This window comes from Pinus tabuliformis, chromosome 6, assembly GCF_031772625.1.
Source record: "Pinus tabuliformis cultivar Carrire ecotype Pingquan chromosome 6, CPIR1, whole genome shotgun sequence".
NCBI lineage: Eukaryota > Viridiplantae > Streptophyta > Pinopsida > Pinales > Pinaceae > Pinus > Pinus tabuliformis.
The window spans coordinates 223,046,371-223,118,459 of record NC_142292.1 but is presented as its reverse complement, the minus strand read 5'-3'; positions in this window follow the sequence as shown (position 1 = coordinate 223,118,459).

Below are 72,089 nucleotides of genomic sequence, written 5' to 3'. Positions count from 1 at the left end.
TGTGCCATATCTGAATCAAACCCATCAGGAAAGGTGTATAGAGCTAAATCAGGTGGGGGTCTGAGATTTTGGGGAATAGCATTGTAGACATTATTGAACCAAGCACAATAGTCCAAGACAGTTTCTTGGGGACCTCTTTTGATAGTATTGTATTCAGATAAAATATGAAGTGGGTCCTTTTTCTTCTCCCATCTGTTGATAAAGGTTTGATACAGAGCTTCAGGGTCAGCTATGGAGTTTGGTGGGAGTGACCTAAACAATGATCTTACATCTCCTGTTAGGCTTTGCACAAAAATTTTCATTCTAACCCCATCATCATCTATCTCATAATTTTCAAAATAATCCTGCATTTTCTTAGTATGTTGAAGGGCTGGATAAGAGCCAGTACCGTCAAAATATGAAATCTTGCTTTGGTAATCTTGAGGCATAGGCCCTGGGTTGGCAGGTAACTGCAGTGGAGCATATCTATTAGCCATGTTTGGTGGGACAATAGGGATAACAGGAACTAGTGGGACAAGTGGAGGAAAGGGGATGAGAAAGGTATGCGTAGTTGATGGAGGGGTTGAAAGGACACCTTGTGAAGTAGATGAAGAACTAGGAGGTTGTGGAACGGTGGTATGAGGATGTAGAGAAACCTTAATAGGGGTTGGAATATCAGTTTGAAATCCTTCTTCAGAACCTGAATCTGATAAAGTCCCTTCTGATTTGTGTCTCTTAAGGATTCTTGGAATCAAGTTTTGGTTTTGGAACTCAGGTGATGGATCTGGATTTGGGTTAGATCTTGTATAGCGAGTTTTCTTCTTAGGAGCCAGTTTCTATGATTTTGTTTAGGAGAATTTTCTAAGGAGGTAGTGATATTTGACAAGGACTGATCAGGTATAGCACAACTGTATGGAAATTAAGACTGAATATAGATTGACTGAGGCAGCTTTTATGTACTCCTGCAAATGCAAAGCAGAGGCAGTTTCTAAGGCTGTCTGGCTGTCACTCAGGCTTTATCTATAGTATTAAGAATCAGACAGGGGGTTTATGAATTTCATTCAGGCCCCCAGTGGAGTCGCCATTTATGTTAACACCCAGGTTGTTCCCTTTGACTCCTGAGGGAATACGGCCGGGGTAACCACTAACCAAGCTTTGGATTACAGGTTCTAGCCTACCTGCAATCAGAGAGGGCTCTCTCTTTCAGTTTTAGCTTTGCTTGTGAAGATCTTAGGCTATTTACGAATTGGGATTTTGTTTGAGTTTTGGTTGAAGACTGTTGTTCAAAGAAGGGCATGCAAATATGAAGGAGAGTTCAATCCATTGGGCATGTGGAGTCCAGAAATAAGTAGGTTTTGATTTCTGTGATAAAGAAAGGTTCACTGCAAGGCTAGATGGGTATTCATGACACAAAATTCGATTTTAGCAAAGAAAATAGTATAAGTTACACCAGGAAAGGCAATCAAGAATTCTTTCACAGTGCAATACGAGGTGAAGAACAAATCCTACTCAGCAGCAACAAGAATTACTGAATAAAGGCTTGTCATGTGATTAGAGCAATTGGGAGCATTTAAGAATTCCACAGTTGCAGCTAGTCTTGAAGAAAACATATTTGGTAGTAAGGTTTGAGTTTAGGGTATCTTTAACAGATAAATCCTGAACTAGTCTTTTACCTTTCTACTAAGTTTAAACACCATATATTCACAGACAGTTTATAGAAGAGATAAAACATAAATATAGTTAGAAAACACTTATTGTATCACGCCATAACACGAGAATCTTGCAGCAGTCAGTAATTTCATCACAGCACATCCAAGCCATCCATGTATTCTGGAAACTAACAGCTCCTTTGTATTATATTTCTCAAAAATACAGCCGAGTTCTCTTGAATAGAATAAGTAACAACAACCCCCAATAAACAGCGCGGGGGTGGATATATACAAAAATATCACAAAAATATCTTAGTCCTGAGTTATTGTACAATAAATGTTCTTACCAGCTTTCAAAGATATTTTTACAAAATTGAAAGCTAGTTAAATGGATACATAACAGTTGTTTGTTGTTTGTCAGAAGTCTTTGACTTTGAGGGCAACTGGCTCTGCAAGGTGCTTTGCATTGATTCTGAATATTGCGCTCTTTATTTCTCTGTCGTGCTGTAGCTATCTGCGTTGTCATCTATATCTGTCAGTGTTGCTTAGTGGTCAAATTGCTTTGCTGAGTTGGCTCAGTCCACTCTTTTGCAGTCATAGTGAATGTATTAATTGTCTGAACATGATGATTTGTATTTTGATGTAAAAACTTGATGAAAATCTGTTTGTTCACAACAATGTTTGTATCATGCTGGTCCACCATTCCTGAGTAGGAAACTGATGTCTCAAAATTGTGCCTAATGTTTCATCTGCCTCAGTGTATTTGTAGTAATTAGGAGGCACTTCAAACAGATGTCTGATCTCATTCATGATAAAGAACAAATTTTCTATTCTGTCATAGAGGCTCTGCCCAGATGCAGGCCCTGTTTCCTTTGGGGTACTTGATGCTGCAGTGATCTGATTTGTAGCAAATGTGTTTACCCTTTTGGCATAATTCTCATGGGATAGCAATCTACCTGCACAGTTTAGTAGGTTGGGTAGGCCTCTGTTATGTAATGTTGTGAACTTCTCTATGAATTTTTTCACCTCTGTTTGCATTTCCTGGCATCTTCTATCCAATGTTTGCACCAGACTTCTCAAAGTGAGGACCCTCTTCACCAGTAAGATGGTGTCAGTTATGTTGGGGATTCCTATTGCTGCTAGCTGAGGGCCTGTGCGGTTGTTCAGGACATTGATCATCCTATTGGCTATCTCAGGCATAGTGCCTAGAGATGCCCTTTCTCTTTGACTTTCTTTGTGAGCCCTGCCTATGAGATCCATGTTCTCATGAATGGTTTCTATATATTGCCATTGATCTGTTATGGATTGACCAATATTGGCCCACAGGACTTTCTTAATTTCTGCCACTACTTTTTCAAGAGAGAGCTCTTTCTCCAGCTCTTTTATCCTTTTCTCAAGAGCCTTCACCTCTCTTGTTTTTTCAGCTACATTTTGCTTTGATTTATCATACTTTTCATTAATTGTAGCCAATTTTTCCTTAGCCTCATTTAGCTCAACCATCTGGGCCTCTAGAACTTGAATCTCCTTCATCATCTTCTGCATATCAAGGCTCGGTGCCTGTTCTGATGTTGTTGCTGGTGCTGCTGCTATATTTGGTGCTGAAGTTGAAGGGCCTATCCCAGCTGTTTGTTCTGTGGGAGGATTGATAGTTTGAGGAGGCTCCTCAAGATTAATCACTGGCTGAGGGGGCTGAGATGTCTGGCCTCCCTCTTTCTGTTTCAGGGCTGCCTGTAATGCAGCCTCTGTTTCTACCAACTTCCCTTCTGTTTGTACCAACTGTTTGTGTAGTGTTAGCAGCATGGCTGCTACATCTTGGTCCTTTCTCTGCTAGGCAACCTCTTCTGTTTGAGGGTGAAGGGTTGCTGGAATTTTTACCATTTTCCTCAAAGCTGCTATATCTGCATCTCTCACCTTTAATAATGCCTGTATAGCTTTGGGATCACTTGGGTCATGCCCAAGCTCTATAATAATATCCTCCAAAGACCTAATCTTGTTGTCTTTGGCTTGTGAAGAGGCCTTCTCCAATTCTAATTGGGCAGTTGTATTATGAAGACTATTTTGCAATTTGTGTGCAAGGAAGGTCTTGTCTGCAAGATTTGAATAGACCATCTCACTCGTTTGCTTATGAAGCTCTATCTGGTCCATTGGGTGGATGTCTTTTGCAAGTACCTCAAGATTGGTTCTTATATAATCTGCAGCTGACTGTGACTGCAGCATAGTAGGCATGAAATGATTCATAGTCATCTTCCCCTCTGTTATGTCATATGCCGACATAAGCCTCTGCTGGTTTGTGGGAGCCATTTTGAGCAAGTGATTGTACAGCTGGAGCTTGACTGGCTCATTTCTCTTCTTGATATCAATGAATTTCTGCTTTATACTGGACTCTGCCCTCCTTTGCTGGCTTGAGGAGCTGACCTCTCCTCCAATTGTTCTTTATTGTTCCTGCTGAAAGGAACTGGCAGATGCTTCCATGCTAGGGGGGCCCATACCCATCGATGGCCCAACAGGCATTTCGTCTTCAGAAAGGGGATTTAATCTTTGCCTTTACTCCCCTTGTTGACTTGTTGATGTAGTGAGGGGAGTTTCCTGCTCTCTATCCCTCTTCCTGGTTCTCTCTTCATTTAGTGGAGTTTGAAGCACCGAGGCATCCACTATTGTTTCCTGCCTTGGAGGCACACTTTCTTGAGCCTGCTGCTCTGTAAATATTGGGGCCTCAGTTGTTTCTTCTTGCTGTTGGGGCTGCTCTTTCTGTTGTTCTGTTGTAGGGGGTGGCTGCTCCTCTTCCATTTTTTTTCCTTTACCTTTGTTGGCTGCCTAAGGAGTAGTTTTAGCTGCCTGCTGGGGGGCTGTAGAAGATGAGGCAGCTACTCCAAGCTGATTTTGATAAGAAGAGGAAACCTGCCCACAATTTTCCAAGTCAGCTTCCTTTTCAATATTCTTTGCTTCTTTTTGTAGTATTTCCTCTTTAGTACTTGCTTCTTCTAGTGTGCCCTCTTTCCATCCTAACAGATTGGCATATTTTTCAATATGGGGCAGCCTGACATGATCATAGCTAGCCAATTTATACTTGACCCTTCTAAGGCTAATGAAGTGATTTGGATCATAGGGTATCCAGAGGAAACTAGTTTGCAATCCAAGGCGTTGCAGGATCTTATCTGCTTCTTGCCATGCCTCTTCTCTTTTATTATAAATGAATGGGCCTAGCTGATTTCTGACTTTTAGTTGTACCTTCTTGTTTTTGCTATGGAAATGGACCATGTCTGCATTTCCAAACTGCCTGAAATACTCTAAGGCAAAGAGTCTCATAGGGACATATCTTGGCAGCCTATATGGGGCTAGCTCACAACCATATATTCTGATCACTGTATGGTGTTGGTAGAAGTACCAATCCCCAATGTTGTAGGCCCTTGAGAGCTGGAGGATCCTTTGCATCTCATCTGTCAATCTTGGAGGAGGGGCACTCAACAGCAAGGACATGGCTGGATGGATGAACAGGTCTATGAATTCACAGTAGTTGTATGGTGAAAAAGATATATGATGGAAAACTGAAGACCAAAACACTCCAGACCTTTGGTTCCCTTGGGCATCAAGCCTCTTGAGAGTAATAGGGAAGCTATCAGGCTAATAGAATAGGAATAAGTGATAGATGTAAGATGTATATCTAAATATCCTTTCCCTCTCTAGATTCATCAATTGCTCATGAATCTTATTGGCAATGTAGGTAGCATAATCATAGTGAACAGCAGGAGGCTTCCCAGGGAAGAAGATGGACGGCATGGCCAGAATAGTTTCATCAACATCCTCAGATGTTCTGTATCCTAGGGCATAACTGATCATATCCACAAGCATTTTGCCCAGCTCATTTAGGTACACATTTCCAATAGGGGGAGTCCTCACAGTTTCAGAGCCTGATTGAATGAATAATTTATTGATCTTTACTATTTGGGCACTGGACAGCTTGCCTCCTTTCTTTAGCAAGTCCATCATGGAGAGAGGAGTCAATGGCTTTGCAGTATGAAAGTGTAGCATCTCATTTATGGCCTCAGGGGTGACATGGAACAAAATTGAGCCTGAGGAATTGAGGACAGCTCTCTGACATGGGTCATAGTTGGCACTGCATCTATGTATCAAGTCTGGGAGGATATTGACCTGAGGGAGATTGAAAATGGGCAAATTGGAGTCCCAAATCCCTAGGATATCATTCCCACTGAGATGTTTGGCTTTAAGGTCATTGAGTACATGAATGTGGTACTTACTATATTCTGGGATTCCCTCTGCCATTTGGTAGTCTCTGTCAGCCAAGGGCAGCCACTCTAGCTCTCTTTGTGGGGCATTTAGAGGTGTAACATTTAATGCAACTGGAGTTTCCATGGTTTTTGCTACTTTGAATTGTATTTGAACTTGTTTTTCTAGGCTCGGCAACACAAAGCAATGAATTTTGTAGGAACAGGGCAATTTGCAGGGGAAAGAGGGTGAATTATGGTGAAAATAAGTTGAAATGCTCCTCAGAAAAGTTTAATGAGCAAATACTGGGATTTAAGGGTGGTTTTCCCGGTGAGCTTGTGTAGTAGAGGTTTTAGTTTGCGACTGCGCAGACAGGCTGTAAATTTGTGTAAATTCGGCTCAATGGGGACTTCTGTAGGTAAATTCGGCCTTATAGCTGGAGATAGATGGTGGTCACTGAGAATTTGCTGGTAATTACAGTGTTTTTCTCTCTTTTCTCGCTTGTTTTGGTGAATTATGCAAAAAACCAGGCACGGAGGGGAGATTTTGATAAATACCTGGTAAACTCTGGCAATGGTGGCAATGCAGGCGAGTTGAGGGTGCCCACGGTCTTTAAGTCAATTTCTGCAGGTTGGTGGCGAAATGGTCGTAAATTACATGCAGGGAGCACAATAGTTCTTTTGTCAAAAAAATGTGAAAAACCGTGATTTTTGGCCAAATATGGACATTTTGGGCTTTGGCGCGTTTTTTGGATGACGTCAGCATGACGTCATTGGGTGGGGTCAGGTACGGAAAGGTGACGTGGTGACCTGTGAGTGGTCCGCGTGGATGGGGGACGTGGCGGACAGGTCGGAGCGATGGCGGGCCGGGCGCTGACGCGACGTTGACTTGGCATGACGTGGGCATGGCATGGGCAGGCGGTAAACAAAAGCGGTAAGTGGTTCCATCGTACCGCTTATGGTACGGGAGCGGTATTGGCAGGCGGCCTCCCGATATAACCTAGGAGCGATGCGTGGCACTGCCCTGACGTCACCCTCTGACATTTTTCAGGTGCTATCGTCCGGACATCGGGGGCGGCCCGATATTGATATAGGCCGTCAGATGGGAGGGCCTAGATCCGACAGACGATGGGTTGCAAAGATGGTAGGACAATACGGCGGCGGGGGCGAGCAATAAATTATTATATTTCTGGAAATGCGCGCCAGGGCGGGACTTTAGACTTCGGCGGATTTTTGGGTTTTTCAATGTTTTGTTAGCGGAAAGGGGTTTTTACATTTTTGCAAAAAAAGGGGGGTAGGGCTATAAATCAAGCGGATCTTGATTTAAGCCCACAACACTGTATTGGCGCTATCTTTCCTTTAGCGCACTGATTTCTTTGCACTTCGACCCTTTAGGACTATTAGGCTATATTGCCTAGGGGAAAGGGAATATACATATTTTTGGGGTTTTTATACACAATAGTGTTATGGTAATAGGGAAAGGGGAACATAGGGAGTTAAGTGTAGCTAGAGTTAGCAGTTAGTATTGGAGGGGAATAGGAATGGGAAGTGATATATACTAAGTCTTTTAGGAAACAAACTTAGTTAGGAGAGTACATCAAAATGAAAAGATCTTTACACAGAAAATGTGGCTCTTTATGCAACAAGGATAAACCAATGAGTTGGATTTCTCTCATCAACAAAGGTGGTATTGGGATGTTAGCAAAGAATTTGATGGGGGATGATTGGGAAGTTAGACATGTTTCATTTTGTTGCTGCAAAACTGTTGAATAGGAGGATCTGCACTGGCCACCTTGTGTTTCCTTTGCTTAGGCCAGTGATATGAAGGAAATCCTGCTTCTGCAACCCCATCTACCTACCCATTCTATTGCCTAGCATTTTTTGTTACTTCAAAGAGGGTGCACTTAGACTTGCAAACCCTTATGTGCCTTTTCTTTTCCTTTGGCATTTCCTTTTGATTTTCTATCTAAGGCTAGCCTTATTACTTCCAAGGCCCCAGATTAAGCAGTTGGGCACCTTCATTCTCTACCTAACTACTTATCTGCCAAGATTGAACAGTTTGGACAGATTTCTTTCTCTAGTCTACAACAAAAAATTTAAATATGGCATGACCCAGCTTAGACTGTTGGATCACCCATTCAGAAGTAGGACAACATCAACACTGTAAATGTTTGTTTTCCCCAAAATATGAGATCTTTGCATCACCAAAGTAGATCATATTGGAACTTTCCCTGCCAATAATGAAAAATGAAACCTATTGGTATAGGTAGCTAACAGGTCCCACCCTAACCCCCTTATTTATGTAATGGGATCACGTCATAGTCAAGAGTCAATAAATCCCATATTAATAATTGTAAGTGGTTAATCCGCAATTAATGACGGAACCACAGTTAGTTGCAAATGTGCCGTAGTATTAGATAGATGGTATTAATAAAACCCATGGTATCGGCCTGTGGTATTGCATGTATGAGTCATATATAAAGGATAGAGACTCCCTGTGAGGAGCATCGTGTCTTATTTTGTAGTCGAGCTCTGCTCTATTGGAGGTTGCCCCCTCGAAGAGGCAAGTGAACATTACTCTTTGAATAATAAAATCATTGCTATTCTTTGTTCTGGGTACCTTTTCTTCGCATATTCTGTATTTGGGTATCATTTTGCAGGTTAAGAGCATAACACTTCATGTCTTCCCATGTTTGAATGAAGTTCCCACCAAGGCTCATGAACCATTAGAGAGTTGCTCCTTTAAGAGTAAGAGGAAACACTTGCAACCTTTGAGAATTAGTACAATAGCCATATCCTCTAAAAAGTACTTCAAACCCAAATAAGAATCTACCTAGGTCTTCATTTTCCAAACCATGAAATTTTGGTAGTGCAGATGGGGAAATATTATGCATTTCAGCCACTCCTAGATCTTTGATAGGAAATTCAAAAGTAACAATGTTTTCCATTTGTTACCAAACTAAAAGAGGTTCTCTATGTACTACTTCGAGACTCCTTCTTTGAATGTTCCTGGCAACTAATAAGTGAAATATGTGCATTGCATGATTCATATTTGCCTAAAAATTCTTCATTAAAAGAAATGCCTCGAAATACCATTTCTTTATCTTTACAAGCTAGTTGGTATATATTGTTAGCACGTGTTTGAATAGATAAAGGGGGGGGGTTCCTAAAACACCCAAGAAATGAAAAAAACTTAAAAATAATGCAAGAAAGAAACAAATTCAAAGTAAATAAAATTTGCAAAAAACTAGGTAAAGAGAAAACCAAACTGCAGCAGGTTACCAAGGTCAATCCCCTAAGCGCCTCCCCAGAAATGGTGCCAAAATGTTGGGTGCAGCATAGGGCTTATAAATATACCAACATTTAATTTTTCAATCTGTAAATTTCGTGAACTTTGAGACGCGGCACTGGAAATGCCAAAGAAAGCCCCTGACAACCTACAAAATAAATGCTAGTCTATCTTGTGTTTTAATCTCATCAATAAATGAAATCCTGCACTAAATAGAATTCAAGAAAACATCAATCCACACAATTAAATCATGCGGGAAATAAAAGACAATTAACAATGCGAAATGAAATTCTAATTACAAGAGAACAGAAGGAAAACTGAACTAGAAATCAAGCAGTGTCGGCATAATAACAAAAAGACTGTAAATGTTGGAATAAATTCAAAAGCAATTCAAAACAATTCTGCTTGCACTAATTCTACCTACGCTAATTCTTTGTAAGGTTAACTTGAAAGCATCGTCAAGTAAATATGTTGCATAAGTAGCTTATGAAATCAATTAAATTAATGTAAATCTCTCGCCTTCCCTGCCCTGAAAATAAATCTTGCAAACTCTCGAGAAGTTTAATGGAAAGTAAAGGACACAATTTACTTTCATTAATATTGGCTCTGCAACATCCAAATAATATATGGTTTTTGTAAGCAGAGTTTTAAATGGATCTGTCAGTGCCTCAAAACCATAATCACTCACATCGTTTTCTTGTTCAGGAATATAAATCAATTACAGTTTATCAATGCATAAGCAGATCTTGCAAATAAGAAATACTGGAGAAATATCCCAAGTGTAAGCACAAATCTCTAGGACATGAATAATTTCTTAATGAAGAAAATCAATGAAGCTTAGAGCTGAAAGGAAAAAATTGCAGTAAATTAAATGACATTAATTGAAGGCAGAAAGAAATTGTAAATAAATCAAATTCACACAGCAAACAAACAAGAATCGAAATGCTATAGATTAAAAGATGAGAGTAGTGTCGAGCTGGTCTAGTGGCCAACCCAGCCAGCTCACACCCTCTTTGAGTACCTGGTTCACGTAGAAATCGAAGTCATTATATGTAATGGATGAATAGACAAAGCATGAATAAAAATTGCTTCAATTAATTCCAAAAAAACACAGTCTTTTACATCACGCAGGTAATGCTCAGCTCCAGCAAGACAAGAGGAGTGATCCACTAGTTATGAACTGCATGAGGCTACATTGGGATAGCTCCTCTTCCCTTCTGCGCCTTCCTCTCTTGCGCACTATCCCTGGCTGGATCACTGTCTAATTAATTAACTAATTTTCTGACTAATCGTTCTTGCTCCCGGCAATCTTTTATATACCATTAAATTACAATTTGGGATTTTAATTAGCCGATTAGAATAGAGGAAGTAGATATCAAGAATTTTTCATGAATAAAGTTGGTTTGCAACTGAATGTCAAAAGAGGGAACGATTCTGGTGAATCGTTCCTCTTTTCCTAGAGTGGTGCGATTTGGCTTAATCAATTTCCTCCTTGCGTGAGCTACTCTCCGGTTGGCATTAGAGATTCAGTGCATATCTCAACAAGCACCAGAGGAATAGATGCAGCACTATTGTTACCATAATCAGCTAAAATTGTTATTACCCTATCAGGTTGAATATGTAGCCAATCAACTACATAATTCCTTCGTTGCACTTCTCCAATGGCAGGGACACTCAAATGCTTTTGACCATGCCCATCATCTGTGTCTAACTGAAGTAATAACTTGTTTGGCGGGAAAATACAAACAATACTTGCGGTAGATTTGAGAGAGTAAGAGCTTGCTCTTCCTCAAGAGTAGCAGCAAAACTGTTTATGCTTCTAGTGTATGAGTACAAGATGTTGTCTTTGGCGGCCTCGTTACTTCCTCGAACTGATGCTAGAAGTTCATGATGAGATTTAGCTACCAGTTGGCGGTCCACATTTTCATCGTGTTGTCCTCCTAAGTACACCACATAAGGTTGTTTAGCAGCCATAGCTGAAGCTATGAACGATAATGACAGCACCAGCACAAATGAAATTATCTTCTTGGCCATTGTGGTTGCTTCCTTCTGATGCGTGGTGTACAATTAATTCCAGGTGCTTACATATTTTACAGGAACGTTTCAATAGCAAGCCAAGGAACCAAATCCTTATACAAGTCAACAACTGATATAATTTGATCCCCATGAATGGAGGGTTCGAATATAGGCACAACTTCAAACATGATGACATTAGTGTAAGAGTTTGCATGTTGCTAACAAAATACCACTGCCTTCATGAACAGAGCATAAGACCAGGTTTGAGTTTAGCACAGTGCAGGAAGCCACTTGTAACTAGTGCAGGAATCCCAATGCATGGTGCAGGTAGGTAAGTTCAATGGTGTAGGCATGTGAATGCACTGGTGCAGGAACATCCCAAAGTATAATAAAACCAATTTTAATCCTACAACATACAAGCCTTAATTAAAATCTCATTAATGCTATTTTAATCCTATTAAAAGAAAAAAATAACAAATACTCTTCGAAATTAATCATTTAGCCAATTGACAGCATGAGAGAAATAAATAAAAAAATAAGACAAAACCAAGACCCAACAGTTATCTTCTTTATGGTTATCATACCTATGGTCTAACATACCATCCATTACTTTGGTTTTGGGTCAATGATGCCAATTCATTCAGTGTGGCCAACATGTTCAAGAGAAGTCACTCATTTAAAATCATCCTTTGCAATACTCATAAACCTTCATTTTCATGACCTCCATTCCTAAACCTTGTGTCGTCAGTCACATTCCGTCTCCAATATTATTAGACTCATTTCGTGTCATTGATGTGAGATACATCAAGGCCCTCCTGCGATGAGTCGTTTCTTGTCGACATCATCTTATTATCCAAGAAGTTGACTTAGAAACACCCTTCCAGTACCTTGAGGCTTCCATACATCAATGGCAGGTTTCTCACTTTCGGCAATAGGTTGGCATCACTGGCCTTCGACTGAAAGACTTTGTATGGTGTTTGACATCAAAACATCCATTCACACCATGCAAAATGTACTGCAATACCTTGAGGATCATTATCATTATCGGTGATCTCTCTTGCGTCTATTAGTGACTTACATCATTGGCTGGTAATCAGACGGTGTCTTCCCATGTTCAACTTCAGATCACATATTCACATGGTTAGACTCGTACTTGAGTGAACGATTGAATGAGATAGAAGACCCCGGATCTAGTTTCATCCATCTGGGTTGCGATTTCAGGAGAGTACTAAATCATTTGTACGATGGCTTTACACAGATGGTCATCCTATCATGGGTCTATATCTCTAGACGACTATCTGATTTATGTACATGTAATGAAAAGTTTATATGCTGAGCATGGGTATGCCTTCCCTCAGTGATTCATGAAAAATCCAAAATATCATGATATTATGTATTGTAATTGATGCAGGCCACCATTCGATTCAGAACATACTCATCGCATCGTAAAGCATATCACTCAACATTATCATTTTCGACTTCATGCTTTAGGGGACAGCTGTTACAATTCTATTTGGCCACATCACTCCCAACATTCAGATCAATACTTTTAGGGCTCATCAAACCCTAGTTCAGTTGCTACATGCCCTAGACAAGTCATCACATTGAATGCCATTATTCCTTAGAGTTTCCTACCCTAAAGACATCCTGAAATGACTTCTTGAGGGACCAACGCAACCTTGGTCAGGGTTAAATGCACTGCAAAGAACTTAGTCCCATTCAAGCCTACTCTACAGAGCACCTAGGCCCATTTTGACCTGCGCTGGGCGAGATTGAGCGAAATCTTCATAGGGTTCTGGGAATATTCCTACATTCTAGACCATTCTAGAAGATTCCCACCTCTTATCCTCTCCTATGAGCTCGAAATTGGATAGGGAATGAATCAAATAACCTCCTATCCTCTCATCCCTTCCTCCATGGAAACTAACTCCCAAATTGAAAAGCTATTCAATTCCCAATTTATGACAAAACCACCTCCATTTCCCTATAAATTGAGCACTCATCATAGTGATCAGGTGCTAGACTTTGAAGAATTGTAAGGAGATACTATTGGTTTGAGGTTTGAGATCATAAGAAAGTATTGTTATGCTATCGAAGTGTTGTGTTTTTGGTGTGTTAAAGGATGGAACTCAAGCTGGATGAGTGACATGGGATCAGACTTCTTTGGTTGTAACTCTTCCTTCTAATTAGTAAAGTTGTTTACACCTTTTCCCATATTCTTGTCTTTATGTATGATGATTATATGTGTAAATGCTTTTGATTCCATTTTCTTATAGTAGATATATCTCTTGCTTTGATTGGTTTTTGTCCTTTGTTTATGATTGTAGGTACTGATCGAGTGGGTTCAATTTGAGAAGGAGCGATGGGAGTTATTCAAAGGACACAAAGGGAAGAGAAAGATAACAAGTAGGTCCCTTGTCTTATTTATCTTCTATAGGAAAAGGTTAAACTCTTTAATTCGGTTGTTCTAAGTGTAGCTACCCACTTAGGGAAGTTGTGTTTATCCGTAGATGCAAAATTCCACATAGCACATATAAATATATTTGTATAAAATTATTTGTTTATTTAAAATATTAAAATTAATAAGACTAAAAAATATTGGTCCAAGCCCAATCTCCAAGTTTAAGAGTATATTTTATGCCATCCAACACCATTATTCACCAAACATTACAAAGCCAATGCATAACATCAAGTGTCAAGCGACAAGGCAAGGGAGGAGAGCCCACAAGGGACTCATAAGTGCCAAATGCATCAACATGCATGTTGGGTGCTCATATATATAAATTATTACATATAATGCCTCTTCTTGCATGTGGTATAAACCACTATGAAAAAGAAATAATAATAATAAAAGGTACAAACTAAAGGAGAAACTATAGGGTTTTCTCCAAAATTTGATGAGTGGTGGTAATGTTTATCAATAAATTATTTGCAGCTTTCAACAGAGGGCATTGGAACTTATGAATCGATGGCCCATGTTCAATTGCGAAACCCCTCTCCTGTATGAATTTTAACCAAGGGGGGTGAGGCTCCACAATCGATTGTTTTGCAAAATGAATTTCATTACGTGGCAGCAAGATGTAAATTGCAGCACCCCCCAGTCCAAAAAAAATTGTTATCACCAGGGACCCCACTCGCAATCTGTCTCTAGTTTTAGCGACAACTGATGGATAAACATGGAAATAGGTTTGTTAAGTGGCCATCACACTATTAAGGGCCTAGATACATTGACAGGGAGGGAAGATTGAACACCATGTATTATATCCAGATACCAATAGAAAGGGTTGAAATCCTCGTGTGCAGAGCACCTTCACCAAATGTCGAAACAATGTATCCAAGTATTAAAAACAACAAGTATCACGACAGATCTATAATTTTAAAAATAATAGTTGAGTTCCAAATATGAAAAAATTCACCAAAGGTTAAATGACAGCAATTATTGCAGAAAATAAGGTTGGAATGGTTTATTTGTAGATCAAGTTCTCTTCAAAGGAAGAGATTTCTAGCCTACATTTTTCCTATGTCGGTTCATCATTCGTCAAAATCGATAATGATGGACAAAAGAGATACAACTATGGGAATTTTGATTGAACATCTGTGCTATATGTATACTTACCCATCTCTACGATTAATATTGTCCATGCCTTTGTTGATTGGTATACAAAGAAACCAAAACATAAATCCTCTAAAGTCAGAAGATCAACATTTGTAAACTACTTCGGGAAAAATTTTGAAAGTAGAGCTCAATTGACTTCACATTCAATCTATAAACAATCCTCTACTCCCCCATCAAGAAAGCATATGACTCTTGTTATGGATCCTGACATTTGGTGCTCTAGAAATTTATCTTTTATAATAGATGCAACTTTGTTTAATTATGTTGTACCCATTGGCAAAGTGAATGCTTGTGATCGTAACCATACAATACCAAATTCAAGTCAAGATTCCAATAGAGTAGTATAAACTCATTTGAATAGAAATTACAGAGACCAAGGAATTCATCAAAAGGGGGGATTGAAGAGTGACATGGCTTGCGATGAACAAGTGATAGGAGATAGAGAAAAAGCTTGGCTGGCTAAAAGAAATATTGAAATTCAACACTTTGTACATTCAAGTATAACCAATGATTTGGCTGATGATTTGGTGCAAAGTCATTACGATATATGTCATTTATAGATCAATAAATGACAAAATACTTGGCTTGTATGAATCATACTAGAATAACTAGAATACTTCAGAAATATGGGAATGATGACCTTTTATTGTTTGACCTGCTAGAAATAGCAGACCAATGCCAAAAAAAAAATAATTACACATCATATATGATAAACAAGAGCACCCAATGTAGTGTTTAATTCAACCTAATCTAGGTGAATTCCAAGTTCCTACTCTCATATTTTCTTTTGAAGGGGTTTCGCTAAGTATGGAGGAAATATGCATTCTTCATCTTAATCCTCCATGGAAGCTTCGAGGTCAAACCCTCAGTTATGGCTCAAGCTTACTGAGTTGTTATTAGTTATGTGACCTTCCATTTATAGTTTCTAATGGATTTCTTTATTTATTTGATCCTTTGGGTTTGGTCTTTAATACATCTTTGAACCGTGGTGATTCTATACCTTCAAGATCAACAAGTGCAAAAATGTATTCTTTACGAGGTACAGAGTTGCTTAGGAGGTTCCAAGGTCAATTTCTTCCATTTTCTATTAGGCTGATGATTCAAGGTCCATCTTCCGTCTTCAGGTAATGAAATTTGAAAATATGAAAAATAACAATTATGCTCGTTGTTGTAGCATCCATTGTCATTTAAATTTCATTTTCAATTTTATCGCAAAAAAATAAAAAAAATCAAATATTATGTTCTAATGGAATTAAAAGAGAATGTGGAAGTCTAAAAGAAGTAATTTGTTTTATATTATTGATGGCTTTCGAACGTGAGAAACCCAGGAGAAGTTTTGAGCCGTCTGATTGACAAGCAATAGATCTAATGGTAATCGTGTGCTAACAAGCGTGGAGGATAACTCTAAAATCGAACGCGAGAAATTATAAAACTGAGTTAAAACCTCAGTTAATCGAGGCCGTCTTCTTGAAGGATTCAGATCCGATGGTAATCACGTGGTTAACAAGGATGAGGTTTAATCCAGAAAATAGGTGCGATGGTTTATGGAATGTGATTTAATTCGTTGAAGTCTGGATCGATCACAGTCGCTCATCAAGAAGGGACGAGATCCAACGTATATCGTGTCAAAAAGTGCACAGGTTTTATTATAAATTTCGGACCCGAGAAGTCTATGAACTACAATTTTGTTTCCTTTCAGTTCCGTGGGGAAGGTAAAGGTTTGTGGAAAAGGCAAATGTGATAAGATTATGAACTGGAGTCTTAATTCCTTTGGTTCCATGGTAATTAAAGGTTTTCCATATTTTACGTAAATCAACCAATTCCATTGTTTTAGCAGAATAACTAAAATTAGAGGTGGATGACTGAAACTCCAAAGGAAATCTGAGCAAAAGTTCCACCTTAATCAGCAGGACCACATACTCAAGCCACAGATTTGAACAACAAACAACAATCTCCAATCATATTCTAAATTATGTTACTTCTTGTTATCTTGTTTTCTTGAGAAGAATGAGGTGTCTTTTACCCTCCAATGTAATGTTATGTAAGGACTTTTACTTTAGACAGCTAGGAGATAGTTAAGTAGTTTGACAGTTTTGGAGGTTACCAACTATCCCATGATGATTTGAAAATGAAGATCTTAGATTACTTTTAAGGTATTACAGACTCATGTGCATGGAATTGCCTATATTACTTGGTGCAATGGATCGATAAGATTGCGAATAATATAGACAATTGAGCAGTTAGAGAAACATAATAGACTAACACACATAAACACAGCAAGTTTAATATGGAGTTCACCCAAAACTCTTGGGCTACATCTCCTGGTCTAGTCTTCAGTGGTGACCTCTCTATTATGTATTCAAGAGCAGATTTTTACAAAATGTGAGCTCAAATTGAGCCTCAACACAACAGATACAAAACAACAGGAGTTTTTCTTAAATTCCTCAAGCCTCTCTGAGTACATAGACTCTTTCTCTCACTCTTTGTCTCTGTCTTCTCTCTGTCTTAGCACTGCTTGTCCCTGTCTTCTGTCTTCTGTGGCTTTTAAGCCAATCAGCGTTGTCTCTTTGTTTCCCCTTCTCACGCTCTCTGGCTCCCCGCCTCCGTCCGCTCGAATCCCCTTCTAAGTGTTAGCAATCATGGAATAACGTCTTCAAGGAAGGCAGCCACCTGTTCTGCAATAGAAGGGACAATCGGACCTTTGAAATCCCAAAAAATAGTGTTCTCTGTTTACATAGAGAAACACTGTAAAACACGGGAAAAATCCGCCAAATCATTGTTTATCGGACTTCAAATATTATGAATTCCACCCTATATTCCATCGGCTCCACCTTTAAATCGCTATCACATGTCGCAAATGCTCATTCTGTGGTTTCCCTTTGTATTTGAAAAATACTTTAAATTGAAAATATCGCAAAATGGCTTTATGGCAGACTTGAAATGCTATATATTTTCATCTATAAGTTACATCAGGTCCGCTTCATCACAGCGGGCACATTCCTTTGCATTTCATTTATTTAACAAAAATGTGAAATACAAAGGAAAATGTTGTTTTCCGGATCTCAAAATATATAAAATACCATCTATAACTCCATCGAGTCCAGCTATCGCAAGTCATATGTATAGCGGCCCCACTCTGTTGTACTGCTTCGATGCGATATTGCAATGTGATTGATCACAATCACATATCGCATAGACCCCGGGCCGTTTGGTAACCACTCCTTGTATTTGCCGATTGTGATATTGCGAGTTAACCTGGGCCATCGATCTGTGCGCTTGATCAATGGTCCTCGTTGACCCGTTGCGATATGCCGATCGGATCTAGACTGTTGATCGGCTAGATCTGACGGCTCCTGTGCAAAGTTGTTTTGACCTCTGATAGGCTCTATTTCCACTGTTTCCTTGTGTTTTTCACTCCCAATAGTGTAATCCACCATTTTTAAAGGTTCTTCTTATGCGATAGTTTTGGATGTTTGAAGACTTAGAGGGTGTTTAGGATCCATTTTGGATCATGCCTTCCCACTGAAAAATCTTTTGGACCACCAAAAGTTGGTTTTCAAGCATCGATCAAGTGAGGATACAGCTTCCTCACTTGTCCAATTTCCATCCATCGTGCACTGCTTGGTTTTGAACCTTTGAGTCCAATTCTGAGGTACTCAATATCCCCTCTGCACGTAGTTCTCACCTTCCTGTCCATAACTATATCTTCCTGAAACTCATTGGGATATTCAGGCAACAGATCATCAATAGAAGGCAACTGACTTTGCTATTTGGGATCTTCAATTAATGAAGGTTCAAATAGTCTCAAATTTTTTGCATTAACCACTGAATAGATGTGCATGTAAGCTGGCAAATCAAGGCGAAAAGTGTTCTCACCAATTTTCTCAAGTATCTTGAAAGGCCCATACCTTATTGGCTTCAGCTTCTTTCCTTCACCTTGCATTTTGTTTTTATTGATGTACAGCCAGACTTGATCACCAACTTGGAAGCTATGTTCAATTCGATGCTTATCATGCCTTGCCTTGTACTTAGCCTCGCTCTTTTCCAGCTATTCCTGCACTGCCTGGTGAATTTCTTGGATCTGTTCAATGAACTTGGTTGCTTTGTCCACATCACTGTGTTCATCAACCGCTATGTCTTTTCCAAAGACAAATTCCAAGGGAGACTTTGATGTAAAGCCAAAACAAGTCTCAAAAGGAGATCGCTGTGTAGAAGAGTGCTTAGCACGGTTGTAAGCATCTTTCACAGAACACAAATGTTCATCCCAAAGTTTGGGATGCTTGCTGCAATAACCCCTGAGCACCTGTTGACCATCTCTGTTTGGCCACTGTTTGTGGATGAAAAGTTGTGCTCTTCTTCAGTCTGGTGTCCATCAATTGCCACAGACTTGACCAAAACTTCCCAACAAATCAGGAATCTCAATCAGATACAATGGAAGTGGGTAACCCAAAATGAACCCATACATGCTGAAAGAACAACTCCGCTGTTTATTCAGCTATAATCTGCTTGTTACAAGGTATTAGAATACACATTTTGCTGAACCTGTCCACAATAACATATAAATAGTCATGAACTTTTCTAGATTTTGGTAATCCCCCAACAAAGTCCATGGAAACACTTTCCCAAGGATGAGAAGGAACTGGTAGTGGAGTGTACAAGCCTAATTTTCTATTCATGGGCTTGCTTTTAGCACACATGGTACACCCTTTAATATATTTAGAAACAGTTTCATGCATTCTTGGCCAATAACAAAACCTTTGCAGCTGTGCAACTGTTTTACTTCACCAAATGACCTGATATAAGAGAAGTATGTGCTTCTCGGATTATGTTAACTCTTTCAGTTTTTGGAATGCATAACTTTCCCAAATGATACAAGAGTTGGTCCTTAATGTGATAATCCAATTCTTCTACTTGTTTGCCATGACTTAAAGTTGCATATACATCTTTAAAATCTACATCTTGAGCATATTGTTCAATGTAGCTTTCATGCAATACTGAGTTATGCTTAAGTATAGTAGATGCATTTATGATTGGTCTGGATAACATATATGCAACCTTATTGTGTATGCCCTTCTTATATCTGATGACAAGATGAAACTGCAATATAAAACCCATCCACCTAGAGTGTCTTGATTACTGCAATTTAGTTTGTGAGTGCAAATATTGAAGTGGTTGATGGTCTGTATGGATGATTGTTTCTTTGCCCATTAAGTAATGTTTCCACTTTTTCACACTCTGTACTAATGCATACAATTCTTTATCATATGTGGGATAATTAACTACTGCAGAATTAAATGTCTCAAAATGATAGCATATGGGTTTACCATGTTGCATCAACACTACTCCCATCGCATAGTCACTGGCATCTGTTGCAATCTCAAATGGTCGTTGAAGATCTGGTACTGCTAGTACTGGTGTTGTACTAGTTTTTTCTTTTAAGGTGTCAAAGGCTTTCTGTTGTTTGCCTCCCCACTGAAACACCTTATTCAATCCTGTTAAAGCATGTAAGGGAGCTACAATCAAGGAAAAGTCAGCATTAAACTTTCTCTAATATTGTGCTACTCCTAGGAAGCTCCTAACTTCTGTAGAAGATTTGGGTTTAGGCCAGTTCAGAATGACTTCAAACTTAGAGGGATCTATCTTCAATTCACCACCCCCTACAATATGACCCAAATAATTTAAAGATGTTTTGCTAAATTCACATTTTGATAACTTAACATAGAGATTTTCTCTTTTCAAAACATCTAAAGTCTACTTTACATGCTTCAAATGTTCTTCCCATGTTTTACTGAAAACAAGAATGTCATCTAAATATACAATTACAAAATCATCAATAAAAGTTCTAAGTACATCATTCATAACTCTCATGAAAGTGGTAGGAGCATTAGTTAAGCCAAAAGGCATAACCAACCACTCATACAACCCTTGCTTTATTTTGAAAGCAATCTTCAATGCATCTTGATCTACTACTCTGACTTGATGATAGCCACTACGCAAGTCCAACTTGGAAAAGTAAACTGCCTCTTTCAGCTGATCTAATAGATCATCAATGTGAGGAAGAGGATAATGATTCTTGATCGTTATTTTATTCAATGCTCTGTAATCAATGCACATCCTCCACAAACCATCTTTCTTTCTCACCAACACAATTGGAGATCCACATGGTGATGTGCTTGGTCTTATGAACCCTTTATCGAGCAGCTCCTGTACTTGCTTCTTGATCTCTGCATTCTCTAAAGTGGATAACCTGTACATTCTAATGTTAGGCAATGGAGCATCTTTCTGCAAATGAATATCATGTACTATTTCCCTTTTGGGTGGCAGATCTTTAGGTTCTTGAAATAGGATATCATATTTTGAAACAACTTTTTCTAAATCAGCTTTCTATTTAGCATCACATCCCTTAAATACATTGGTTTTATCAGGGTTCTTTTCCTTTACAACCATTAGTAAAAATTTCTTGCATGAATTTACAATTCTTTTCATCTACCCTGAGTTTATGAGAGTGTAATTATTTTTGAGTTTATGAGCTCTTACAATATATTCTATTCCATCTTTGGTGAGTTGATACTTATTTTCAGCTCTATAGAAAATGGCTTTTCTATCATACAAGTAAGGACTTCCTAAAACAATACCACATATATCCAAGGGAACTATATCTAACTCAACCTCATCTACAAATGTTGACCCAAATGCAAACCTAAGTTTACATTGTCTAGTCACTTGTAGCTTTGCTTTATCACATACCCAACCTAATGGATATGGCTTCTTGTGAGGTGTTGTTAGTAATCCCAACTTCTTTACAATTTCTTCAGAAATCAAGTTTACTTGTGATGCAGTATCAAATAAAGTATCAATATTTTGATGCTTGGAAATAACTCTAATATGAAAAAGCTCATGTCTTTTGCTCTCATTTTCTTCATTATCAATAGATTGTGCATAATTACTTGTAGGTGCTTCAGAATTTTTACCTTTTATACATGTGGCTGTGATTATTGTTTCATCACCTAAGTCTGACGCCAAGTCTTTCTGAATAGCAGCAGCAATCTTCTTCTTCTTACCACCGAACTTCTTTGGTTTCAGCTCTGGATGCAAAGACCAGCAATGTGCATCATCACATCCATCCTTCTTGCAGTGAGTGCATGAAGGTGTGTCTTTCTGTACAACATTTGCCTTCCTCTCTTTCCATCTCAGATTCTTCTTTTCCTTGCTTTTGCTTGCAGAGGGCTTTGATGATCCCCCAATCTCTGGGTTCACATTCTTGCCTCTAGCCTCTAGATGCATGGCCTGAACTGATACATCATCTATGCTAGTTGGGTTAAACATGAGAATGGTGTACTTCAAATAGCTATGTAGACCACCTATATACTTCAACAAAGTTTCAGGTGAGTCTAGAGAAATGCCAAGAGTTAAAGCTCTTTTTCTAAATTCCTGGGTATAGCTTTGTACACTTTGGCCCTTTAACTGGTGTAGAGTTTGCCAACTCATCATTGCTTGCTGCATATAAGCTAGTGGATAGAATTTTTTTTTAATGGTAGAAACAAATTCACTCCAGGTAGAAAGAATTTTACCATGCTTCTTCAAATCAGCTTGCATCCTGCCTTCCCACCACACTAGGGCAGTTCCTCCAAGGTGAAGGCTAGCCAGCTGAATTTTACTCCTTTCTAAATCAATGTTCTGCACCCTGCAATACACATCAATCTGTCTAATCCAATTATCTAGCTTTTCTGCATTTAATTCTCCATCATAGATTGGCAAATCAAATTTTACATCTAATTTAATCAAAGATGTTTTCTTCTTTTTCTTTTTAGGGCTAGAAGGAGGTGTTGATGGAGGAGGCTCTTCCCCTTTCCCTTTGCCTTCTGAATGGGAAACTAGAAGAGGTTCCTCTACTCCTTTGCCTTGTTCGGGTGTTGAGGTGCTTTCACCTCGATCCTTCTTAAATTCCCGATACATTTCTTCCACCATGGCTCTCATGGTCATGAAATTGTCCATGAACTGAGATTCTAATTCCAATGGGACTTCTCTGGCCATTCTCCTCTGAGCGTAGACTCTTCCAATCTCTCCTTATCTTAGTTTGAGCTTTGACCTAGTTAGCATTCATAAAATCCAACACAAGCTTGTCTAACCTTAGCAAACCTAAAGCTCTGATACCACTTGATCTGGAAATGAAGATCTTAGATTACTTTTAAGGTATTACAGACTCATGTGCATGGATTTGCCTATATTACTTAGTGCAACGGATCGATAAGATTGTGAATAATATAGACAATTGAGCAGTTAGAGAAACATAATAGACAAACACACATAAACACAGCAAGTTTAATATGGAGTTCACCCAAAACTCTTGGGCTACGTCTCCTGGTCCAGCCTTCAGTGGTGACCTCTCTATTATGTCTTCAAGAGCAGAGTTTTACAAAATGTGAGCTCAAATTGAGTCTCAACACAACAGATACAAAACAGCAGGAGTTTTGCTTGAATCCCTCAAGCCTCTCTGAGTACATAGACTCTTTCTCTCACTCTCTGTCTTTGTCTTCTCTCTGTCTCAGCACTACTTGTCCCTGTCTTCTATCTTCTGTGGCTTTTAAGCCAATCGGCGTTGTCTGTTGTTTCCCCTTCTCAGGCTCTCTGTCTCTCGACCTCCATCCGCCCGAATCCCCTTCTAAGCATTAGCAATCAGGGCATAATGTCTTCAGGGAAGATGGCCAGCTATTCTCCAACGGAAGGGACCATCGGGCCTTTGAAATCCCCAAAAATAGTGTTCTCTGTTTACACAGAGAAACACTGTAAAACACGGGAAAAATCTACCAAATCACTGTTTATCGAACTTCAAATATTATGAATTCCGCCCTATATTCCATCGAGTTCGCCTTTAAATCACTATCACATGTCACAAATGCCCATTCTGTGGTTTCCCTTTGTATTTGAAAAATACATTAAAAGACTGAAAATATCGCAAAATGGCTTTATGGCGAACTTGAAATGCTATATATTTTCATCTATAAGTTCCATTGGGTCCGCTTCATCACATCGAACGCATTTCCTTTGCATTTCGTTTATTTAATGAAAATGCGAAATACAAAGGAAAATGTCATTTTCCGGATCTCAAAATATATAAAATATCATCTATAACTCCATCGGGTCCGGCTATTGCAAGTCATATGTATATTAGCCCTGCTCCATTATACTACTCCGACGCGATATTGTGATGCGATTGATCGCAATCGCATATCGCATAGACCTTGGTCCGTTTGGTAAGTGCTCCTTGTATTTGTTGATTGCAATATTGCGAGTTAACCTGGGTCATCGATCTACGCGCTTGATCGACGGTCCTTGTTGACCCACACTGATCGCGATCGCAACTATCATATGGTCACCTTCGATAGCCTCTGCCTATCACCGCTGATTACGATATGCCAATCGGATTTGGACCGTTGATTGGCCAAATTCAACGGCTCCTGTGTAAAGTTATTTTGACCTCTGATAGGTTCTATTTCCGCTGTTTCCTTGTGTTTTTCACTCCCGATAGTGTAATCCGCCATTTTTAAAGGTTCTTCTTATGCGATAATTTTGGATGTTTGAAGACTTAGAGGGTTTTTAGGATCCATTTTGGATTACATGATGTATAAGAAGAGGCAAAATTATAGACAAAGGGTCTGAATTTTGAAGAGCCTGGAGGCTATGCTATTGTATTCTTGATAAATTGATGATTAATAAAAGAATCAGGAGTTTTCCACACATTGTTGGGTATGATTTTGTAATTTCTTTGTTATGTGTCATCGTGTGTCTTCCTTTCTTTAAGTATGGTAATGAAGCTGCAGGTCTTTGTTTACTTATGTGAATGAAGTTAAAATTCCTTAAAGATCGCTCCTATATTTAGAGTTCCTACTTCTACATTTCTTCTAAGTTATAGATAATAGTTCTATGAAAAACAACGTATTGTCTCTAACTTCTCAAAGCATTCTTCACTCAGCATTTATATTTAGAAATCACATGGCATTATGAGACTCTCATATCAGCTAATTATTAAGGGTTAAAATTCAGGCCCTTCAGGGCCTTCACTTGAGGATACATCATACAAATAAGTGACAAGAATAATAAAAATTAATGTCTTAAGCACAATTTCTACATAGTCAAGAAATTGGTTTCTTAAGGGAAAACACTCATAGCGTTGCCGGAAAAGCAAGTGATGCATCAAAATTTGGGTGTAGTTATCCTAGTACAAATGTTGCAGTCACCACAATAAGCTCTTCCCTATGTAACTATCAAGAAAGATCAAGAGTTTTGCAGGAACATGTTTGTGCATTCATCAGTTTCATCAACAAGGTCATCTATAAAATGAAATGATGCCACATTTCAGGTATGGACATAATATCAAAATGCACACCTAGCAAATGAAAATAACATATCCATGTCAAGTTTCATATTTTGAGCAACAATTGTAGACAAGATTTATCATTCTAGGAATGAAATCAGCAGTTCCAAAATTCTAGGAACACATTTGGCATTCAAACCATAGTTAATCATTTTTAGAAGCAAAGTCAACATTCAAATAGATTTCCAAGCATCAAATAAAATGAAGATATATGTCCATATCTCAAGGCATCTGATAGGTACAAATTGCAAGCAGAAGATCATTACCAATCCAAGGCAGTTGAATATTGGAAGGGCATTTAAATCAACATTTGAAGCTTTAAAGGAATTGTTGGAAGTTAAACATAGCATTTCCAGATTTAAAGAAAATGACCAAATATTTCATTTGTCATTTTCAGGCAAAGAATTGATCAAACAGTCCCACATTCGATATACTTCACAACAAATTTCCAGATTTATTTTTATTTTGAGATTATTGATAGGTTTTATATCCAAAAAGTTTGTAACTTATTAGATATTATTGTTATTATATTGTGAATATTTTTATTCCCAAAAACTTGCAGTATCTTCAGGACTGTAATTCTCTATGTATTCTTTTATTTTCAATGTAAAAGGGTTGCCTTTGATGCCAAAACCTTAACTATTTTTGTAAAATCTCTTATTGCATAATTTTTAGTCAAGTGCATCTAGCTTCAGTTTTATGACATAATATGTTTTTGATGTATGTTTTTTCTATTGATTTCATAATATGTTTCTTCATATGTTTGAGGTAATACATAAGTACAAGGTAAGTCTAAGTGTTGAAAACCCACTGCAAAGTTATAATCATTACTGAGAATAACTAATTGAACAGGTTGTTTAAACTAGTACCTCTGCATCATTAAATTGTTGCCTTTTTATTTTCTCTTAAATGTATTTATGTGGGTTATAGAGATTCTTTTGTATGCATCTGCTATATTAGATGATTAGGTATTCAGGGAGGATACTTAATTATCTAATTTATCTTCTATTCTTCTACCAAACTCTTTCTAGTTATGCTTTTTTGCCATAGCTAAATGCTGACAGTTTGATAATGCCTATGCAAGAGAGGCCTTTATTTGTTAACCAAGGATTTGTGACTCATAATAACCAGCTATAAAATTCCTAGATCTGGCCATTGTGTTTCATAGGTTATTGTCCAGTGACAGTGAACAACATTAAAAATTTTGGTAGCACTTGAGGGAGCCTGCTCGGGTTCAAGGGCCAACTTGAACCTAAATATTAGTCAAGTTGGTTTCTCGGCATAGTTTCGCAACCAAGAATTCCCTTCAAGAAATAAGTAAAACACATGTAATGAGGGTCAAGTCAAGCTTGAACTGTGAAGCTAAGGCTTCACCCATTGCTCCTCTTGAGGTATTCTTGCTTGCCTTCTTATGTGGATACTTCGTGGCATAGTGCCTAAATTCATGACGGAAGAATTTAATTTTGGACAAATCTTTGTTATTTTCCCCTTGACTGGATTCTAGTTTGGATTGAGATTTCTTCCCTTTTCCCTTCTTTGTCTTTCCATCCAATGCGAGGTTTTATTCATCTTCACCCTTGGATGAAGTCCCATCTCTGGTATTCTACCTTATTTCCTCCTGTACCAAATCATACCATAAGCATTCCCAATTTGGCAGTTTCTCCCTCCCATTCACCGAATATTGATAGCTATGCTATCTCTTAGGAAGGCCCTGAAGGGAAAGGATTAACAAGTCTTCTTCAGGGATAGTGACACTGACCCCTCCAAGTTCATCATGACACTATGTAAACTTGCTCAGATACTGCAGAATTGTGTCATTCTTCTGCATCTTGATACTTCAAAGTTTATCCTTGAGCGCCAACTTCCTATGGTCACTATTATTCTTGAACAATTATTTCAGTGCTTTCCACATCGTGAATGAAGTTTCTTTTCCATGTATATTTGAGACAATGTGATCCCATACTCCCTCCAATATTATTCTCCTCACCTTTGCTACATAGTTCTTCCATTGAGCAAGGTTTTGGGCATCAGATGCTTGTGGTTTTGCAACATCTGACTAGATGTATTCTAGAAATCCATTGTCATCTAGTACCTCCTCCATGCAATCCTTCCATGAAACAAAATTAGAGTTTCCTTCCAAGGCCTACTCTAGCCTTACTCCATTAAAGGTCATCTTCTCAGCTTTGAAGAAATCTTTCTGCACTAAGCTCCAAAATCGAACCTCCTAAGAATAAATTTGAATTCCTACTCTAATGTGAATCCTACTTTGATACCATGTAGAAATTACGATGTAGATTTACAACTACTCATGAAGTTTTAATCAAAATTACAAGACACAAACCTACTCTATTGCTCTACAAACATTAATTCACAATCTAGAACGAAAATTTTAGGCATGCAACATGTATTTTTCTTGGGGAGAGAAAACTACTAAAAATCCCCAATGCATATGTGCATTAAATTGGAAGAATAGAGATGTATTACAATTTATTTTCTCAACCAAGCACAACCTGCAAGTGTATAACCCATCTCTCTACTCACTAAAAGGCTTTGACCCAAACTTAGTCAAATTTTTCCTATGCTTGAGCTCCTATTTCCTTGCACTATTCCTTGAGAAATTAGGCCCCTATTATTTAGGAAATTCCTCAAATTTATTGCGCAATTCCTTTAGGTTGATCCTCTGACTGCATGTAACACCTGTACACTCAATACTAGTCTATAATTGGTGTTACACTACCTTGGAATCTCCACCTCAACTGGGTAACTCAAATCCTCTGCATGCACTAGCTATGTTTGGTTGATTGATTGGTTAACTAGATGATCATTAATTTTGAATGAAGTCCAACTGCTTAACTTACCTTCCACTAGTTTCTCCAAAGGTTGGAACTAGTTTAACTTAAAAAAACCTGAGACAACTCACATTGATTGCTACAAATTAGAAATCACACTTGCTAAACTGAATTCTAATTCCTCCAACTCAAATTTACTGAGTAAATTGGGTGACACAAGCCATGTCACACAATTTAACATCATCCAAGTTGTCTGTTGATGTGGAAATTCTATTTTTCTCAATTTAATCAAGGCAAAATCAAATTGAGAATTTATTGCTGCATTTTTCGACACTCGACCATGTTGTTTAAGTGTTCAAGTATTCATTTAGGAATCCTAAGTGTTGCAACTAATTTCTTTCACATTCCTAGATATTCATAGTGATAATGTTGCACACCCTTTGTCAGAAGTGATTGTGCACTCCTTGCTAACAGTTACTGCACACTCCTAATTAACAGTCATTGTGCAATCCTTTACAATAGTGGTTGTGTAGTTCCTAGTGATAGGGATTGCACAGATCTGAGAGATAGTGTAAGGAAATCCTCTATAGATAGTGATTGTGCACTCCTTGAAAATTAGTGCACACTCCTTGTTGACAATGAGATCGCACTTCTTCAAGTCAATACTGTCACACCTCTTAATGGAAATAAACTCACTCTTGACTCCTAGTTTCTTGACATGAACTTAGCACACTCACAAAGCTTAAACTAATTGCATGTCTTATCTCCCTATATGAAGATACCAACCCATATATCATCTTACATTCGTCTTTTTCTTTTGAGCTCTGCATACTTTTGGAGCACGTGGAGCATTCTCTCACTCTTGGTTGCAAGTGTGCCATCATCTTGGTAAGTTTTGCAGTTGTCACTTTTTCTTTTGTATGTGTCTCTTTTTATTTCATAAGTGTTTCTTTCAGTTGATTTAATTTTTGTATGATTTTATTTTGCTTTCTTTTTTCTTCACATGTGTCACTTATACTCTTGCATGTGTCACTTTCGATTGCTTTCTCATATCTTGTTAAGAGCACCTTGGCACACCTCTTAGAGGCAGGTCCAGCACACTCTCTTGCACTAGTTAATGTTGTCTATCATAAGAACATGTTTTGGACACTCTCCCATGTCATAGCACACCTTTTGATTGTATTCGAAACTTGTGTTGTAAATAATTGAGCTCTAACATTTTAACTTGGAGATAAGTCTCATTTTATTGTCACTTCAATGAATACATGTTGGTTTTTTGTATTCTACATATTCTTGTTCTGTGCTTGATTGTGTATGTGTGTGTCATCATGATCAAGACATGTTTGAATGCTCTCACTCTCTCTCTCTCCCTCTCTCCCCCTCTCTCTCTCGTCCTATTGATCTAACACTTAGTCAATTTTGGAGTTCTTATTTGTCCTCACATCATGCATAAGTTATGAACACCTTTAACCTTCAGTGAAGTGATGAGCCTATTGTGCACTTCCAAGCCTCAATTATGAGACTCTCTTTTATTAACACTTTCCCTCTACCCATATTGAAGACAACTCCCTTCACATTGTGCATTGTGCATCTCTAGAGCATAGTTACACAATCCTTGTTGCTTACACTTGCTCACTACACAAGCCTTGACCAACCGTGCCTTATATTTTGCATTTCTCAAACTTAGTGGACAGTAGGGTCATCTCTTAGCCCTTGCATTGGAAACCTGCATAATCCCTAGGGCCTCCTCCTCAATCATTGTGTATTGCGCAGTCACAGTGCCTAAGCTTGTCACCCTTATCTCCTAGACTTTCCCTCTGTGCCTAAGCCTTGACTCTGTCTCTCTTTTCATTTCATAATGCACGTCCCCAGTGGACAAACCCTCACCCCTTTCCTCCTAACTCTATGATATGGGCATAATAAGGCATCTCTCTTAGTCCTTGTGCACTATCCCATCACAATCAACATCGCACATGAGCAAACATGATAGAATAGGTGATTTTGGGACTAATATTGTCTTGTCATGAGTGAACTTTATTGGCAAGTGCTATCATCCTAACATGGAAAGATGATGTTCAAGGAGGTCATTAAGGAGAGGTTTCAAGAGGATTCTTGTCGAGATAAGACACAAAGATTTTATCATGCAGGAGTAAAGGAATCTTGGACCCTAACATAGATATGGCAACTCATGTTGACTCGGAAGTTTCCAACACTTATCTAGACCCTCTACAGGGTGAAGATGAAGTACAATTTAGATCTATGATGAATATTGAAGACATAGTAGCAAAGGGAAGAAATTGGCATTGACACATTATAATAATGTCTTATGTTACAGTCACCAAATTATAGCTATTCAAAGTGTCAACACAAGAGTGTTGTTTTGTCCCATGCATTTTTTCCACATTATTGGTGGAATGTAATTTTTTAATTCTAAAAATTGGAAAATGTAAAATGTGTGGAAGCCTAATGGTCACACATGTAATGTGAAGAGACACTAGGAAGTACAAGAGTCATGTAGGAGCTCAAAATTCACACGGTAGCTTAAGAGTCATGAGGGAGGTCAAGAGTCATGAGGGAGTTCAAGAGTCACATGGGAGGTGAGTGGTCACCTAATTTGTTATAAATAAACCTTCATAGCTCAAGCAAAGGACTTTCACCTTAACTTCTCTAGGTTGGCATAGGAGAGAAGATCATTCTTTGGAGTAAGTGGTGGCTTAATGTTCCACTATTGCGACTAGTGTTGCATAATTATAATTGTGTACTTGGAACTTTCACTTAATATCTTGAAGCTCTTAGAGCCGACACACTTTCATGCATGTATCATGGATGTTTTAAGACTATTATTTTAATTTTTATAGTATACGTTTGTGTTCATACATACTAAATAAAATGAACTATTTTGTTGGCTTTGGTATATATCTTGTTGAATGTGCATTGTTATTTACTTTCATGATAATTGTTAGTTTTTGAACTATTTCACAAGTTAATTAATGATTCTTCCTAGGCTCGTGCATGTCTTTATTAGGAGATTACTATTAATTTTCTTATAAAGGATCACTCTCTCTTTTCCTATCCATGAGACGTAATTGTATGCATTTCAATTGGTGTTCCACAAAGTTAACGCACTTTCTTATGAAAAAATTATGTGCATACTCTCTCGTGTTGATAACTACAATCAAGGAAAATATTTAAGATCAATATAATGGTGGTCTAAATTCCCAGATGGGGCCCCTATCCCAAGCTGTGTGAGGTCTAGTTGGGACTTCATACCAAGGAGATCCCCTGTGTTGGCGGACTTCCAATACCATCAACAAATGGTGCTAGAAGGTGGGCCAAATGAGAAGTTGAGTCCATAGATATTAGTTTGAAGCCTTCATCTTGAAATTGCTCCTCCCCATATATTTATTCTGGGTTGTTTTTATGAAAGGTAAATCTTTTAATCCCTAGGAAGTTTTTCAATGTCATGTCAAAGAATAAGTTTACTGGTGAAGGAGAAATCTTTGCATATGATCATATATTATGATTTCTCAAGATTTTTGTTGATAATGATGTTCATGATGACAATGTCATGTGTAGACTTTTCTATCTCACCTTTCAAGGTCGTGTCAATTCATGGTGTGACACCTTGCCATATGTAACAACACCTAGTTGATTTTCAATGTAAATAAAATAAGACCAAGGTCATACGACAAGTATTCCAAGTAGAATGGTGGGAAAATATTATAGTGCGCATCACTTGTGGATTATTGTTATGGAAATTGGCAAAGGCATTAGAAAATTCAAAAAGGTGATAATTGGCATTTAATTATGAAAATAAAGGTAAATAGGAGAAAAGGAAGGCGAAGAGACACAAATTTGCATGCAAGGGAAATTAGAGGAAAAATAAAGGAAAATGAAGAAAAAGGAGACATCAATGATAAAAATGCATAAGAGAAACATTTTATAGATTTTTGATAGTTTGGAGTTTAGCTACGTTTCATTCTCTCATACACTTGCACACTTAGAGTATTCTTGGATCATTCTAGCAATCACTTGGATTGGAGAGGGAAAGTAAGGAAGCACAAGGAGACAATTGGATCAACAACTATAATAGACTTACTTTGCAAGTAATAGGTTGCATGTGTGATATACTTGCTTGTTTTTGAATGCATGGTATATTCATGTGGTTCCTTGGTTATGTGTTCTCATTGTCATGGAGATTTGTCTAGATTGATAGTGGTTTCAACCTTGCCTTGCCATTTCTTGGATAATCATGGTGTAGTGGGTTCCCCATTTGTTTTTCTAATTGGTTTTCAATTTTCCTATGGTTGTGGGTTGGAAAAAAATCTCTGGAGCCCTGAAACAACTTGGGTTCCTTGGAGGTTGTGGGCTAAGATGGGAGATCTTTGGAGCCATATAATATCTTACGTTCCCTGGAGGTTGTGGGTTGAGTTACTAGTTCCTGAAGCCCTAGAAAGCTTGATAAGAGACCAATCTAGTTGATGTTACTAATTTATGGACCATATATTTTAGATCTCTTTGGTTGAGGGTTGAGGTGGTTTGGCCTCTGGAAGCCCTGGTTGGTTCTATTTTGGTTTAACTCTTATGATCCCACATTCATTCTTGGAATATGGCATGGGGGTAATTGGTTCAAAGAGATATTTGATTCAGCCCAATCTATGGTCAAGTCATGCGTTGAAGTCCCTGAACTGGTTGGCATTTTCATGTGTTAATATGATGTATTTTCCTATTGTGATCTATGAGCACTCATACTGGTTATTATGGTGATCTTATGGCTGATTTGTCATGGTTTATATTTTGGTTATATGTTGGTTATTTGCATGGATTTATGGTGTGCTTTAGCTATGGATCTTGTTCATGATTTGATAAGTTATTGGATGGTTGATGAATGCATGGACTAAAAATTGTTATGGAAAATAGCTTAAGAAGGCATAAAGACTTATTGGTGATTCTCAAATGAAGTTCAGAAGTTTATGATCAGATATGCATTCATGACCTATATCTTAAATGTTTACTATTTTTTTGACGAAATTTTTATCTTTCATTAAGCATGTCTAGGTCAAGATCTTGGTCAAGGTTTGAATTTTTAGAATTATTATCATCATTGTCATGATTTTGGAAATTTACAGGAAATTATGGGCAGTGGTCTGGAGGCTATCTTGAAAAAGTGGCATAGATCTCACCACCACGTGCATAAAATAAAGTAAATTAGGTCATAACCACATGCAAGTAGCATTATGGGTGCGATCAGAGCCTCATAACAACATGCACAGTGTGTCAAGGGTGTGGTTGAGCTATAAAGCACTCCTAGCTAACAGCATGTACCTCTTCCACCCTTTTGTAAAGGAAAAACATGCAATTCAAAGACCCTCCTATCCTCCTAGTACATTAAAAACCCTCCAAGGAAAAGTGGCTTCCTCCCTATGGCTTCCCTCAATGAAAAGCTCATTCGAAATGGTCAAGCACCCATTATTGGGTCGAAATGCACTAGCCTAGAAGGAAATGTGCAATCCAAATCAATAGTAACCGCTTGTTGAAGAAAAATGTGTTGTCTTTCAAGCTTTATCTCCCTTAAGGTGCATGGCACAGTCATGATGTTTGAAGCCTTCATCCTTCCCCCTTTCCTAGTGCTCTCTATGCTCAAGCTTTTCTTATACTTTTCCTCTTCCTTTGAGCACATGGAATAGTAAGGAAGGTAGAAGGAGGCCCCTTTTAATCTTTTGACTAGTCAAACTATGCTTTCTTAAAAGCCTCCTCTTCCTTTGAGTGCATGGCATAGTCTTGAAGGTTGAAGCCTTCATCCTTTCCTCTTTCCCTATGTGGTTTGCGTTGTAGCATTTCTTATGACCCTTCCTTTGAGTAGATGGCATAGTAGGTAAGGCTAAAGGAGGCCTCCTCCCAGCCCTTGACTAGTTAAACTACACTTTCAAGTCTCCCTCTCTTTTATTTAGGGTGCATGGCACAATCTTGAAGGCCAAAGACTTCCCATCTTGTCCCTTCAACTTTTCCCACTGCTCTTGACAAAGGAGAGCTCCTCTTCAATGTGCATGGTGCAGTAAAAATGAACAGTGGATCCTTCCTAAGCCATTGATGATTTTGACTATGCCCTATTAATCAAACCTCCTTTTAATTCTCTCACAAGCTTATCATGAGTTGATCATTCCATGAGCTAGGTAGTGATAGAATAAATGGTCTTAAGACTGATTTTGCTTTGTCATGAATGAATATCATCAGCAAGAGTACCTTCCTAGCTTGAAAAGTTAATTCTCAAAGGAAATAGTAAGGAGAAGGCATAAAGAAACACTAGTGGAGAAGAAGAACAAAAGAGAGCTATCATGGAGACATGAAGCAGATCATGGACCAAGACAGAAAGAATACATTACATGATGACTCAGAGGATTCCAAATCTCATCCAAGACCCTTTGGAGCGTGAATAGAAGAACAAAGTGGATCCTTCATGAAGATGAAGCATAGATCAAATCTACCATCAAGAATGTAAGATGAAGCAACGAGGAAGATAACTTTCCATTGTCACCTTATCATGAAGTACATGTCCTCATTGTCAAGTTGTAACTTGAAAAAGTGTCATCATAATAGTCAATGTGTGTCTATGTGTCATGCCACATCATCATGTGGAATGTAATGATGTATTCTCAAGAAAAGGACAAAATGTAATGTGTCGAAGTCCAAGAGTGATATGTGGAATATGAAAATTCACCTAGTCATATATGGACAAAATGTATTTAGGAGAAGTTCAAAATCACATAGAGAATTCAAAAGGTCATTTAGAAGTTCAAGAGTTGTTTGGAAGTCCAAAGGACATATTAAGAAGAAAAAGAGTCATGAGGGTAAGCCAAGAGTCAAGGGGAGATGAAAGGTCATTCCTCTTGTTATAAAATCGACCTCATAACTCAAGAAAAGGGCTCTCAGAGGCTTGAGATTTGTAGAGCTAGCCTTGGCTTCTCTACTTGGCATAGGAGAGAAAACTATTCTTTGGAGAAGAAAGAAGTGACTTAATGTTCCACTACTGGAACTAGTGCCTCACTATTGTAACTGTATAGTTGGATCTTTCACCTAATTTTGAAGCTCAATGAGCCAACACATTTTCATGCATGTATCGAAAATGTTTTAGGACTATTCTCGGGATGTTTACGATATATGTTGTGTTCATATGTACTAGAGAAATTGACTTATTTCGGTGATTTTGGTACTCATCTTGTTGAATGTGTGTTGTTTTCGCTTTAACATCGTTATGTGAACTATTTTACTAATAGATATTTTCATGCTCTTGTGTGCCTATCTTAGGCTAGTACTATTACTTCCTTCCAAAGGCTGACTCTCGTCTTCCGCTCGTGAAGGTCTCCTTTTACAGATTACAATCGGTGTTTCACAATGTTAGATTACTTTCGTATTCAAGGTTTATGTATATAATCTCTTATGTTATATGTTGAAACCAATATGAACCTTAATGATACTCCATATGGAGATTCTACTCCAAACAGTTTTAGGTATAATTGGGACTTACCATCAAGGAGACCCCTTGTATGTTGGCAGTATCCAACATCGTTAACATTCTGGTGCTAGAAGGAGGTCCATATGAAAAGTTGTGCTCGTTGAGTTTGTTTTGAATCTCTTATCTTAAATGGATCTTTCCAAAAGCATAATCCCAGAGTGTTTTTCTAACTTTTCCCCTAGAAAACTTTCAATCTTTGTGGAAATTGTTCATGTCTTGTCTCAATTCAGGTTTAATGACGAGGATGGCACATTTTTATCCAAACACATAAAATGATTTTCTTGGGTTTTGTAACTCATATTAAATAAATGATGAATATGTTGTGTGTACTCTATTCACCCTCGCTCTTGAAGCTCATGTGAATCGATGACATCATACCTTACCATCTACGTCTATTCATTATTTTCATCAATATTTTGATAGGTATGATTACCAACATGTTTATAAAAGAATCAATAATCTTAGAATGGAGCCTAATGAATCAATTGAGGATTTTTCTAATAGATTCCTTCACTTATGTTGTGAATTTCCCAAAGAAGATATGGATTGGGATTTCTTTAAGAAAAATTTTGAACAATTGGTTCAGATCTCTTTGAATCGATTAGAATATAAACCTTCATATGTTCTTGTTTCCCGAACTTTTGTAAACTATGAGACACCTCTAATATCAATGGAGGAACCTGTTAGTGTTAGTCTTTCCAGCCTTCCTCTAGTGATCAAATATGCTCTTACAAAGTGGTCTCAGAGTGTCAAGCTCAAATTTTGTCATTTCAAAGAGTCTTCAAGCAAAATTTGGTCACTAGGCATTAGGTCTAGGGTTTGCTTTCACTCCTTTCAAAATTGTCCAAATGTCAGTCTATTTCACTATTCAGCTGAGTCTATCATCATTCATAGGGTTGTCATCATCATGTCAAGTTCCATTGGGTCATTTTACATCTTGTTCATGCTTCAGTTGCACCTAGGCAAGGTCATTTCCCTCTCCTAGGGTTTTGAAAGCTAATTTCTCTTGGATGGTCAAATCATTAGCAAAACTTGTATCTAGATGTTCATACACCTTCCCCTATCTTTCATGTACCTTATTAAACACTTCCCATCCCTTAGATCCGCCAAATTCCTCATTTTCGCACAAACCCTAGTTTCTTGCTACAACTTGGCAATTTTCTAGGTTGGGCCTGTGTTTTGCCCTTTTGGACCCCTTCCCCTCACTCGATCTCCACGATTCCACTTTCCCCTGCTCACTAACATCCCTACCTACTTCCAAAAATTTCCCCAAGAATTTAGAAGCCCCCTATCCCCTTCATTTCGCTTCATTTCCACAAAATTTCTTGTTTCACACATCGGGATAAGTTTCACTCAAAAGATGCTTCAGAGCAATCAAAGATGAATTTGGGAAAATGAGAGAGGTTTTTGTCCAAAACATGCCAAAGAAGAAAAAAATCCTTCAATTTTTACACAGGTGTCATGTTTTTAGAGAAATGTCAAAAATATCGTTTCCTCGGGAGAATCGAATGCACCTCTAAAGTGACCTTGGGAAAATCAAGTTTTCTCCTATCTTGGTTGGCCAAATGACTTTCTTGATGAGTCAAATGATAACTAGACACAAATATATTTCCAATGAGCTATCATGAGCTCAATTTGGAGTTGAAAGGCATTCAAAAGTTGACTGCAACAGCACTCTGCCTTGAGGCAGCCTCATTTGGCACATTTTTACTAGTCTTGGGAGATTTGATTTTTGACAGGGCCAATGAACTCCAATATAAAACATAATAGTTTTTTTAGAAATTAGACTCAAATACCTTTCCAACGAGCTATCCTGCACCCAATTTGGACATCGGTAAGGCCTCCAAAAAGCATCTGAAAGTCGCGCTACGTGTAGGGCTCAGGCGCGCTACGCGTCAGGGTTTTGGCTCAACGCATAGCGCGCCGCGCACTACCCTTAAGTTGGGGAGGTCCATTTCACAAAAACTCAGCATTTTTGGATTTTTCATGACAAAATACACTTTCTCAGCCACTACCAAGAAGTTTCATGGAGATTTGAGCCCCCAAAAGGTCAAAAAAAAAGCAAAAAATGACCTTCTGCCACTTTTTTGACACACAGGAAGCAGTCTTGGGAGATTGCAATTTTGGAGAAGCAAATGGCCACCACATTGAAAAATTCTACTTGGGTTGTAAATTCTACATCCAGCCCTTTCAACAAGCCCACCTAAGCCTCATTTGGATGCCGGTAAGTGCCTCAAAAGTGGCCTGAAATGCGCGCTACGCGTTAAGAAATGGCGCGCTACGCGTTGGGAAAATTTGCCAGTTTTGCACCTTCAGCTCAGGAAAACGCAGCATTGACTAGTTTTGACTTTTTGGTGGGATTTTTCATCCTCTTTGATGTAATTGATGTAATTTCATGTTGACATGACACTTTTTTACCTATTCTAGAAGATTCATTCATAAAATGGCAAAAAATTAATGAATGAATTGGTTTCCTAGCTTATAGAGGCAAGTTGTTTTGATTGCCTAGATTGTAGTGCTCAGTTTAGAATTGGTTGAAACAGCTCCTAGGATGATGAGCTCGACCCCTAGAGGCTAGGGAATGGGTTGGTATGGTCTATATTATTTATTTTGTAAATCATTTTCATGGTTGGAGAGGTTGGACTCTTGAGGGATAAGCTTAGACTGTTTTATACTTTGTATCTCTGCAATTTTGGCAAAGGAAAGACCAGGGTTTTGCAGCACTATTTGGGATTCCTGTGGTTATTTGTGTTGATGGTGTGTTTCTCTCATGTACTTGTAAGTTTTTTATGTGCATCATTTTCCTACTCTTCTCTTCTGCAAATTAAGTAAATGAAGTGTTAAGGTAGAATTCATGGTTTCTATGCTCTGCCTTTAAGTTTGCTTAATATCTATGTTTTCATCTGTTTAAGGAGAACTCCTTATGGTTTCTTGCTCTCCTTATCTCCTCACCAGTCATACCTATCCATTCACCTCCTTCAAAGGCATCAAGACAATCTCCTACCTTGCCCCAAAAAGACCTCTGCAAAAACTGTGTCTCATCCCCGCACCCAAAATTGCCGTGCTCAGTTTTCCAACAAAACCCTAAAAATTTGAAATCAAACTTTCCTTATCAGTTTACTAGCCTAAAATTAGTGTTCTTTATTGGTCATCTCAGCCCTTTTGAAGACCTTTTGCCAAGATAGACCCGGAGAGAGCCCTCTCCTGTCCTCGTAGGGCTAGCTACGAGGCTAAGTGGTTTGATGTTGCCTTGGATTCTGCCTTCCTCAGCCTGAGGCAAATTCGAGCGCTAACATATTGGCGACCATACTGGGGAAGAACAAATGGTTTGCTGGTTGATGTCATTTGTTTTATAAGCTACAGACGGAGCCTGAAGTTATGCCAAGTAGCCTTCGAAACGCTTTTGCTTTGCATTAACGGAAGTAGATAAACGCTGCTTCAGTCAATCTCCGGTCTAGCTTGTAAACGTGACATTTAACTTGTTAATTACCCCAGTACATGTATCAAGTTCAGATCTGATTGTTGATGGTGGACAACGATCAAACACTTGAAAGGCTGAAATCATTCACCTGGCGACTCTAAATCATTTTCGAGATCAGATCCAAAGACTCCACTGGAGGATGATCCCGACTAGCAAAAACATGAAAGGAAAACATGGATAGATCAGGTATTCAAGTTGGAATTTCATCCAAGACATTTTGTTCTCTATCATAAATTGTTTCTTCTCTTTTCACAAGAATGTCAAGAAGACTTTGCAAAGTATACTATGCTTGAGAAAATATCCTCGGCCTGCAGTCGATTCTTTCCCTTTGAAGATTGTGAATACCAAAGATTTGCATACCTTTGAGCTTGATCAAGACCTTTCTTCTAAATTTTGTGATGACCATCTTCAAATTGACGAGCCCCAAGTGACCAAGACTAATTCTATACCTGTTGTACATACCCCTACACCTTGTAAAATTCCAGATCGGTATAAACCTCTTGTTTTACCTTCTGTTCTCCATGCTTTCCCCAAAAACTATGATCTATACTTGCCAAGGTTTGATGGTGAATGTAAGAATGTCAACACTGAGCAACATGTGCAGAATTTTGAGTCTTTTCTAGACCTTTTTGAAGTTGATAGTGAAGATGTTAGTATAAGGCTTTTTGCTCTTTATTTGCAAGCCAAAGTGAAGAGTTGGTTCAAAGCCCTGCCTGATGCAAGCATTTCAGATTTCCAGTAGTTTGTCAAAGTTTTTCTCGACAGGTGGATGATCGGACAGAACCTTTTCTTGATTGTAGAAGAGTATAACCAGCTGAAAAGATTACCAGGGGAGACAGTACAAAAGTTTTCAGCTAGATTTAACCAAGTTTATTATTCAATGCCAGTTGATATAAGGCCTCCTCCTAGATCTGCTCTCTTGCACTATCCGTGTGCCTTTGATCCGGAGATGGAGTTTCAGCTGAGAGAAAGGGATATTGCAATGCTTCATGAGATGCAAAACCGTGCAGTAAATGTAGAGGCGCATCTGCTGATCCGACGGGCAAGGTTGAAAGAAGAAGAGATGAAAAACATAGATCCGGCCGAATCAACATCTCTAGAGGTGAAGCTTGACATTTTGGTAAGTGCAGTAGAAAAGATGATGGACAAGATCACTGCAAGAAATGCTCATGATGTTCAAGCCCATGGCTCGCTGATTGAAGAAGAACAAGTTGCTAATCCAAAACATTTTGTTTCTTATCCTAGTTGTCATAGATCTGATAATGATTGTTTTGTAGATCACCTTGGCAAAGAAAGAACTGTTGATATGACCTGCATGCTTGATGATATGTTTTATACTGATGATTTGCCTCATTTTGATCAGTATGATGATGATTATGTTCTCCAAACAGAAGCTAATCTTACAGACAAATCAACAGCTAATTTGTGGGAGGAAGAAGTTCATTTTCAGCAGCTTGAATACAATGTTCAATCCTCACCAGCTATGACAATGATGAGGAAAGTGCACCAAAGTTTGAAGTAAGTGAAGGATCTTTGCCTTTTTGTTTTGATTCGTTTCAATTCATCAGAGATAACTAACATGCAATCAGAAATCAAATGTCAACAAGTCTTGGTTTGAATCATCTTGAGAGCAATGAAAATTTTGTTCAAGACTTCTCATATTCAGATTTGCAACCCCCGAAAGCCATTGATTGTCAAGTTGCAGCTGAAGACTTGGAAGTGGACACACATGATTTAATGATTCAAGGTGACTCCGTACCATTCTGTTTTGAATCATTTCAGTTTTTGAAGGGTAGATTGCATAGTAAATCTTCAAATGAACAGCCTATAACAAATCAGCAATCTCTTAGTGTTAATGTTGAGGATGACACAGATAACAAAATTCTTGAGCAGCCTGTAGCATCAGATTTGCAGCCACCAAATGAAATTGAAGGGCAGATTATAGATGAAGTTGTGGAAGATGAAATACATGATTTGATGATGCAGGAAGATTCTATACCCTTTTGTTTCGAAGCATTTCAGTTTATAAGGCAGAATCTTCGTAAAATCTCTCAAGAAAAAGATGAACAGCTAGAAGGATGTCATACATTTTCAATGGATACATTGCAGCAGTCTTTTCAAGTTGTTCATGATCCAATAGCTGATGTTTTGGATGAGGTTTGCAGTCAAAGTCTTTCTCCATTGACTATATGTGAGCTTGAAACATGTGCTGATATGAATTTGATCCAGCAGCCGGTTTCTTTGTCATTTTCAGCAGAGGTCTCGTCACAAGGCTCAGATCAAAGTTTGCATTCATGGTATGAGGAAAAGAGAAGTAATCCATTGGATGAGCTAAGTTCCTGTGTGCTTGAATTTCAAGATCCTTATGCAGTGTTTTTGGAGGCGGATAGAGAATTCATATCATTCAACGGATCTGTTTCTAAGTTATCATGGGAGTTTCCTTTCAATAGTTCTCTCATTGTTCATAAGTGAGCACTTGCGGAGAATTCGAACAGCAGATGGAATACTTACCTGGTTGCATTGGTTGTTTCATTTCACTTGATCAGGTGATGAATGAAACTGTTAGAGTAGGTTTTGATGAATAATCTCCCCTTTGAGCACCATTTTCAGTTTGTTGGTTGTGTTGAAATATCACGTCAGTTTTTAGTTGAGTGAGAGTCAATTTGTGTTGTCAAGTCATCATTTTTCAGTCATGCATTTCAGCTTGAGTTTTTGACTCCATTGCCCAATGGATGAAGGCACTGTCTGCTCTCCCAAAGATCTGCCATTCTTGGCACCTCCAAGGAGCTACCATCCCCATTGGAGCCAATGTTAGTGTCAGTCTTTCCAGCCTTCCTCCAGTGATCAAATATGCTCTTACAAAGTGGTCTCAGAGTGTCAAGGTCAAATTTTGTCATTTCAAAGAGTCTTCAAGCAAAATTTGGTCACTAGGCATTAGGTCTAGGGTTTGCTTTCACTCCTTTCAAAATTGCCCAAATGTCAGTCTATTTCACTATTCAGTTGATTCTATCATCATTCATAGGGTTTTCATCATCATTTCAAGTTCCATTGGGTCATTTTACATCTTGTTCATGCTTCAGTTACACCTAGGCAAGGTCATTTCCCTCTCCTAGGGTTCTGAAAGCTAATTTCTCTTGGATGGTCAAATCATTAGCAAAACTTGTATCCAGATGTTCATACACCTTCCCCTATCTTTCATGTACCTTATTAAACACTTCCCATCCCTTAGATCCTCCAAATTCCTCATTTTCGCACAAACCCTAGTTTCTTGCTACAACTTGGCAATTTTCTAGGTTGGGCCTGTGTTTTTCCCTTTTGGACCCCTTCCCCTCACTCGATCTCCATGATTCCACTTTCTCCTGCTCCCTAACATGCCTCCCTACTTCCACAAATTTCCCCAAGAATTTAGAAGCCCCCTATCCCCTTCATTTCGCTTCATTTCCACAAAATTCCTTGTTTCACACATCGGGATAAGTTTCACTCAAAAGATGTTTCAGAGCAATCAAAGATGAATTTGGGAAAAATGAGAGAGGTTTTTGTCCAAAACATGCCAAAGAAGAAATAAATCCTTCACGTTTTACACAGGTGTCATGGTTTTAGAGAAATGTCAAAAATATCGTTGCCTCGGGAGAATCGAATGCACCTCTGAAGTGACCTTGGGAAAATCACGTTTTCTCCTATCGTGGTTGGCCAAATGACTTTCTTTATGAGTCAAATGATAACTAGACACACATATCTTTCCAATGAGCTATCATGAGATAAATTTGGAGTTGAGTAAGGCATTCAAAAGTTGACTGCAACATCACTCTACCTTGAGGTAGCCTCATTTGGCACATTTTGACCAGTCTTGGGAGATTTAATTTTTGATAGGGAAAATGAACTCAAAATTGAAATATTCTAATTTTTTTGGAAATTAGACTCAAATAAATTTCCAACGAGCTATCCTGCGCCCAATTTGGACACCGGGAAGGCCTCTAAAATGCATATGAAAGTCGCGCTACGCGTAGGGCTCAGGCGCGCTACGCGTCAGGGTTTTGGCTCAACGCGTAGCGCGCCGCGCACTACCCTTAAGTTGGGGAGGTCCATTTCACAAAAAATCAGAATTTTTGGATTTTTCATGACAAAATACACTTGCTCAGCCACTGCCAAGAAGTTTCATGGAGATTTGAGCCCCCAAAAGGTCAAAAAACAAGCAAAAAATGACCTTTTGCCACTTTTTGGACACACAGGAAGCAGTCTTGGGAGATTGCAATTTTGGAGGGGAAAATGGCCACCAAATTGAGAAATTCCACTTGGGTTGGAAAGTATACATCTATAAATTTCCAACAAGCCCACCTGAGCCTCATTTGGATGTAGGGAAGTGCCTCAAAAGTGGCCTGAAATACGCGCTATGCGTTAAGAAATGACACTCTATGCGTTGGGAAAATTTGCCAGTTTTGCACCTTCAGCTCAGGAAAACGCAGCATTGACTAGTTTTGACTTTTTGGTGGGATTTTTCATCCTCTTTGATGTAATTGATGTAATTTCATGTTGGCATGACACTTTTTTACCTATTCTAGAAGATTCATTCATAAAATGGCAAAAAATTAATGAATGAATTGGTTTCCTAGCTTATAGAGGCAAGTTGTTTTGATTGCCTAGATTGTAGTGCTCAGTTTAGAATTGGTTGAAACAGCTCCTAGGATGATGAGCTCGACCCCTAGAGGCTAGGGAATGGGTTGGCATGGTCTATATTATGTATTTTTTAAATCATTTTCATGGTTGGAGAGGTTGGACTCTTGAGGGATAAGCTTAGACTGTTTTATACTTTGTATCTCTGTAATTTTGGCAAAGGAAAGACCAGGGTTTTGCAGCACTATTTGGGATTCCTGTGGTTATTTGTGTTGATGGTGTGTTTCTCTCATGTACTTGTAAGTTTTTTATGTGCATCATTTTCCTACTCTTCTCTTCTGCAAATTAAGTAAATGAAGTGTTAAGGTAGAATTCATGGTTTCTATGCTCTGCCTTTAAGTTTGCTTAATATCTATGTTTTCATCTGTTTAAGGAGAACTCATGATGGTTTCTTGCTCTCCTTAGCTCCTCACCAGTCATACCTATCCATTCACCTCCTTCAAAGGCATCAAGACAATCTCCTACCTTGCCCCAAAAAGACCTCTGCAAAAACTGTGTCTCATCCCTGCACCCAAAATTGCCGTGCTCAGTTTTCCAACAAAACCCTAAAATTTGAAATCAAACTTTCCTTATCAGTTTACTAACCTAAAATCAGTGTTCTTTATTGGTCATCTCAGCCCTTTTGAAGACCTTTTGCTGAGATAGACTCGGAGAGAGCCCTCTCCTGTCCTCGTAGGGCTAGCTACGAGGCTAAGTGGTTTGATGTTGCCTTGGATTATGCCTTCCTCAGCCTGAGGCAAATTCGAGCGCTAACAGAACCTACTATTCCTTTCCTTTTGTTTCCTCCTCCTTTTTTAGTACCAATTTGAGTGCCTCTTTGTGATAATGTTGAACTTGGGAAATCTTAAAATCAAACTCTTGATCCATATCTTCAATCCCCATTCACTTTCCATCACTCATATCCTATGGAGGAAATCTTGGAATGGTTCATGAAGACTAGGGTGAAGACTAATATTTCCATTCCTCAAGATGGTATTATCACTCATAACTTTAGCCTTGAATCTGATTTGGATTCCTGTCATCCTCTATCATCTCATACTCATGACCCCTTGCCCCTTAATCTGCATGATTTTCAATTTTCCAATATAAACAATGATCAGGAGCAAGGTAATCACATTTCACAGGTAGAGGAGCAAGAAATTGAGGATTATTTTGATATTTGTTCTCTTTTCTGAAGTCCTCTGTGTCAATATTATGTTCTTCCATCCTTGGTTGATTTCGAATCCAACAATCTCGGTGATGAATCAACTAAAATTGATTTGCCTGATTAATCTGAAGTCATGGAAAAACTTCATTCTATTGATTCTGACTCCATTATTGTATGTAATGATGGTTTCCAAGTGCACTTTTTGATCTTTAAGTTTCTCAATAAAACTTTGTTTTTAAAGTCTTACATCCTAAATATAAGTCATGAAAGAAGATGTTCTTATTGAAACTTCTACCTCACCTCACTATCCCTTGCATTTTACTTTTTGTAATACAGATACTCCATGCTCTCCAAGTTCATCATCTAATGAGATGGATTTTGAATTCAAACAAGGAAGAGAAATCATTCATGATCAAGAAGAAGGTAATGAAATCATTGAGTATCCTTTACATTCCTTGTCATTTCCGATTTTGCATGAAGAAGATTCTTCTATCTAGGTTACTCATGAGATTTGTCCAATCTATCCTTCCTTAGATGTACAAATAGAAGAATTTATGACGAGTAATTTTTTTGGTGAAGATGAAAATTATGATCAAATCAGTGATGTAGATGTTTTCCATTTGGATAGTAATGATTTAGTTGAAATCATTGACGTTAGTTGTCCACACACCATGCATGTTATGATTCAATTTTCAAAATGTGATTCCACAATCTTTGAAATTTTTACGACTTAAACAGAAGTTGAGGCACTTGAACTTTCGTTGATGGTTATGTCAAGTCCTCAAAAACCTGGTAAGGCCCCTGAATCAAATCAGATTTGGATCTTCTCACAAAATTATTTCCTTTGCATGGTTTCACTGGATGTAAATTCTGTCTTGAAAGTTGTGTGGTATTTCAGACATAACTTTTCAAATCTCTTGTATCAGAATCATGTTTGGAATGTGTATCTTTCACAAATGAGTGAATCTAATCATTCTAAATATTATCTTTGGCCGGAGGATTCATACCTATCAAATAATTTTGGGAGTAATCAACTCCTAATCCTTCTTGTGAATATTCTAATACTAATCATTTTCTTCATGGAACTAGATATCCTCTTAAGTATTAATGAATTCTTGTGTTATATGTTGGATCATGTTCCTATTTTTCATCCACTCATATCAACTAGTTTCATGTGTTTGGCATATTGGCATTCATTTTTAATGATTATGATGCCAGTCTAGTTTGTAACCAGTCACAAGTAGATGGTTTGTCACATTCAACATATGAGGAACATGACTATTTAATTCAAATAATATGTAAATCTGCTCAAAATTATTTAGCTTTGTTGTCTCCTAATCGAGAATCTTATGCCTTAATCAACCCATCAGATCATGTTTCTTGTTATAACAATTTTCATTCAATTGATCATTTTCCCTCTAGTGTACCTAATGATGGTTGTTTTACACCAATTGAACATTATGGTCTATCTTCTCAATTCTCAAATGATTTTCAATCAGTTGAGGCACTCCAGCCTCCACTTATGGTTATGTTAAGCCCTCACTATCTTGACAAGCTTTCTGAATATGATCAAATTTATTTTCCTTCGCAAGATTCTCATCATGATTCCACACCATTAATTGTAAATTATTTCTCTCAAGGATTTTAGTATCTTCAAGAGGATTCTTTTGAATTTCATAATCCAATCCATCATCAATTAGAACCATCTTCCTTAGTAGTTCCATTTTCTAAAAGCAGGTTCCGATCTCTCTTGATGTTGGCTAAGGAAGATAACATAAGTGCAAGTATATTCACAAGGGGGCATCAAGGTTTGTTTGATTATAGTTTTCATCGAGAAGGTAACATGGTAGGTTGGGTAAACTCAGGTGATATGACACATCTTTCTTCCTTTAAGGAATATCTTCGATGTTTTGTGCAAGATGTTCAAGCTTCTATCTTTTATGTTGCACATTATCATATATCGGTTGTAATTTCTCTTATCTTTTTGTTTTCAAGTCGAGACCAATTACGATGGCTACATTATAAATATCATTACACTTAGCCCTAAACTTCTGGCTAGTTAGGTTAGGAGTAGTATTATTTGCATTTACTTCCCCTTGCATTGCATCTACCCTCTATCTTGCTTTCCATCTAGTCTCAGTTTTTGTTTGTTTTCTTGTTCTTTGTTTTACATGTTAGTTTATTTGCTTTGTTATGTCTTTTATTTAATGTTTTGTTAATAATACTTTGCAAGAAAGATGCTCCCATTTGGCTCAAAAGACAATGTAGAAAAACTTCAAAAGGGCAATTGTGATGACGAACAATGTTTGGCTAGTCTGTTACCTCTTCTCTATCTGGGTCTTCATAACTTTAAAGCCAATGATGTTTGAATGGAAGATATTATCCATTCAAATAGATGGCATTTGTTCAAACTATAAAGCTTTTATCTATTCTAGAATCCCCATTCCTCAACTCGACATTGTAAATAAATAGTGTTTTTTCTTGCTTATCTAATGAAGTAGAGAAATATAAGGGGAAAATCTAGTGAGAAAACCAATATCAAATGTATATATTACCTTCTCTAAAGGAACAACCTCTCCTTCTCTCAATAATTTAGGATCCCTCTTTTGCCTCAGTAATAAATAAGTACTTAAGCACAGTTCTGTAAAAAAAATAACTAAACAGTGAAAGAAGAGAAATGATTCTTGCATAAAGAGGTGAAGCAAGTAACTTCGTCGAGATACTATTTAGGCTCGCTGGTAGCGAAGCGATGCTTATGTTCCTATAGTGACTCTACCAAAGTACTGTCCAGGCCTACTAGTAGTGGAGCAAAACCAGAAATGAAAACTCATAATCTAGATTATCTTAAACTCGCAAGTTATATATTACCCTTTCTTAGATCAAAACAATTTTGATTTGGCAAGCCTTTATATGTGTTTAATCAAGTAAGGGAATGGAGGGGACTATATATCGAACTGGGTTAAGTAGGGAATCCAAGGTAATCCGCAAGATGAATCAATACTTCCTAAAAAACTGAGACCTGCATTGAGAGAAATAAATTGTAATTCCCTCCTCGCACACTTACCCAAGTTGAACATTCCACCAGGGTAAATATGTGATGAAGATTTATTATGATATGACTCAACCTCCTAGGTACAGTTAAGGAAGTGGAATCAATGGACTAAAACCTTGTAGACCTTCCTCAGGAGCTACAGGACCCCCAAGAACCAACCAACCACTCCAGGTTCCATAACCCTGAGGTAACTTGCTTTTTCACTGACCTAGGCTGCCAATCCAATGCATAGCAAGGCATGCCATTTACTGTAAGGCTCCATTCGCATGAATAACATTACCTTCCAGTGAGTACAATATAAGTTACCTAGTTCTGTGCATGCCACCTCAAGATATGAGCCACTTTTCTAGGGCTAGGATCCATACACGCAAAACTTGATAGAACTTTCCACAATGATGAATGACATAAGGACAAAGCCATTAATGCAAAAATTAGACAAGAAATTTACCTAATAGGTCTTGACCATGACATAAATTTTGTAAAGCACATTGTGAACATTTAATCTACAGGTTATAAATGCATATCTGAACATAGGGGTCTCATACTTATCTAAAAATCATCAAGAAGGTTTGATGCCCTCTTACAATATCTACAATAACATCTATTAGGCCATGCATTTAATAAACATTCATTTACTAATCAAAACATGATGATATCCATAACTAAAGTTTGGCATAAAACCATGCTTATATATAACCAGAATAATAACAATGATAGAACAACCATCAACGCCACATAATAACAAGTATAAATACTCATGGAATACAAGAGGAAAAGAGCTCTTATTAACATATGCAAAAGCCAACCAAGTCAGGGACTTCCACGTACCACCGGACAATAGATTGGGATGAACCAAATATTTCTTTCAGCTAATAACCCTCATTCCATATTTCAAGCATGACTGTGAGACTCACAACAAAACAACCAGGGCTCCCTCAGGCTTTATCACATATCTCACCATTATCGGTCAAGGGATTTCTAGGCCCGAAGCAAGCACCTACCCAACTAGGCTTTACTGCAATCCCACCATTACCAGTCAAGTGATTCCTACACCCAACCAAAGAAACATACACTACCAACCTTTGTCGCAATCCCACCAAAATCGGTCAAGGGATCACTAGGCACTAAACAAGCATGGATGCCTTTGGATTTCTTCACCAATACCTTGAAGAATTTTCCCATCTCCAGCCTCAGGCTTTATCGCGTATTCTTCCATTACCGGTCAAGGGATTTGTAGGCCCTTGGGAATTTTCTTGAGAGCACCACACCCAGTTCTAAAACCAGCTAGAAATCCAAGCTCAACCAAAGAGAGAACTCAATCACACTATGGATATTAGAAAATAGCAAGGAAAATCTAAAACCACTGTCACACCTAGAAAATCCCATGCCAATGACAACAAGAGAACCAAATACGCACATGCATATGGCATGCATGCCAAAAATAGCAAGGAAATCATACATGAAACTTTATACCTGCAAGTAATCCAATTGTAGCCACTTGACCCAACTCTTCCTTGCTTGACCCTTTCTTTCATTTGCTTTCTTTTCCTTCTTTTCCTTCCTTTCTCCAATGCTAATGTGCTCCAAGAATGCTCTAAGTGTGCAAGAGTATGAGAGAATAGAGAGTATAGAGAAAGAGATCCAAAACTGAACTAACAAAAGTTGTGCATTGATCGACAAAGGCCTTTTTATCAGTGATGCCTCTATTTTCTTCAATTTCCACTCATTTTCCTTCAATTTCCTCCTCGCATGCAACCTATGAATTTTCACCTTCTTTTTCTCCTATTTTCCTCTATTTTCATAATTAAGATGTCAATTAATGTCTCTTTGCCTTTTCAATGCCTTTTCCAATTTCCTTAGCCATAATAAACCAAATGAACACCCACTAGGATGATTTGCCCAACATTCAACTTGGAATAAGTGTCCCATGGCCTTCATCTTATTTTTCCTTTATTAACTTTATTACCTTAACTTTCAACCTGGGGCTATTACAGACCCCTTCCCCTTAAAGGAACATCATCTTCAGTGTTGAGTGACACCTACAACCAGCAAGGTCACTGAACACCAAAACATACTACCCATGGATATTTATAACTTAGCTTGATATAGTATTTACATTGAACAACCTGCTGAAAAACAAAACCAACATGATAACCATATCACTTATTAGAGCTTTATAACACAGCTCGTTGCGGTATTTATAATAAAAAACATACATAAATATGTACTTATAAAAAAATCATTTGCCTTCACCATCAAATAATGAAAGATACATAGCCCGAATCTGATCAGCCATCTCCCATGTAGCATCATCGGGCCCAAGGTTCTTCCACTGCACTTTAACTTTCTCGATTGCTCGGTTTAAGAGCATGAGTTGTTTCCATTGCAAAATGAGCTGAGTTTCTAGCTGGAATTATCCTTCTAGCTCCACCTGTAATACATATCAATTAATCACATGATCAACATCCTTTAAATGTCTTTTAAGCAATGAAATATGGAAAACATCATGGAATTTTATTGTCAGAGGCAGTGCAAGTTTGTAGGCCACTGGTCCAATCCTCTCAAGGATCTCAAAAGGCCTGCAATATTGAGGTGTCAACTTCACACATGACCCAAACCTCAAGGAACTATTCTTAAGGTTGATGTGCAAGTACACATGTTCCCCAACCTGAAGCTCTTTAAACAACCTGTGTTGATCTACATAACTCTTTTGTATGTCATGTGTTTCCTTTAGATTCTTCTTGATAACCCACATTTCCTATTCCATTTCTGCCAACATGTCTGATCCAATTAGTACCTTGTTAAATGGATCACTCTAAATGATAGGAGTATTACAACTCCACACGTAAATTGCCTTAAACGGACTCATCTTCAAATATTCCTTATACCCATTATTATACGCAAACTCCACCAGTGGAAGATACTCTTCCCACTTCCTTTGTTGATGCATCACATACATTCTCAACATGTCCTCCAAAATCTTGTTGACACTCTCTGCCTGTCCATCTGTCTACATATGATAAGTTATGCTTAAGGCCAAATATGTACCTAAACCTATAAATAATTCCTTCCAAAACTTGGAAGTGAACTCGACATCTCTATCTAACACAATCTTCTTCTAAACACCATGCAACCTCACTATCTCCCTAATCAAGACTTTTGCTACCTCACTAACTGAATAAGTAGACTTGAACATTATGAAGTGAGCTACCTTTGTCAAGCTGTCAACCACAACCATGATAGAATCATGCTGCCTAGATGTTCTTGGAAAACCTATAATGAAGTACATGGAAATGACCTTCCATTTCCACTCTGGATTTGTAATCGGTTGTAGTAAACCACCTGGATGCTTACACTCTGCTTTTACTTGTTGACAATCCAGAGACTTGGTGACGAACTCAGCTACCTCTTTCTTCATATTCAGCCAATAGTAGAAATTATTCATCGTTGTCAATGTCTTTTGATATCCTGGGTGACTTGAATATGTCCTACCATGAAATTCCCATAAGATAAGTTTCTTGAGCTCACTGTTGTCTGGCACATAAATCCTATCCCTAAATCTGACCAAACCATCTTTTGTGAGATGATAATCCACATCTTTCTCACATATACCCCCTTGCTGTAACATGTTCCCAAGCTCTCTATACCTGTCATCTTGTTGTCCTGCCTGTAAGATTTGATCTTGTAAATCTATCCCATATGATCTCATAGATGCTATGTGATTTACCTACACTCTTCTGATAAAATCATCTACAACCCTATTCTACTTTTCCTTAATGTACCTAATCTCGAAGTGAAACTTGCTAAGTGTGGCCAACTACATATATTTCCTAGCATTCATATTAGGTTTTTCAAATAAGTACCTAAACCCACTATGATCACTCATCAGAATGAACCTCCTGCCAATAAGGTAGTGCCTCCACATATTCAATGCATGAATGATCGCTTCCAACTCAAGATCATGTGTCACATAGTTCTGCTCATGCTCATTTAGTTTCCTTGATTCGTAGCATACCACCTTTCCCTCCTATATCAGGACTCCACCAAGTACTCTCTTGCAAGTATATGTACACACTATGAACTCTTTATCTGAATCTACAATCTTGAGAACTGGAGCATTTGTAAGTAACTACTTCAACTGCTCAAAACGTGTTGCACATTCCTTTATCCATTCAAATTTCTTTCTCTTTCTCTATAATGATGTAATAGGATAGGTAATCTGTGAAAATTTTCTGATGAGCCTCCTCTAGTAATCTACTAACCCCATGAATGATATGACCTCATCCACATTTCTAGGAGCTACCCATTCTATGATAACTTTTGTCTTTTTTGGATCCACTATTATTCCTACCTTGGAAACAACATTCCCCAAGTAATGTACCTTTGTCTGAAAGAAACTACATTTCCTAATATTGGCATACAAATGATGCTCGACATGCTCTTCCTCATTCTCACAATATATCAATATATATTCAATGAATACAATAACAAACTTTTTCAAATAAGGACGCAACACACTATTCATCAAATGCATGAAAGTAGTTGAAGCATTAGTAAAACTGAAAGGAACTAAAACAAACTCATAATGCCCATACCTAGACCAGAAAGTAGTCTTGTATATGCCCTCTTCTTTTATGTACACCTGATGGTATCCTGATCTCAAATCAATCTTCGAGAACATTGTTGCTCCCTTCAACTGGTCAAACAAGTCATCAATCCTCGACAATGGATACCTGTCCTTTATGGTTACCTTGTTCAACTACTTGTAATAAATACATAACCTGAGAGTACCATCCTTCTTCTTCACAAACAACACTAGTGCACCCCAAGGCAATACAATTGGCCTTATGTATCCCTTGTCAAGCATTTCCTTTAACTGCAACTTCAATTTTTGACTTTGACACTGGTGCTACCCCTAGTACCAACTCAATAGATAATTACACTTCCTTGTGAGGCAACAACTATGAAATATTTGTTGGAGACATGTCCTAAAACTACTACAAGACCACGTACCTCTTCAAAACTTGTGCATCCTCAACATCCTTACCTTTATCACTAGAGATATGAACTGCAAATAACACACATCCTTTCCTACGACTACGCTTCACCTGCATAGTTGTAACCATTCTAACTGATGTTTCCTTCTTCTTACCCTGCAAGATTCTCTATTCTCCATTGTCATCCAAGCACTCAATTTCCTTTTCATAACAATCCACCTTAGTCCTATGAAGGTACAACCAATCCATACCTAAAAGCATATTGTATGTTCCCAATGGAAGTGCATTCAGATGCGCTGATGTAGGGATACCATTCAACTCAAATTCATAAGCCCTTACCTAATGATGAACTCTCTTCTTAGTACCTGTAGCCAATTACACTGACCAAGACTTTTCATGTACTTTTGTTCTCAAACCACACTTATCCACTAGGTCAAGGTTAACATAACTATAATTAGATCTAGGGTCAATCAAAATAGAAAAAACTTGATCACAAATCTTACCATCCATCTCGATAATAGATGTTTGGTGATCTACCTGCATCTTACCTAATGTTGCATAGATCTAAGGAATGCTTTGCCCAACATCCCCAACTATTTCTACCTCTTGTGCACTATAGATCTGAGGCCTGCCACCCTGATACAATGGACAATCCTTCTTGAGAATCTCCTTGCCACATATCCAACACTGTAAATATCCCCTACCACCACCTCTATTATGCTTTCCTCTAGAATGCGACCCATGTCCCTTCTCAACTACATTAAACTTCTTGTAAGGAACAACATTATCTTTCTCACCTACATCCTGAAGTCTTATTCACTTCGGTGGACATTTACCTTTAGTCTTGTCTTTCCCTTTCCAACCCTACTGAGACTCTATCTTACACTTTGATTTCTCAAAACAATGCTTCAATTTCCCATTGACTTCTTCCAGTGACCGAGGGTCATCATACTCAATCTGGTCCTTGAATGTTAATGGTAATACACTAAAAATTCTATGAACTTTTGCCTTCTCATCCTTAAGATGCAGTATATACCTTAGTAACTACAGGAACTTGGTCGTGTACTCCTCATTTGTCATCGATCCCATCTTCAACTCATAGAACTCCTTGGATTTACTATCATTTTACCTCTATGACAAGTACTTCTTCCAAAAAATCCTTTTGAACTCATGCCAACTCAACTCCTCTCTCATGATGTATCTGATGCATTTCACATCTTCCCACTAGATGTATGGTTTCCCTTTAAAACTGAAAATAGTTATTTTGACCTTCATGTTCTTTGTGTAATCATGCAGCTCAAAGAATTTCTTCATCCCAAGCAAACATGCCTTTGCATCTTCCAGCTTCTTCAATTCTCCATCAAATGTAGGTGGCTTGGCTTTCTTGAACTCATCTAGAAAATATCCCCTGGCATTCCTCTTGTAAGGATGATAGCAATGATGACCATGATACTTGTATGAAACAAAACTAGAATAGAACCCATGTCCATCACCTCTTCTGTCAGGTGTACCCAAGAACCTGACATCTCTAACCATGTAATCCCTATCCAACATGTGTCCACCATGATATATGCTACCATTTCTCCATTAGTCTTGTCCTTCTATCCATAACTGATCTAAGCGGTCCCTACCTCTGTAATTCTAACGAACTCTGAAGGATAACTACATTGACCTTTGCCCGTTTCTCCTATTCCCTGGCAAGTCTCTCTTGTGAGTGAATGATCTTGTCATTATCTGCTTTACAACTTCTTATTTTTTCCTTCAAACTTCTCAAAGTGTTTTCTATGTCAGGAGAGTACCCATCACCATTGTAAGGTCCCACCTTACCAACCATCAAAAATATAGAGAAGTAGATGTCACATTAATCACTAATACTCTATTTTCTATTTTATTTTTTTATTTTTGGCAACATTACTAACTTATTTATCATGTAATCACGTTCCTTCATCTATTTTAATATAAGAATATCACATAAGAAGTCAGGAATAACTTTTTCCCTTAAAACCAATTCCAAAACACAATTTCCTCTCAAATTTAAAAGATGATAACATGTGCTCTTTTCATACTTATACATGAGCTCTAAGTAATACTAGAATAATTTCCACCATAATGCCATGTGCAAACATTAAGTTAGATCAACCTATTTGATTTCCTAGATTATGCTAAATAAGCTCCACTTATTGACTCTTGATATCAATACCACAAAAATATCATGTTTCTATTACAAAAATCACATATAAATGTATGACTATTAACCTACCTATAAGAAGGTAACTGAGGGAAGAACATGCCTCTCTTTATGACGAAATCTAATAAATATGATATGTTTATGAAATGGAATCACAAAATATATTGACTCAACAACATTTCCAAATTCATCAATTAAAAATTCTCAATCCCAATTATTAAGGTAATGATTCAATCATGAGAATTGTATAATAAATGTTGTAGCAAGAGCAACTATAGTTACCAATTCAGAAGCATATTATTCTTCAAGAAGTGCCAAGTAAAACAATGGACGTGCATAAATTAGGCACAAATAGTTATTTTCTACGGTCATTGAAATATAAGATTACACCCATGAATACATGCAACTCAGCCAAACTTATCATGTTCACTTGCACAAGTAATTAAATCCTATAGATTTGGTTACTGTAAAATTGTTTCGAACAACAACCCCTTTTTTTCATGATAGCTTTAGATGATAAAAGAAATAATTGTCCTACTGAAATTTCCTCCACTTACACTTCAGCAACATTATTAAATTCACTTTCACATTCATACACAAATTTGCAAATGTAGGAAGTTATATCTATTGAAATTTCTAGTACATAAAAGCTATAGACATTAAGACATTTAATGTAATGATTAATGTGCATAAAAGCTATAGCCATTAGGGATTTTTGAAAAACACTTTGCAAACATGCAATCTACAACCATTGAGGTCTTTTTACAAACACTTTGCAACCATGCAATTTACAACCATTGAGGCATTTTTTCAAACACTTTGCATGCATGTAATCTATAACCATTGAGGCATTTTGTAAAACACTTGGCATCAATGAATTTGAGATTCTTATCCAAAATATTTAACTCATAAATTCATAAATTGAAATTTCAAAAGTTGGCATCTTAAAATAGGGACTAAATAATCTTAGTCTTTCATCAAAAACTTGACAACAGGCACACATAATTAATAGCAGCAATATGCAAAATCGCCCATATTTACGATCTGGGTTCTGAAAAGTCTTTTTTTTTAAATCAAGTCGGGAGTTATAGGACCATATGGTATGGATAACCCCTGATGTTGAGCTGAATTACAATATAAATGCCCAGGGATGCGATTCTTTAAAATAAAAAGAAAAATGGATTCCCACTATCTCATTTACAAATTTTGTCAAACACTAAGTATGTTGAAAATAGCAACAAGAAATGTTAAAAATAGCATCAAGAAAAAAAAATTCCTAATTTAATTTGTCCTTGAATTAAATTGGGAGTTAAATTGTAATTAAACTCAACTAAGTTAATTTGACTTAGTTGGCTTAGTTAATTCTAGTTGAGGGTCTAACTAGAGCCATGTAGAGTGTCTCCTATACTTAGGAGCACTAGTTAAGTTTATTTTGATTTGTAATGATTTAATTCAGTCTAACTAAGTTAAAGCCAGTTAAAATAGTTCCAACTAATGGAGGAATTAGTGGGAGGTCCAGTAGCGGGGTGCAACCTGCAGTAGCGGGGTGATGCCTATCAAACAGTGGGGTGTTGCCTGCAGTGATCGACCAGTGAACTGAAGATTCACTCATAATTAACTCATGCATGTTAGATCAGAAAAGACCCAGTTCATATTGGAGTTCAGGGAAAATGTACTATCAGTTGTAAAATCATCTTTTGGTGTCTCAATCATGGATCACCATCCATGTCATACACCTATTTCAAAAGTGGTACACCAAAAGAGAAAACATTGATAATATGTACTTAATCAAAATCAATCTTATACACATAACCATAAATATTATCATAATCACAAAGTAACTAGATGACCCAAACTAGGTCTATAACATACAAGCATATACATAAATTTGACATGCATAATCTTATGTCATTGCATTAAAATGACCCTCTCCAAGTGTCATTAAAGCTACCTCACCAAGAAGGGACATTACATACTCTCCCTCTTGGGCTAAAATTGGCCCGAAGTTTTCCTTGTTACCATTGATGTGTGTTGCAGATCTATTGGTTGGTTAGCATTGATGTGTGTTGCAGATCTGTTGGTTGGTTAGCATTGATGTCAACCTGGTAGCACGGATTGAAGGTGAGTTAGTTATGCGTCTGTATGTGTGGATGCAGGTGTCTTATGTATGGATGATGTGTAGATGGTTCTTGGCATGTCTACATGTATGGAGATGTGAGGTTGGAGATGTGATTTGAAGGTGCTAAATACAAAGTATGATTAGAGGATGTCATGGTCATCATGATCATGTTGCTATTGTTGAGTTGGATTCTAGTGTATTCTACTTACCTTGACGGTCATGTGCGTACGTGTTTCATGTCCATAATAGAGTAGATATGTGATGATATCCTTGTTCATGATGATGCTATAGGTGTTACTATTTGTTCATGATGTTTCTACAAGAGTTAGAGTCAAGGAGCCTTGCTAATTAGGTCTTTCTGTCCCGAATTAGGTATTTATGTTAATAATATGATACATAGGATTTGGAGATGATCTACAAGTTTTAGGGGATTCTTGAGTAGGTTGTATAGTTTCTAGAGGTTTGTCATGATCCCTCACACCCTCCTGCTACTATACTCCAAGTGGTGAGTTAAACAAGTTGGAAACTGGGATTTTAGAGGGTATATGCTAGTTTCCTTCATAGGAACATCATGCATACGCATGTTTCCTTAACAAGAGTAGTGTATTTGTTATGGAAGTGACTTTTCCTCACATCCCTCATGTTGCTCAGTTAATTAATGGTTTTTCCAGCTTTACTTGCTCGAAACTTTTTATGTAAAGGTCAGAAAAGTCAGGGAACTTCCAGAAGTATTCATTATGGAAGTGACTTTTCCTCACATTCCTCACATTGTGATCCGAATGGAAAATGGAATCAATCCATGGTACTCATCCACCCATATTATTCATCGACCCATGGAATTTACCCATGGTATTTTAAATGGAATCTGCCCGTGGTATTGTAAAATCCACCCATGGTATTCATTCACCCATGGAATTGACCCGTGGTATTGTAACTGAAAAATACTATAAGTAACAAGTCACATTTTGCAAAAGGACAGATTGTCCACCACAATGTAGCCTTTACAGTTCAGAGGCATGTAGCCACCACATCTCTTCTCAAAGATAAGCTACCATCACCCTAGCTGGTTTATTTTCATTACTATTTTAAATAAAAGTTTCTTTGTGGTTTTGTTTATTGGGCATTCTCCTATTTTTCTTCTGGCAATGCAAGTTTTCAGATCTTGGGGGTCTCTCCTCCCAAGATCCATTTCAATATTTTAGATCTTGAGGGCCTCCTCCCAAGATCCAGATCAGTGGTATCAGAGCGGTCTGCTTTTTCTCTGTTTTTTTCTTTGCATGTCCCCAACGAGGTCGGGATATAAGGAGTTAGGGCTTGAACTGGTCAAACCTTTGCAAGACCAGCCTTGCAAATCTCAACGACCTCCCATGGCAGATGAGAACAAAAACGAGGGGGCAGGAGATCCTATCAAAATCTTGCTCGAAGAAGCCCTCGAGCAACAAAGGAACGCGATGATGGACAGCTTTGCTCAGATCCTTCAGCGGCTACCCAGAGGCGATGGATCGGCTTCCAACAGCTACACTAGAAATGCCACACCCTTTAAGGTACAAGTCAATTTTGAAATCCCCATCTTCGAGGGTCAAATAGACACAGATGTTGTAGATAAATGGTTAAATCTACTAGATGGGTATTTTTCTGTTCATGAATTTTCAAGTCGGGAAAAGATTGTTTTCGCTCTTCTCAAAGCAGCCCCCCACGTCAAAGACTGGTGGGAAACCTACTGCGAGCAGAAGGATGAAAGTACAGGCTCACTATTTTCAGCCGCACCCACTTGGAATGACTTTCGGGATGCCATCAAGGAGCAATACTACCCTGTCAAAAGCTATGAGGACAAATACATCAAATGGACCACACTGCGGCAGCGAGAAGACCAAGATGTGCCGGAGTTCACAAACATTTTTCATACCCTTCACACACAATTCGATATCAAAGATTCTAAGCTACATCTGGTACTCAAATACCGCGGCTGCCTACGCAGATACATCCAGGAAGAGATGGAGTTCTTGAACATCTCCTCACTCGGCACAACATACCGATACGCTGTCAAAATCGAGCAAAAGTTCAAACAGAAGAAAAATAGGAGAATGCCCAATAAAAAAAACCACAAAGAAACTTTTATTTAAAATAGTAATGAAAATAAACCAGCTAGGGCGATGGTAGCTTATCTCTGAGAAGAGATGTGGTGGCTACATGCCTCTGAACTGTAAAGGCTACATTGTGGCAAACAATCTGTCCTTTTGCAAAATGTGACTTGTTACTTATAGTATTTTTCAGTTACAATACCACGGGTCAATTCCATGGGTGAATGAATACCATGGGTGGATTTTACAATACCACAGGCGGATGCCATTTATAATACCATGGGTAAATTCCATGGGTCGATGAATAATATGGGTGGATGAGTACCATGGGTTGATGCCATTTTCCATTCAGATCACGTTGCTTAGTTAATTAATGGTTTTTCCAGCTTTACTTGCTCGAAACTTTTTATGTAAAGGTCAGAAAAAGTCAGGGAACTTCCAGAAAGTGATTAACATTGAAAATATCAAAAGGGAAGTGGAGTAGTGGTTTGATCAATTCAATGAGCTCTAGATCAAATCAAGAAATGAACAAATATTGTGGAGCTTAGTAGTTCTTGGTAATTATTGAGTTGAGAACCTCAGTTAATCTATATGTTGGAGGAATTTCAATGATAATATAGTTGATTCTCTTGGTGTATGGAGTGAGCGAGAGATTGGAGGATTGTTTGCAAGTTGTGTGAGGGTTGTATGATGTAAATTTTCTAAAGCAGTTTGCAGGTGTTGTAGCAATTGCAACAGTTAGCTTAAGCATGTTTTAGCCAACATTTTGAGTAGATAAAGAGGAGATGAAGCAGAGACCGATTGTAGATCTTCTTGGTGTTTGGTAGTAGCTTGTTTATTCTCTCGTTTATTGGTTTTGTGTTGCAGTTATTTGTGAGCAGATTTATTATTGCAGAGGGATTTTTGTTGAAGTATTCTACAAATTATCTTATGCAGTGTTGATGAGATTGTGATGCATATTTGGTTTTTAATGTGTGCTTTGATGATATGTTGTCGTGGTGTTCATGTTGAGAAGTTCTCGGTTCCAGTATGAAAAATGTATGAAACGAGCATCACATAGAGGAGAGGAGTTGGAGAACTCTGGTGAATTCAATATAAGTGAGTCGTTTTCTCAATCCAATGGTGGTTGGTGTTAGAAAATTATATATTACAGAGCAATGGAACACATAAAATATTGCAGAAATATAAACACAAAAAACGCATAAAACAAGAGAGACACAGATATACGTGGTTCACCCAGTTTGGGCTACGTCCATGGAGAAACAACCAATCCTTCCTTTTATATTATCCAGCAAATTGAAGAGATACAAGACCCTCTTTGCTCTCAATCTCCTCTCTCTTCCTCACTCAGAATACAGATATACATAGATGCAATACAATTCCCTCATATATAGTGAGGGGTTGCCTTGTAGGGAAAAAAACCCTAAATTAAACATAAATTCTACCGTCAGATCATCCGCCTAATGAACGGCCCAGATTGACCAGAAATTACTAGACTTTTACAATGTAATTTTACATCTATTTTTTAGCTTCGAGGACACTACCCTTGGACCCCTGCGGGAGGGGTGTACAATCTTCCTGGGGTATACATCTGACTAAAACCTTTGAATACAAAAGATAATCAGGCTCCACACCCAACAATCTCCCACTTGGAGACTGATTATAGCAACTCCACCACTGCTTCATTTTCTAGACAATAACTCCACTTTGGACCTGGTTGTTTCTCATCTTCTTCATCATACTTGAAGACCAATTGAAACTGAGCAAATTCTTAGTTTCTCCCTAGTTACAAATTTTGTTAACATATCTGCAGGATTCTTGCTAGTGTGTATCTTTTCCACCTTCAACTGTCCATCTTCCAATGTTGACCATATGAAATGGTACTTGAGCTATATATGTTTAGTCTTGGAATGAAATGCAGATTTCTTTGCAAGATGTATGGCACTCTGGTTATCACTGTATAACCTGCCCAACTCATGCTTCTTGCCCAATTCATCCAAAAACCTTTGTAACCAAATCATTTCTTTACTAGCCTCTGTAGTAGTAACATACTCTACTTCTATTGTTGAAAGTGAAACAACACTTTGGATTTTTGAAACCCAACTGACAGCTGTTCCACCTATAGTAAACACATACCCTATTGTGCTCCTCCTGTTATCTCTATCACCTACCATATCTGCATCAACATATCCTTGTAGAGCAATGTTTGAACCACCAAAGCAAAAATTCTTGATTTGTGGTACCTCTCAAATACCTGAGAATCCACTTCACTACCATCCAATGTTCTTTTCCTGGATTGTTCATGTACCTGCTTACAACTCCCACTGCATGTGAAATATCAGGCCTTGTGTAGACCATTGCATACATTAAGCTTCCAACTGCTAATGCATATGGAACTTTAGACATATGAGCCATTTAAGTCTTGGGACACGCCTCCTTACTTAATTTGAAATGGCTAACCAAAGGTATACTAAATGGTTTTGCATTCTGCATATTAAACCTTTTCAACACCTTTTCTATGTACTCACTTTGAGAAAATGCTAATTTAGTATTCTTCCTGTTTCTAGTTATTCTCATACCAAGGATTTGTTTTGCAACACCCAAATCCTTCATTGCAAATGAGTTTGCTAATTTCCTTTTGAGCACATTTATTTCCTGCATGTTAGAACCTGCAACAAGCATGTCATCTACATACAATAACAATATAATATAGTTGCCACCATTTTGTCTTTTGAGATAAACACAATGATCAGAATTACATCTAGTATAACCTTGTTCAGACATAAACCTGTCAAATTTTAGATACCACTACCTTGGACCTTGTTTTAAGCCATACAAGCTCTTCTTCAACCTACACACTAGTTTCTCATTCCCTTTTACCTCATATCCTTGTGGCTGCTGCATATATATCTCTTCGTCCAAATCCCAATGGAGAAAGGTTGTCTTTACATCTAATTGCTCAAGATGCAAATCTTCAACTGCTACTAGATGTAAAATAATTCTGATTGGAGTCATTTTAACAACAGGAGAAAATATTTCATCAAAATCAATACCTTTCTTCTGTGCAAACCCCTTCACCACAAGTCTAGATTTGTAGCTCTGTTTTCCTCCATCTTCTTCCTTCAGCCTGTAAACCCATTTATTCGGCAATGTTATTTTACCTACAGGCAACCTGACTAAGTCCCAAGTCTGGTTATGTGCTAAGGAATCCATCTCTTCTTTCATGGCTTTCTCCCACTTCTTCCTGCTTTCTACCTGCACTGCTTCTTCATAACATTCTGGTTCACCAGAATCAGTATCGTTCATGGGGTCTACTTATCCTGGTAGATCTACTAACACCACTTTCAGGTGTTTGAAGTGCTTGTTGCTGTTGTGGTTGTTGTTCTGGCTGTTGATCATTATGACTTTCAGGCACCATCACTTTTCCTGTGATATCGTCAAGCACTGTGTATTCTTTGTTTTCTTTTTCTTGTTTCTTTTCCTGCAACTGATTCTTATACAAGACCTTTTAATTGAATATTACATCTCTACTCCTAATGATTTTGTGATTTTCATAATCATATAAGTTATAACCAAAATCATTAACACCATATCCAATAAAGGTACATTTCTTTGATTTTGCCTCAAGCTTTGTTCTATTTTCTTTGTTAATGTGGACAAAGGCTTCACAACCAAAAGTCTTTAAAAATTAGTTTACCTTTTTACCTGTCCATGCCTCCTCTAGAATACCACCATCCAAGGAACTTGAAGGACCTCTGTTTATTAGATAAACAGCAGTATCTACAGCATCTGCCCAAAATTGTAAATGCAATCCTGCATGCAATCTCATGCACCTTGCACGCTCCATGATTGTCATGTTCATCCTTTTTGACACACCATTTTCTTGTGGTGTTCCTGGAACTGTCTTCTCTCTGTGAATTCCATTCTCTGAACAGTACCTATCAAACTCTTTGCTGCAATATTCACCTCCATTATCTGATCTGAGACACTTCAACCTTTTCCCTATCTCATTTTCAACCAAAGCTTTCCATTTCTTGAAAGTATCAAATACATTATATTTATTTCGAATACAAAAATCCAGGTTTTTCTAGTTGCATCATCAATAAAAGTAACATAATATTGAGAGCCACCAAGATATGATACCTGAGCAGGTCCCCATACATCTGTATGCACAGGCTCTAATTTTTCGCTCTTCTTTTCTTTCCCAACTCTAAGGAATCTGACTCTCTTCTGTTTTCCATAAACACAATTCTCACAAAATAATTTTAAATCAACATGCTTCAAACCTAGTAACAAATTTCTTGAGTGAAGAATCTGCATCCCCTTCTCACTCATGTGCCCAAGCCTATGATGCCACAATGTCGTATCTTCTCCTGTAGAGGTTAAAGCATTAACAGAATTAGAAATACCATTACATAAATACAATGTACCAACCTTTTCTCCTTTCACTATTACCAGGGATCCTTTAGTGACCTTCCACATTTTATCCATGAAAGTAGTTACGCAACCTTGACCTCCCAACTGCCCTGTTGAAATCAGATTTTTCTTCAGATCTGGAACATGCCTTACCTTCTTCAATAGCCACTAATTTCCATTTTGTTGTTTTATGAAAACTGTACCCATTCCAATGATTTTACAGGGTTTATCATCACCCAATCGAACTTGTCCAAAATCTCCTTGAACATAGTCAAAAAAATGTTTCTTATCAGGTGTGGCATGGAATGACGCCCCTGAATCTATCACCCAGGCATCAATAACATTTTCTAATGAAAGAATCAAAGCATCTTGCAACACATCACCTGTTACATTTGCTTCATGATTAGTTTCTTGCTGTGCATCTCCTTCTTTTCCCTTCTGAGACTTGCAGTCTTTCTTCAAGTGTCCTTTCTTCCCACATTTCCAGCACACTATCCCCGATCTAGACTTGGATCTGCCTTTTCTTGACTTATTGTGATATATTGGGCTCTTTACTCTTTCCATTTTTCTTCCCCTAGTCTCTACAGTCAAAGCATTACCTGATGCTTTTCCGTCGCATTTCCTCGCTAAGGAGTGCACCGACAACATCATCAAACTTTAAAGTACTAGATCCAGAGACAAAGTTACTAATGGCCATAACTAAACCATTCCAACTTTCTGGCAATGAGCACAGAAATAATAGAGCCCTAACTTCATCATCAAAATTTACCCCTACAGAACTTAACTGACTTGTAACTGTATTAAAATCATTTAAATGATCTGCAATAGATCCACCTTCTGACATCTTCATATTAAATAAACGCTTCATAATAAATACCTTATTTGAGGCTGAGGGTTTTTCATATAGTTTGGCCAATGCCGACATTAAACCCTGTGTTGTTGTTTCTTTTGGAATATTAAACGCTACTGACGCCGCTAGGCATAGCCGTATTGTTCCAAGTGCCTTTCTGTCCAGAATATCCCATTCTGTGTCTGTCATACTCGTCGGCTTCTTTGTCTTTCCACTCAATGGTAGTTTTGGTCATTGAATTTTTCGACCCTAAACTTACCATCTTCCGCCATTGCTCCCACTCGAACCAGGAACCCTTCTCTCCTGTGAGTTTATTAGCCAAATAGACCTTCAGCTCTGATACCAATTGTTAGAAAATTATATATTACGGAGCAATGGAACACATAAAATATTGCAGAAATATAAACACAGAAAATGCATAAAACAAGAGAGACACAAATATACGTGGTTCACCCAGTTTGGGCTACATCCACGGAGAAACAACTAGTCCTTCCTTTTATATTATCCAACAAACTGAAGAGATACAACCTACAGCACATCCGCTATAACACCCTCTTTTCTCTCAATCTCCTCTCTCTTCCTCACTCAGAATACAGATATACATAGACGCAATACAATTCTCTCATATATAGTGAGGGGTTGCCTTGTATGGAAAAAAACCCTAAATTAAAAATAACTTTTACCATTAGATCATCCGCCTAATGAACGACCCAGATTGACTAGAAATTACTAGACTTTTACAAGGCAATTTTACGTCTATTTTTTAGCTTCGGGGCGCTGCCCCCAAACCCCCACGTGGAGGGGTGTACAGTCTTCCTAGGGTATACATCCAACTAAAACCTTTGAATACAAAAGATAATCAGGCTCCACACCCAACAGTTGGATAGTTTGGCAGAAATTGAGCGAGGCTTGTTGGTCATGGTGGCTTCCAGCAGATCGGGGTTTGTAGAGTTGATTGATAGTTCAGGAGTAACCGGGAAAGGATCATTGATCATGGTGGCCTTCAGTGAATGGTATTCCATAGACCCGCATGAAAAACAATATCCATGTGATAGTAGCCATATCTATAACTCTATGTAAAGAATTGTTTGACATAATAGAATTTGAGTAGCGCAGCAGCAGTGGGTGGTTTTTTGACCTGGAGATGGTTTTCCACCATAAATATCCATGTCCATTGTGTTTATTTCTTTCATGGTTTATGGTTTATGTTTGATGCTCTAATATTTGATTATGGGTTTGATTTTATGGAATGTTAAAGAAAAATTAATTGGAGAAAAAGTTTATAAGTGCTTACACTACTGATTCACCACCCCTCCCTCTCAGTAGTGATCTAGTTTCCAAAATTTCTATATTCATAATATATTTAGTTCTTTCTTATTCTCCTATAAATAAGGTTTTAACCTTATGTATATGTATTTGATATATTTTTCTTCATGCCAATTCATAGTTTAATGTTTGCTAAATTGGAAGGAACTCCATGAAAACAAAAACATACCATTTTTAATCAAGTACCATGTATAGTCACACCATACTAGATGGGTTTTGACATACACCACAATACATACTTGTTATAGACATTTTTGTGCCTTACAGAATTGAGCATGAAATGTCCATAATCTAAGGGATCCAAAGTCCCTAAACATGTTGTTCCTACCCCTAGAGGAACAAGGCTAACAAACCACAGCAATTCACAGAAGTTCTCCACCAAAAACTGCTCAAAACAAGTCAAATCAGGATCATTTCAGTGGCTGCACTAGCTGTTTGCGTTGAATGTCAAAGCCAACACTGGCTACCTGCATTGAATGTCAAATGGAACACTGGCTACCTGCGCTGAACGAGAGTGGACATGTGGCAAGCTCATTTCTCAAGGTGTCAAAACCCAGTAAGCTTCCAAAATGACACTTGCCTTAGGGAATTCGACTGGTGATGAGTAAGAGGTTCCAAATCTCCAAGTGGAAGCAAGAACCTCCAAGTGGAATCAAGAACTGACAGAGGGAGAGGACACTAGTCAGATTTCAAGCTAACTCATCCTCTCTCCAAACATCTATATATGGATCTCTCCTCCATGAGATCTAGAGGCTGGAATTTTGTGATTGTAAAGAATTGTTGTTGGTTTGAGACTGGAGCTATTTGGTGCTTAATGTTTTGAAGGGGGTGAAGATAGGAATTCCATTTGCTGGGAAGGAGATGCTGGATTGGAGTCCTCTGGGTTGTATCTCTTCATGAACCTTCTTATTCATCAATAAAGCTATCTTGGTTTCTCCTATATGATGATGTATTTCCTTATGTATGATTGCATTAGTATGTTTAGTTTACTTCTAATCCTGAACTAGTTATGAATATGAATCCATGTCTTGTGTAGTGTTCTCTTCTTGTGATCTTGCAGAAACCTCTTGAAGCTGGGCGAGCGAGAAGGCAAGTAGTTGGGAACTCTCCAAGAGAAGGGAAACTGGATCGAGGGACAAACGGAAGACACCGGTTAGTCCATCCATCTCTCTTCATTCTTAATTCATAAAGGAAAAATACTAGAATAGCTGTCTCTGTTTGTTGCTAAGGCACTGTCACACCTTAGGTGGATAGGATTGTCCTGCATAGGCATTTTTCCCCACAACAAATTGGCGACTCCGCTGGGGAGATTTGTTTAGTAATTTTATTTGTGTTTCTATCATTGTTTGTTTCATAGACTTGACAGCAACAATCGAACTGCATCTGCTATTCCCAGATGCAAAGTAGACAGTTGTTGCTTTGATCCAGTCACTGGACTTGTCTATGATCTGAACAATGGACTCACAAATGATTTGATGATCCTTTGTGATAGATCTTAGTACTCCATCAAAGTGTTGGGCCATGAATACGACCACTTTGTAACACTTATTTCATCCATTTTTACTCTTCTCTATTATATCATCTATTATAATTTATCATTTAAATCCATTTTATAAATAATGTATGCTCTCATGGATGAATATTATTTATTCTCCTTTATTTCTAATAAATTGATGATTATGCATTATTTTATCAATGATAGTTCTAATAAGTTGGTTATAACATTATTCACCATTTTTAGCCTCCAAAGTAACTTCCAGATTGAAGATTTGATTTTTAAATCTGCCAACTCAGAAATTCACTGGTTTAAGGAGTGACAGTTTTTCGGTTGAGATTCTGAGCAAATGAAGACGAATTTGAGAAATCTGGAACATGGGTTTTGTCCAGAACGGGCCCAATTAATTTAACCAATGAACGGTTTGCCCAAATTCGGCTTGTACAAAGAGAAAAGTAGGGTTCTTTGAACACGACCAACTCAGAAATTCGCTGGCTTAAGGAGTGACAGTTTTGCGGTTGAGATTCTGAGCAAATGAAGACGAATTTGAGAAATCCGGAACATGGGTTTTGTCCAGAATGGGCCCAATTAACTTTAACAAAGAACGGTTTTCCCAAATTCGGTTTGTACAGAGAGAAACGTAGGGTTCTTTGAGCACGATTTTCTCAGATTTGCAATTGCGGCTGTCCTCCAAATCTCAGCTGCAAAGCCAAATTCGCCTTGTTCTTGTTGATCAAATGGTTAGAAGCAAACCAATTTTGTAATAGGAATCATGTTGTACTTATCCTTATTGTAAATTCTCTCTGATCTCTCTCTATTTAAATGAAAACAGAGATCAGAGATGGGAATGATTTGGGGAAGACTTCAGGATGACTTTGGGGATTCGAATGATGGCAAATTGATGATTTGAATTAGAGATTCAGAAGCAAGGATTCATGATAGGATAGGAGGAAGGAAGGATTGTTTTATGTTGTAAGTCTCAAAGCTTCAACTATTGTAATGATTTCACTATTTAATGATTAATACATAATTTGGGCGTTGCTGTTCACTCTTTTCCTTCTGAAGTAACCCAGCAGCGTCCGCTGGCGGCTAAGGGCCCAGCCTCTGGTGGAGTACGCTGCTGCTGTGTATCATATCTTTACAATTGCTGCTGTGTGACGGTTTGTTTTCCTTTTCAAATTGTTTTGTTCAGCGATCTTTTGTTTATGAACATTTCGCAGAATTACTTTGTTATATTGAAATCATAATTGGATTGCGTGAGTGATAGAATTATTAATTATAACTTGAAATGTATTGCTGATAATTTTGATCTAATACTGCGCTGTCTAATTAAGAACCGTGGTCCATTTAATTGCTGCTCATTTATAATTGCCATGGTTGTTCAATTAAGTTACTACTCAAATATAACTGCGATTGTAATTGCTTCAATAACTGCGATTCATGTTCATGCTGCTGGATTAAGGTTGCTGATTCGATTACATTTATAGTTTGTTGTGTCTTTCCAATTACTTAGTTTTGTTGTTCGGTTCCTTTAATTCCAGTTTGTTGTTCCATTTACGGCCGTTCCATTTTAGACTTGTTGTTCCATTTCCTATTTGCTATTCTATTTTACTTTCTGTCATTCCATTTACTTGCATTTGCTGCTTTGGTGTGAGAGAAGGTCTAAGGCTATAGTGAGCCTCAGCAGTCGCTGCCTAGCTCCCAGACCTATGGTCCATGCTCTAATTTCCTTTCCATCAGTTTCTAGAGGGATGGGTTATCGCTTCCGCACCCTTGACTGATAAGCTGTCTTGTGTGATTTTATCCTTTTGAAGTAATTTAGTCATAGTTTAGCATCCGTCTACTCTTGTGTTCTCTAAACGCTGTACTACTAAACATTACTCTTGAGTAAATAGCCGCCTCAGACTGAGTACACTCTTGAAATAAAAAGTCGTCCCTGGGTTGATAATTAATGTGAAGGTAATTAGGAGTTCAAAAGACACCTTTTTATCGCTCCACACAAAGCATCCCTTTGATTACACCTTGCTTGTTGCTTTTATTTGGCCTGAAACAGTGAATTAAATAGCAATCTGTGACCCAGAACCCAATGAGAAATGAGAGTTTCTCCTTCAGCGCAGACCCAGTGAAGGGATTCTGCATTTCAACGCAGGTCCCGTGAAGGCTACCTGCGCTGAATGTCAAAACCCCTGTGTTGAGGTTGCGCTGAACCAGTTTGCCCTTGTGCAGCTGGGGTTCTCTGCTCTTTTTTGCCTTGTTTTGATCTCTGATTTTTGCAGCCTGTAACCAGCATAGGTACCAGTCTAATAACTCCTTTTCTCTGCTTAAATTCCGCCTCCTTTTGTACAAAAATATTGTGAGTGTTTTTATGTGTTTGTGGCGTCATTTACAGTTTTCCTTTGCATGAGTGAAATAATCATCCTGTAGCCCTTGATTCAGATTTGTTGATTGTGATCTTAGGAGAGAGTTCATTGGCTGTTTGCAGTTGATTATACATTTTCTTTTGCTTATTGGTTTGAGTTTGTCTCTTTTAAGTGTCGAAACAAGTATTCATTTCAAAAATCGTTAAGTATTGTAATCTCTTCTACCCTCTCTGATTTCGGAAAAGTAAACTTGTTTGTATTTGTCATTTAAAAGCAAATTCAAAGTTGTACAAAAAGCTTTCTTTGTAGGCATCAATACTAAGAAAGCAGAAAACAAACACCTGCATTGTGCATTTACATTTTGATAGTTTGCATGTTTGATTTAGGAAAAGTGCATTAGAGTGTGCTGATTGCTCTTTGAGAAAAGATGGTGTCTTTCTTTTCCCTTAGTAGCTAGGATTTTCAAAGTTGAAAAGATATAAAGCTTGCTTATCATCTTTAGACTGCATTTAGGGATTGTATCATACATCTCGTGGTGAACCTTGAAAGGCAAACTTCTAAAAAGATCAACCCAAAATAAATTGAATGAACTTAACAATGCTTTGCAACATAACGCACAACATAGAGGTCTAGGCTAGAGACGTGTTCCGGCGTTGTAAAGCCTAGTGACTGTCGATCTCGTGGATGGTGGGTGATTCCTCCTGAGGGACGATAGCGCCATTACGGATTGTGCTCCCACGTACCGTCGCATATATATTGGGAGACCCCTATAGGCATAAAACCTTTATCCTTAGGAAGCTGTGTCGGCCACCCTACTAATCGCAATGCACTGAACACAGCATTCAGGAAGATCGACCGCCCGTACCCTAAAAAGTATTCTGCGGTTTTGCAAAAAGTTTGGCACACCCTCTGCCTAGAACTCCAGAGCAGTTTCTTTTGGCCTTTTTCAGACTCTATAACAGAAAAATTCCATCCGAGCATTTGTCACTTCGGGCTCGTTAAAACATCGAAGGAGACTAGAGTCATCTTTAGCTTTTTCTCGACTCTTTAAAAGTGAAAAAGCAAGTTGTGTCTAAAAGCGTCTAAAAAATTCATTTAATTCGGAAACACATTTTCCCCTTTTGTATTTTAGTTGATCGAGTAATCCACAATCGTGGAAGAAAGTCAATTGAAACCCCGTCGTTCGCGGAGGCTTACGAGTCAACCGTCTTTGTCTCCGGAATCGAAAACAGTACGGACAAAGCGAACTCGTTTAACCGGTTCGAAATCTCCTATCAAAGTTAGAACAAGTGTTCCAACAACATCTGAGATTCCGGTTACTCCAAACATTTCTGGAAACCCTGCCTCTACAGAAGAAGTTCAACAACCACAGAGGGACAGTAACACTGATCCTAGTCTGGGGGCAAATACTTGCGTTACTGAACCAGTTCCATCTGTGACCGGTTCGGAGAGTCTTGCTCCTCAAACAACTGTCGTTGTCGATTCAACCCCTTCTTCAACACCAGAAATATTTTACGGACCTGACGGTCTTCCCCTTCCACCTGGTTTGATTGCGATAGAGGAAAATGTAGAAGATCCGCAAGCAAGCACTCCAACTCATTTTGGGGTCGGGGTCACTCTATTTCCTTCGACATCAGAAGTTAGTCCATCACCAGTGGAAGTTCCTGTAGAATCGCTAGGCAATCTATTGGATAGACTCAAAATGTCTGAACAACCGTCAACATCTAGGACTGTGTCGAATGACACAGCGACAGCAGAAGCCCCTGCCGTCACTCCGACAATGTTTGCCGGCATACCATCTGTCCCAACTAGCTCACAACCGCTAGAAGGAGTCCACCCAGGGACTATTTCGACAGTGTGGTCTGTTCCAGTTTGTTCCTCCGGAATAATATCCGGCAACTCTTATGTTGAAACTCGCCAGATTGATCCATTTGGAGGTCAATTTGGGCAATCCAGTCCCCAAGGACAAACAATCCCCTTGAGTTCCGGATTGCTACCGTATGGGGGGCAGTATGCCCTTTCATTACCCCCTCCGGGAGGGTATCCATACGGGAGTTCACAACAATATTCAAGTTATACTGGAATTTCATCAAGTGGTTGGGTACCTATGCTACCTCAACAACTAAGGGTTGTGTATTCTATGCAACAATGTGTACCTATGTCGAACATCCCGACCACACCGGCCATTTTGACAGTGTCGCAAGTTCAAACGTTGCCTGTTGTATGTCAACCTCAGATTTCTCAGGTTGTAATGCAACAGCCCCTTGACCCTGTGACTCAACCACAGTCACCTACTGGTGGGGTGACACAGGTCCAAATGAGTACAATTACCCCACACCTTGGTCCAACGGTTAGTATAGCACAACAGAACATGGCTTCACAACCGTGGCTGGTGAAATACCAACAACCACAATTCCAGCAAGTGTACCAAGGTTCTGAGCAGCAGATCTTTGCGAA